Source organism: Felis catus, chromosome A1 (assembly GCF_018350175.1).
Source record: "Felis catus isolate Fca126 chromosome A1, F.catus_Fca126_mat1.0, whole genome shotgun sequence".
NCBI classification, from domain to species: Eukaryota; Metazoa; Chordata; class Mammalia; order Carnivora; family Felidae; genus Felis; species Felis catus.
Genome location: NC_058368.1, coordinates 86,548,679 through 86,620,767, shown reverse-complemented (window position 1 = coordinate 86,620,767; position 72,089 = coordinate 86,548,679). Strand labels below are relative to the sequence as shown.

Sequence of the window (72,089 nt, the reverse complement as noted above, 5' to 3'; positions counted from 1 at the left end):
TTGAAGGAGAGTTAATACCTATTCTCTTCAAACTATTCCAAAAAATAGGAAAGGAAGAAAAACTTCCGAACCAATTTTATGAAGCCAGCATTACCCTGATACCAAAACCCAGTAAGATTCCACTAGAAAAGAGAAATATAGGCCAATATACCTGATGAACATGGATACAAGCATTCTCAATGAAAAATGAACAAAACAAACAATAGAATTAAAAAAAAACTCATTTACCATGTTCAGGTGGGAATTATGCCTAAGCTCCATGTGTGTTTCAATATTTGCAAATCAATTAACATATTACACCACATTAATAAAAGAAGAGATAAGAACCATATGATTATCTGAATAGATGCAGGAAAAGCACTTCAGGAAGTACATCATTCATGATAAAAATCCTCAACAGGTAGGTTTAGAGGGAGCATACCTCAACAAAATAAAGGTCATTTCTTAAAAATCCACAGTTAATATCATCCTTAATAGGGAAAATTTCAGAGCTTTTCCCTTTATGGTCAGGACGAAACAAGGATGCCACTCTCACTACTGTTATTTTACATAGCACTGGAAGTCATAGCCACAGAAATCAGAGAATATATACAGATAAATGTCATCCAAATCAGCAAGGAAGAAGTAGAACTTCCACTATTTGCAGAAGACATCATACCCTATATAGAAAATCTGAACAACTCCAAAAAAAAAAAAAAAAGATTGCTATAATTGGTACACAAATTCAGTAAAGTTATAGGATACAAAATAAATGTACAGAATTCTTTTGCATTTCTATACACTTATAATGAAGCAGTAATAAGAGAAATTGAAGAATCAATCCCATTTAGAACTGTCGCAAACACAATAAGACATTTAGACATATAGCTAACCAAAGACATGAAAGACCTGTGCTGTGAAAACTACATTACCCTGATGAAAGCAATTCAAGAGGACACACAAAAAATGAAAAGAACTTTCATGCTCATGTATTAGAAGAACAAATATTGTTAAAATGTTGATCTTTCAAAGCAATCTACGCATTTAATGTAACCACAATCAAAATACATGGAGCATTTTTCACAAACCTAGAACAAACTATCCTGAAATTTTCAGAGAGCCAAAAGAGACCCCAAGTATCCAAAGCAAAGCAAACCCAGAGACATCACAATTCCAGATTTCAAGTTATATTAGAAAACTGTTGTCATCAAAACGGTATGGTATCATCACAAAATAGACACATAGAACAACTGAACAGAACAGAAAACCCAGAAGTGAACCCACAATTATTTGGTCAACTCGTCTTTGACAAAGCAGGAAAGAAAATCCAATGGAAAAAAAGATCTCTTCAACAAATGGTGTTGGGAAAACTAGATAGCAACATGAAAAAGAATGAACCTGGATCACTTTCTTACACCATATACAAAAATGAATTGAAAATGAATTAAAGTTGTTTTTTTTTTAATTTTTTAATGTTTATTTTTGAGAGAGAGAGAGAGAACAGGAGTGAGGCAGGGGGTGGGGGTGGTGTAGAGAAGGAAGGAGGCATAGAATCCTAAGCAGGCTCCAGGCTCTGAGCTGTCTACACAGAGCCCCATGCAGGGCTCAAAGCCGTGAACCACAAGATCATGCCCTGAGCTGAAGTCGGACATTCCACCAACCAAACCACCCAGGCGCCCCAGATTAAAGTTCTTAATGTGAGTCAGGAAACCTTCAAAATCCTAGAGGAGAACACAGGCAGTAGCATCATGGATATTGGCCATAACAACTGCTGATTAGATACGTCTCCTGAGGCAAGGTAAACAAAAGCAAGAGTGAACAATTGAGACTTCATCCATGCAAAAAGCTTCTGCACAGGGTAAGAAATTAAAAAAAAAAAAAAGCCATCTAAGAAGTGAGAGAAGGTATTTTCAAATGATGTTTCTGGTAAATGGTTAGTATCCAAAATATATAAAAACTTGTAAAAGTCAACACCCCAAAAAACAAATAATCCAATTAATAAAAGGGCAGAAGTCACGAGTAGACATATTGGCAAAAAAGACCTAAAATGGCTAACAGATTCATTAAAAGATGTTCAACATCACTGATCATCAGTGAAATACTGACATCAAAACTACAATGAGATATCACTTCATACCTGTCAGAATGGCTAAAATTAACAACACAGGAAACAATAAGTATGGTGAGGATGTGCAAAAAAGAGTAAACCTCTTATACTTTGTTGGTAATGCAAACTGGTGCAGGCATTCTGGAAAATAGTAAGGAGTTTCCTCAAAAAGTTAAAAATAGAACTATCCTATCATCCAGCAATTTCACAACTAGGTATTTATCCAAAGAATACAATGATATTGATTTGAAGGAATACCTACCCCCTGATGTTTATAGCAACATTATCAACAATAACCAAATCATGGAAACAGCCCAACCGTCCATTGACTGATGAATGGGTAAAGAAGATGTGGTATATATACAGTGGAATACTACTCAGCCATAGAAAATAATGTAATCTCGATATTTGCAAGGATGTGCATGGGGCTACAAAGTATTGTGCTGAGTGAAATAGGTCAGTCAGAGAAAGACAAATACCATATGATTTCACTCATAGGTGAAATTTAAGAAATGATACAAGAAATTATAGGGGGAAGAAAGAGAAGAAAACCATGAAACAGACTCTTAAAAATAGAGCACAAAGTGAGGGTGACCAAAAGGGAGATATTGGGGTATGGTTTCAATAGGTGATGAGGATTAAGGAGAGCACTTTTTGTCATGAGCATCATATGTTTTTCTAAGTGATGAATCACTAAATTGTACATTTGAAACCAATATTACACTCTATGTTAACTAACTGGAATTTAACTAAAAACTTAAAAAACTAATAATATAAATTGAGAATAATTTAAGATTATTCAGCAACATTATCAAGTGTAATCATATTTTATTATAGGAATCCCTGAATAAGTGAGAAAGAAGGGGGCAGAAAACTTTCAGTTGAAGAAACAATAGCTGAAAACATCTCTAACCTGGAGAAGGTAACAGACATCCAGATCAAAGAAACACAGAGAGCTACTACAAGATGAACCCACAGAGGTATACAGAAGAGACATCATCATTAAAATGGGAAATAATAATTAAAACAGATATTTATAAAACCACCAAGAAAAAAAAAGTTATATATTGGGGAAATTCAATAAGGCTATATCATCTTATTAACCAGCAGAAATCTGTGGGCCAAGAGAGAGTAACAGGATATACTCAAGGTACTGGGGAAAAATACTGGAAATAAAAATACTCTGTCCAGCAAAATTATCATCAGAATGGAAAGAGAAGTAAAGCATTACCTAGGGAAATATACGTCAAAGAAGTTCATCACTGCTAAACCATTCTTGTGAGAAATATTAAAGGAAAGTCTTTGGGAATTTGAAAATTATAAAAGGTAAAAAAAAAAATCACAGGACAAAATGCACAATTAAGATAATAAATCAGTAATTTATAAAGCTAATGTGAAGGTTAAAATACAAAGAAGATAAATTATGTTTATAAAAATTAGTAGAGATACACAAAATAAAAGTATGTCAAATATGACATCACATGCCTAATACATGAAGAGGGCATTACAAATTTGCTGCATTTACAATGTGTTTCAATTTAAGCAACTATCAATTTAATAAAGACTTCCATACCCATAAAATGTTATATTTGAACCAAATGATAACCACACAGCAAAAGTCTATAATAGATACACACACACACACACACACACACACACACACACACACCAAATAAATGAATGGAAAGGAATCCAAGCATTATATTAAAGACAGAAAACTATATAAACCACAGGGGAAGAGAATGAGAGAAAACAAGGAATAGAGAAGCACGACAAAAACAACAAGACAACAACAAAATGAGAATAAGCACACATCCATAAATAATTACTTTTTGTGTAAATGGAAAAAAATCTTCATTCAGTAGGTTTAAGGTGACTGAACAGATTAACAAAGAAAGATGCAGTAGCCATAGTTGTATCAGAAAAAATGGACTTTAAAACAAAGAGTGTAGCCAAAGAAAAATCTGGGCACTACATAATGAAAAAGGGATCAATCCAACCAGAGGATATAACAACTCTAAAAATCTAGGCAACACATCAGAACACCTAATACATAAATCAAATAAAACAGACATAAAGAGATAAATTAACAGTAGTATAAAATGTGTTGGAATATTAATGTCCCACTTCCATAAGTGGATAGATAATCCAAACAAAAGTAATGAAACAGTGTTTCTGAACATCACATTAGAGTAAATGGACCTAAAATATAGGTACAGAACATTTGATCCCAAAACAGCAAAATACACATTCCTTTCAAGTGTACATGCAAAATTCTGAGAAATAGATCACATATTAGACAACAAAATAAGTCTCAATGAATTTAAGAAGATTGAAATGATACCCAGCATCATTTTGACCAAAAAGGTAAAAACTAGAAATCAATTACAAGACAAAACCTGGAAAAAAAAAAAAAAACAGAAGTACATGGATACTAAATAACATGATACTAAACTAAACAATGAAGGGATCACCAAAAAAATCACAGAGAACTTAAAAATATGTGAGAAAATAACAATGAAAACAAAATGATCGAAAATATTTGAAGTGCAGGAAAAGTATTTCTTCACTCAGATGAGTGAAGTCATGATATTTGTCTTTCTCTGACTGACTAATTTTGCTTAGCTTAATACCCTCTAGTTCCATCCATCTAGCTGCAAATGGCAAGATTTCATTCTTTTTTGATTACTGAGTAATACTCCATTGGGTATATATACCACACCTTTATCCATTTTTACACCGATGTGCATTTGGGCTCTCCCATACTTTGGCTAATGTTGATATTATTGCTATAAACATTGCGATGCACATGCCCCTTTGAAACAGCATACCTGTATTCCTTGAATAAATAGCTAGTAATGCAACTGCTGGATCATAGGGTAAGTTCTATTTTTAATTTTTTGAGGGACCTTTATGCTTTTTTCCAGAGTGGCTGTACCTTTTTGCATTCCCACCAGCATTGCAAAAGAGATCCTCTTTCTCCACATCCTCTGTTGTTGTGTGAGTTGTTAATGTTAGCCATTCTGACTGGTGTGAGGTTGTATCTCATCAAGGTTTTGATCTGTATTTCCCTGATGATGAGTGATGTTGAGAAATTTTTCGTGTGTTGGTTGTCATCTGCTTGCCTTCTTTGAAAAACTGTCTGTTCATGTCATTTGCCCTTTTCTTCACTGAATTACTTGTTTTTTAGGTGTTGAGTTTGATAAGTTCTTTATAGATTTTTGAATACTAACCCTTTCTCTGATATGTCATTTGCAAATATCTTCTCCCATTCTGTCGGTTGCCTTTTAGTTTTGCTGATTGTTTCCTTTGGTGTGCAGGTTTTTATTTTGATGAGGTCCTAATAGTCCACTTTAGCTTTTGTTTCCCTTGCCTCCAGAGATGTGTTGAGTAAGAAGTTGCTGTGGCCGACGTCAAAGAGGCTTTTCCTGCTTTTTCATTGGGGATTTTGATGTCTTCCTGTCTTATGTTTAGGTTTTTCACCCATTTTGTGTTTCTTTTTGTGTATGGTGAAGGAAAGTGGCCCAGGTTCCTTTTTCTATATGTCGTTGTCCATATAATTTCCAGTTGCACATTACAATAGCCAAACATCTAATATTCACAAACAAATAGATCATGACACACAAGAAAAATAAATTGGAAAATATGGCTGAAAGGAACAAATTAATTGTCATAAATTATTCAAGAAAGAGCATAGAATTTGAAGTGACCAGACATAGACTTTAAAGCAACAAACACAAAATATGATAAAATTATAAAACAAATAAAAACATGGAAATATAAATCAGAAAAATATATGCATAAAATTATACAAACGAAATGATGTAACTATGATATTGACTCAAATGAAATAGTAGAGGTGGAAAGAATACAAACTGATATCAGTCATTCAGTAGTAAATTCAGCAGTAGATTTGAATAGACAGAGGAAACAATCAGAAAATTTGAAGATAAGACAACTGAAATAACTAAATCTGGGTATCAGAATTAAGATAGAAATAATCAGAGACATAGGAATGTATTGAATTCCATCTAGTAGACAAGTATACACATTATAAGAGCCTAAGGGAAAAGAAAAAGAGATGGAGAGAGGGAAAGTGGCAGAAAGAATATTTGAGAAAATAATAGAAAAAATTTTTCTACATTTGATAAAATACATGAATTTAAGTTTTCAAGATTTTTTTAAATATGGAATTTATTTTCAAATTCGTTTCCATACAACACCCAGTGCTCATCTCAACAGGTACCTTCCTCAATGCCCATTACCCACCCTCCCTTACCTCCCACCTCCCATCAACCGTTAGTTTATTCTCAGTTTTTAAGAGTCTCTTATGGTTTGGCTCACTCCCTCTCCTACCTTTTTTTTTCCTTCCCCTCCTCCATGGTCTTCTGTTACGTTTCTCAGGATCCACATAAGAGTGAAAACATATCGTATCTGTCTTTCTCTGTATGACTCATTTCACTTAGCATCACACTCTCCAGTTCCATTCACGTTGCTACAAAAGGCCATATTTCATTGTTTCTCATTGTCAAGTAGTATTCCATTGTGTATATAAACCAGAGTTTCTTTGTCCATTTATCAGTTGATGGACATTTAGACTTTTTCCATAATTTAAAGTTTTCAAGAATTTTAAATACCCCCATAAAGGATAGACCTAGAGATTCATATGGTTGTTTTCATAGTAGACAAAGGTTATATATCCATATTTTTGTTCACAACAACAGACTGGTAGCAGTGTAAACACATACAAATGAGAGTTTCAAGGGAATTCCAAGTCATACATAAGGTTCTTCAATTGAGCTTAAGCATAAAACAGCCTTCTTTCATGTCCTTTCTACATGTCTTTATGTATTTGTTGAGTCGTTGATGGTGAGTAATGGAGAAAAATTTAAAAAGTTAAGCTGTATAAAAAAACAAGTGACTTTTCATAAGGAGTTTCTTAAATTCCTCAGTATGGATAGTATGTTTATATGAAAATATAAAATGTCTCAAAATAAATTTGATGTCTCTAGTTATCAAACAATTATGCACATCTGTCAAGGGAATGGGATATTTGTGTTTAGAAAAAAAATATTTAAACTGAAACTTAATTGAGATGTTGCTTCATCTTGATAGTACCAAATTTATCTTTCTTAATTTTACCCTTACCTTCTTCAGCTTAAGGAACCTCCACATTGGAGATGGCCAACACCACTAGTATGACAGATTTCATCCTCATTGGATTCTCAGAGATTCATGACCTTCAAATGTTACATGCTACTCTGTTCTTATTGAACTAGATGACATCTCTAATGAGAAATACCCACATCATCACCATAACTGCTCATGACCACAATCTTTTTCTCCTTGTATTTTTTCCTGAAACTCCTCCCACTCTTAGATTCTCTTCTAAATCTGACATTGTACCCAAATCTATTATTCATTCAATAAAACACACAAGGACCATCTCTTTTCTGTGCTGTGTCACAGAGAAGTTTTTGTTGCTTTAAATGGCATGTTCAGAACTGGTCCTACTTACAGTGATGCTCTATGACCACCAACTAGCCATTTGTTATTGCTTACATTATGAGGTCATCATAAACAGGAAGTTCTGTGTGCAGAACTTCTTGCAGCAGCTTTTGGCTCAGCTGATGCATAAGTGGGGTCATGTACACCTTCTTATTAACCTTTTCCAGCTTCCTCTTACAAAAAATTTTTTTGTGATGTCTCTTCCTCAATGAAGATTTCATGCTTTGCCACACATACTGTAAAACCTGTCAAAACTGTCATATTTTCTAGCTCTTAGATATTTTATTACTTTCATAATGCCCTACACTTATGTATTTCTGACCTTCCTGACAATCCTACTAGCACAGAGAATATCGAAAGTCTTCTCCACCTGTCTGCCTCATCTCTTAACCATAACCTTATTTTTTCTCAACTGCCAGTGAACACTACTTGAGGCCCAAGTCAGGTATTCCATCTCTTCTGGACCTTTGTCTATCTTTTCCCTTTGGTACACTTCCAACTCTAAATCGCATGATCTACAGCTTGAGAAATACAGACATCAAAGATGCTCTAAGAAAGGTAAATTTGGGCAAAATTCTGTCATGTTGTAACTCTATTATCTGGTCTTTCTCATGTACAATATTCACTATTGATATTTAACTAGATTTTTTAAGTTTATTTATTTATTTGAGAGATACAGACAGCACAAGTAGGGAAAGGGCAGTGAGAGGTAGAGAGAATCCCAAGCAGGCTCTTTTGTTGGAAAGAGAAATCACTTTGCATTTATTCTTATGTAAGTGTATTTTAAATATATTTTCCAGCTTACTAACTATAAGCTATATAACAATGTCAACTAAACATTATCTCTATGCCTTAATTGACATAGATAGATGATAGATAGATAGATAGATAGATGATAGATATCAGCATTTTTCTGATTTTTTCCTTGTTTGCAAAAAACACTGCTATTAAGCTTATTTAGCAAAAATCTATGTAAACATGTATATTGCCAATTCAACAATTCAAAACTTGAAATTCACCATCAGATATGTGGATATTTAAAATTCCAAATCTTTAAAAACTTCAAAGAACTTTTTTTTGTAATCCACATTCACCAATGCTTCAGAATATTTGCTTCTCTTTGAATCTTTGCTGTAATTATTTAAAATTTTCTAATATTTTCTGAACTATTTGACAAAATAATATTCCATAATTATTTAAATTTGATTTTCTAATGAAATTAAATAACTTGCCATACATTTATTAATTCTTTATGCTTATTCTGGGAATTCTTCACATGCACTTTGCCTGTATTCATATTTTTATACTGATTTGAGGAGTCCTACATATTTTACGGGTATGACAGTGCAGAGCCCAACATAGGGCTCGAACTCACAAACTGAGATCATGACCTAAGCTGAAACCAAGACTTCGAAGCTTAACTGACTGAGCCACCCAGATGCCCCTTAACTAAATTTCAAATAGAGATGATACATCATTTTGGATTCATCTAGTTCAGTAATAAGTGTAGAATGATGTCTGTGTGTGGCTTCACATTGGAATTTATCTGTTGTCTGAATCATTGATGAATTTTGTTACCTGATCTCAATGTCTCCATTGTTCTTTGGGTTTAATTTTGGAGACTGCTAATTACCTTCTGTTTCTTCCTTTTCTTTTACTTTGTTCATAGTAGGTAGTTCAGTTAGTGTTTTTTGTTTGTTTTGTTTCTGTTTTTGTTGTTTTTGTTGTTGTTTGTTTGTTTTGCTTTGTTGTTTTTTTTTCTCCCTGGAAAGATAACTTTGTCCAGAATGGCAAGCAATCTAATAAACTGTGGGCTAATTTATTTCAGTCATATGCTTTGAAGGCATCTTTCTGTAACAACTCAAATGTCTGGTATTGTCCTCTTATTGTGCTCTCTAAATCTGTTCATTCAACTTGGACTTTGAGTCCATTAACTACTTCAGATGTAACTAGGATAACCTTTGAAATGGTATAGAATTTTGCAAGAGAGACAGGAATGGGTCAGTCAGTATATGTTCATGAAAGTATCGAGTATTTTCAACCAGTTATCTGGAAAGCATAGAATGGAAAACAATAAAGCTCCAGGTTATTTTCTCAGAACAGATACTTATGAGTTCACTATTTAAATTATTTATAGGAATCATCTGACCCTATGTGATTACTAAAGAGACTATCCTGTGAGCCTTGTAAGCTTATGCCAAAAAATGATGTAGACTGTGAGATAGCTTAAGTACTTAAGTAGAATCTTCTGATGACACTGAATCATGTAGAGCAGCACCATTCAGGAGATGTTCTTCAGTGATGAAAATGTGGCTAGTGTAATGCAGACATAAGATTTTAGTTCAATTTATTTTCAACTAACATAAATTTAAGTAGTCACACATGGAAGTTGACTACTAAAGTGGACATTCACAGATTTGGAGTGAAATAATCTAAAATTTTAAAGTTCTAATACCTAATAATACAATAAACCTTACATACTTTACTTTTTTCTTATATTTTGCGCAAACATTCTCATTTCAGCCATTAGTCTACAGAAAAAATATATATACAAGATGATGATGTATATGTATATATGCATATATCTTGTATATATGCATATATACATACATATGCAAGATGATGAGGCTCATATTTACCTCAAAGAAAGAAATCCATCTAACCAGGGACCTGAAACTACAGTGAAATTTTGAGGAACAAGAAGTAAAGGAATTTGTTTAAGATGCCAGTTTTCATTAAGAAAGAAATAAAGGATTATTGAATATTTTATAAATACATTATGTGATGATTTATGCTACTCTGAACCATTAACAATCGAGAAAACAAACAAACAATTGAAACAAAATATTGACCAATTTCAAAGAAAAGCCAGGGAGAAAAAGTTCTTATCTGTCCAAGGTTTTTACCTATTCATCAGAGTCTATACAAATGCTAATGACCTTATCATAAAAATAGCTACATCAAATGATTAAGAATTTATAATATATTTTATTTTTTTAAGTAATGTCTACACCCACTGAAGGGCTTGAAATCACCACCCTGAGATCAATAGTCACATGCTCTACCAAATGTGTCAGACAGGTGTCTCTATAATATGAAAAACAAAACAAAACAAACTTACTCCTGATATAGCTGGTTTCTCTTATAAGAGCATTATGGTAAGACTTTAAAATTTATTTCTGTTGAAGAGAAAAGAATAAGCTTGTAGTATGATAAAAATGATAAACAGGGCACTGTTTTGCATTCTGGAGAATTTCTTGATTATTAAAATAAATAAATAAATAAACAAATACTAAATAAATAAATAAATAAATAAATAAATAAATAAATAAAACTTCCAGTACTCTCTGATGTGTTTTAGCCACTATAAATGCAGTAAAATATTGTGAATTTAACTGGTGTCACTTTCCCTTTAGGAAAGAAAAATTGTATTATGTAAACCCCAACCAGAAATAGTTCAAGTCAACAGCATGTCACTTTGTTTTCATAATAATAGAATAAGCAAGTAGCAAACACTTGCTTTATAAAGTTGTCTATAAAATAAATAAATGAAACAAAAGAAAATTTAACAAAGGAAAGACATTTCAATCACATTCAACACAAGAAGACATTTTAACATTTAAAACAGAGAAATTATTCTAAATTTCCTATTGCAGATGGGAAAGATAAAATCATGAACTGGCCAAAACATTTTATGAAAAGAGCCAGTGTATTAATGTAAGCTGTGTTTACAAGATGTCAAGTCATATTGCTAAAGTTATGTATTAAGTTAAACAATATATGTGAGAATATTTTCTGATTTTTCCCCCCAAAATTGGCCATTTCATGTATTTCAATATAATACATGCTTAGGAAGTGGATATATACTGAAAGAACTTTGAGGAGCATAACAGAAAATGACTAGATTTCCTTGAAATGAGTATTAGTTGAGATCTGGATATTAAAGATCCTGCCAGTGATAAGATTCATAACAAAAAAATAGGAGAATTATAGAAAAGATTTAAGTTGCTTTGGAGAAAGCTTAAATCACCCTGAACAAATTGACATTGGAAATCTGGACTTAAAAATACTTCTAGTGGAGTTTAGAAGGAAATGGGGAGTGTATCATTGGAATCTGTCTTCAGATGAATTATTGATACGTAGTCCAGAATGTGTTTTTGTCAGTTACAGAGAAGGCAGAACTCAGACATAGTCAACTCGAATATTTAAGGACCTTTTCAAGCAAAGTTTCTAAGTTACAGTCAAGTTTACCCTTGCTGCTTATAGTACAATGTGAAATAAAAGAGATAAATCAAGGATTGCAATGCTAAGAAACAACAACAAAACAGACCCTACTAAAGGAAATTGTCAGTTTATGCACACAGTAAAATATGCCAATATTCAGAAATATCCACTGTAAGGATGATATTGGGAAATAGCTGAGTGAATGGTTGTACTAGCTTTTGTTAAAACCTTCTCAAAATCAAAAGGTCAGGCTATTCACACAGGAGTGAGGATATTTCTTATGGAGCTTCTCAATCAAGATCCTTCCTCTTGGAACTTTATGAACTTGTATCTCAGCAGTCTCAACAGAAGCCAAAAATAGATGAGATCTTGGCTCTGGATTGTCCTGCATTTTGAGATTTTGGTGTGATTTTTAGTCCTGAAATCACAGTTTTCTGTTAGGTCAAAGCGATCCTTGACTTTTAGTATGCCAACTTATTCTTACTGTAAGGTAACAACTTCTAAGCTCTTTACATATTGTAGCTCAAACTCAAAGCCTGTAAGTTTTATTATACAATTGAAATAAAGTAGTAAGGCACTGCTGAAATATTCAGGAATTTAAAAAATGCAATACAATGGATTGTTCAGAGACCACATATATATATATATATATATATATATATATATATATATATAAATTCTAAGAGAATGTTGACAGTGCACCGAGGAGAAACAATAAACTTTTCAATAAATTATGATAGATTACACATACACACAGAGTCATACCCTAATATAAAATAAAAGAAAAAATAAATCTCCATATATATCCAAATTCTAGTATATTAAAAACTAAGTAGCATTGAAAATTTTATGTTTCATCATAAACAAGACAGAAGTTCACTATGTCTATTTTTTGACATGTATTGTAATTATTAACCAATGTAGTCCAACTAGACATGCAAATAATACAAATTGGAAATATATTAGGAAATATATTTTTATTTGCTTTGGTATGAGTATACACTTAGTATATCCAAAAGATTCAATCAAAACACAATATCAAAAGTGATATCAAAAAATAGTCATTCCTTTTGTAAAATATTTTTAGTCATGTCCAATGAAACAAATTTTGTCAATCATATTTGAGGTTTGTTTGACACGTTAGGATTGGTAGAATTTGCAGAAATTTCACAACATATAGCTTTTTCTATACCATCTACAATATTCCTGCAACTCAGAATAATACAGTCAAAAATGATACAGTAACAATTTTACTAGTTTATAGTTCATGGATTTTCTTGCTACACACAAAATGGTAATTTACTGAAGAAACTATCAGTAGGCATTTCAATCACAAAATGCAAAGGTAAATGAACAACAATTAATAAAATCAGTGACTCCTCTATGTGTTTACCTGAAAAGTCTCCACACCTTGAAATGTGTTATAGAAACAATTTCTTTTGAATAGTTTTCCTAAGAGCCCCTGACAGATGACTATTCCTTAGGCTATAGATGAAAGGATTTAACAGGGGAGTAATCACAGTGTACATGACAGCTGCTGCTTGGTCTTTTTCAGCTATATGGGAGTTGGAGGGACATAAATAAACGCCAATTATTGTGCCAAAAAACAAGAGGACCACGCAGATATGAGAAGAGCATGTGGAGAATGCTTTAAATTTCCCTATGGTTGATGGCATTCTGACTATAGAATAACCAATGAGTATGTAAGAAACTAAAATACAGATAAAGCTTACCACCACCACCAGTCCCCCCTCAATAAAAATAAATAACTCATTGATATGGGTATCTGAACAGGACAATTTTAGCAGTGGTCCAATATCACAGAAGAACTGAGGAATTTTGTTATCCTTACAGAAGGATAATTGAACCAATAAGATGGTGTGTATCTGTGCACTCAAGATTGCAAAGATCCAGGAGGTGGCCACCAGACGAGCACAGAATTTGGGAGTCATAATGGATAAGTAGGACAAAGGAAGGCAGATGGCCACAAAACGGTCATAAGACATAATAGGGAGAAGTAATGTTTCCATCCCTGAAAAACAGATAAATAGGTACATTTGCATCATGCAGTTATTAAATGAGATAGTAGAATTTCTTGTCTGGATGTCTACAAGCATTTTGGGAACAGTAGTGGAAGACAAACAAATGTCAATCAGGGATAAATTGCTAAGGAAATAATACATAGGGGAGTGAAAGCAAACATTTGATATACTTGTTAGGATTATGAGAAGGTTTCCCACCATGGTGGTCAGGTAAATGCAGAGAAGCAGGAAAAACAGGAGTGGCTGTTTGGCTGGATCATCAGAAAACCCCATGAGGATGAACTCAAAAAAGGTGCTTTGGTTTAGTGTCTTCATAAATTCCATCATCTGTATGTAACTCTTGTGATAAATATAGTAGTATGAAGTTCATCAAACAGAATTAATCAGGTCATCAATCCATGGGAGGTGTTCACTCTGAAAATATCATAAGAAAGTTTTATTTGAGGGTATGGTGTGGTCATGGTTTCTCATCATCAAGTTGGTGCAAAATTAATTTTATTTTCTATTAACATTTTATCACATTCAAACTGAGCTCTTAAATACATTATCTAATTTATTTTAATTTATGTCACTTGGAAATATCCAATTGTACTGAAGAAGAAATGGAGACATAGAGTTTAAGACTTGTTCATGATCATAAAGATATAAATAAGTGGAAATGATATTTCAACACAGTTTTCCTGACTAAATGTTCTTTTTCAATTCACAAGGGGCTTAAATTTCACCATGAAAATGTGAAACATAAAAGTATTTAAGCCTGGTTGCTTTTGTACTTATATCAAAAGTAAGAGTTATGATCTCTATTCAATTTTTTTTTTACTTTACTATCTCCAGAAGACTCATTCTAGATTATTTTACATCTGGTCTCAGAGTCTATTGTCTTTATCATAACAATTAAACCATAACAATGTAGTCACCCCTTAATGTATGTTTCTCTCATTAACCTGCAAGACACTGGATAATAAAGTCTATGCCATGTCTACTCTTGTATGTCAGTGTTTTAAAAGACATTGGCTTATGATAGAACTAAATAACATAGGCTTAATGCAATAATTAGATGAATAATTCTTAAAACAGAATAATTTGTGAAACTATAGCTATATTTTCCATTTTCAGAAAAGAATTAGTAAGTAATTCATAAAAAATACATTGGAGTAATACACAAACTTTGGTTCTCTCCATTTCTGGGAGCAAATCCATACCATACAATTATTAATTAGCAAATAAATGACTTAAATATATCAATAAAAAATACATAATTCCATGTGAAAAAACATGGAGAGAAAAGACTTAAAAGATTATTAGCCCTGTAGCTCTGAAATAAAAATCTCTTATTGATAGTTTTCTGATTCACAGAATATCAAATAAAACAGCTACTTTATCGCAATAATTATACAGAGTGAGTATGAAGATCAGACATCTTGCCATTTGTGTTATTTAGGTCACCTGTGCCTACCTTGTTGAAGGTTTCTACTACTTCTTACAGTTGAATGAGAGGTTTATTTTTTGAGTGGACTTAGTGCTCTTGGAGTGGATAGAAGTTTAGTTTGCAATTTGTAATATATCAGTTCCAAGAAGCATTAAAGTGTGTGGATTTTTGAGATATAATTTTGTCAAGAGACCTCTTACAAAAAACAAATGTAACCAGAACGTCAGTTTTTTCTCACATCATCCTTTCAAAAATTTATATATTTTTGAAATATATCAGGGTTATTTGGAGGCCTTAGAGCTAACATGTCTTTGGAAACTACAATAATTTGTCTTATATTTATTGATACAAAGGGATTTTCCAAACATAGACAATTGTATGGTTCTGTTGAAACACAAGTAACCTCTAAATGAAGAAAAACAAAGTACTGATTATTGAATCAATCATAAAAGAAGATAGAGTAAACTCCCATATTAAAGGTTAAAGAACTCAAACGTAGAACCTTAAAAGGATATTATGTAAAATCAGTACCGAAGGAGTCCATGAAAATAACTATAATTCCTGAATATATTTATGGCTCAAATCAATTGTGTTTGTTTCAGTTATCAGGTCTTGGGTAGAGAAGCTCTTGCTCAAATATCATGATCAATCCCTGGAATAGACAAAACATGTAATATTTATTACAGAGGATCATGTGTATAATATGCATATTTAGCAAATACATACTAGAACAAAATATTGTACGTGTTGCCTGCATAGTTGTGTTTCATGAAATAAACATATTTTTCGAAATGTTGAATTTACCATATAAATTAAGTTGATATTGTTTACATGTTTTGTAGTCTTATTAGCATAAAATCAATGAGTAGTTTATCTCATATTACAAAAAAAAAGAAATTCAGAAATGTGTAAGTCATATACATTTAAATATTTTTACAATAGCTTTGTCTACACTTATAGAAGTAGACTGTTAGAAAAGCTTTTATTTCAACATTCTTTAAAAATGAAAACTGCCACCCATAACTATAGTTTTCAGATACTAAATAGTATCAATACCTCTAAGCCTTGTTAGAATTTGTGTAGACATCTGTGTACAAACATCTAGAATAAAAAAACACACACAAAATATCTAAAGTCAAGTTCTACAGTGGCAGGAGAATACTCATTCTATAAATTCTAAAGTTCCCCACATAGAGATTATATGCATCATATGCAGTCAGCGAAGGGGACATTTGTAAAAAGCTGAAATAACTCACCTAAATTAATGTGATATTTTTGGATGCTTTTCATTGCTTTCATTTCTGATTCATTTCATCAATAAATGGGTTGAATAGATCCACCAGTTTACTCTTCTGTGGCACTGATAAAGCTTGCCCATGATGAATTGATAGTGAACATAATAATGTAACTAAAGAATGTGGGACTAAATGAGGTAAGTAAGGAAGCACATAGAACATTTACATGTTCTTAGGGAGCTTCCAGGACAGTCTGTTCAATTCCCCATGAGAAAGGGATACCAAGCAGATATTTAATCTCGGTTGTGTGCCCCAGAGACATTTTCTCTAGAGGACAATGAAGATTTATAATTTTATTCCTTCCTTTTGTTATATTCACAGTAATCCAACTATAGAGGTTTTCACCATAGAGATTGGGAAATTGTTAAATTTCCCAAGAGTTTCAATTAAAATATTCTCTAATGCATAATATCAGATATAAAATGAGAGTAATATCACCTGATGGTCAGAACTCTACTAGATATAATTTGTCCCCTTATGAGTAAATAAATGCCCTCTAACCAAATTGAGTTCTGTTATTGTTTTTCCTCTTTTCTGGCATGCTCTAGTTTGACATGGCATATTTAATCTAAGAGTATTTCTACCCTTTATGACATTTATTTCTTCCCTTATGAAGTTGTTTACATTTGGGCTAAAAAGCTCTGCAATAAAGACTACATATATTGTTTATACCAGAGCTTCCAAGACTTCGTAGAAAAGTAGAAAATTATCCGCTATTAAAGTGTGTGAAAATTTGGTAATAAATAATAAATATTGCATTGAAACTATGGAAATATAATGGAAAAAAACTGTATTTTGTAATGGATGGTATTTAAAGCTTGGAATTACTTGGGCACCACCCTTCCTTACTTATTACTTCATTTAAATGAAATTAGTGACAAGCAATATATTTTCAAATATTTCTACTTTGTCACTATTTCCATGTTTTTCTTTTAAACATCCTTTTTAGTTAATAACATTTAAAATTTATAAATTTATAATTGTTATAGTTTTGTGTTCTCCCATGGGCAACATTGAGGGTGATTTTCTCAATATTTTACATGTCACCATTTACAAATTATTGTTGAGGATAGATCTTAAACCAGGTAGAATTGTAAAATAATTTAATGTTTACATATATGTATTTGGCAATTAACATATTTACTAGTATTGTGAAAGCTTTATCAAGCTATAATTAACATACAACATTGAGCAAGTTTAAGGTATACAACATATTGACCTGATATATGTATATATTACAAAATGATTACCATAGTAAAGTTAGTTCTTATGTCCGTCACATCATAAAATTACATTTGTTGTCTGTGTGGCAAGAACATTTTAGATTTGCTCCCAGTAGCTTTCCAATATATAAGACTTTTGTTAACTATAGTCACTGTGCTATGTATTAGGTCCCCAGCACTTATTTATATTATAACTGGGAGTCTGTACCTTTTGACCAGCATCTCCCATTTACTCCAACCTCCCAGCTCTGGGCAACCAGCATTTTGCACTCTGTATCTATGAGCTGAGCATTTTATGATTCTACTTATAAGTGTTAAATCCACAATTCAACCAAGTAAATTTAAATTTTTATTTGGCTTTATTAAATGATTCATGAATTGAGTGGCATCCCATCTAGCAAGTAGAGGGCAGCTCCAAATGTCTACCAAAAGGGAAAGACTAAAGGTTTGGCAAAAAAAAGTCATAAACAGAAAAGAAAAAAGAAAAGAAAAAGAAAAGATTATTAGGTGATCTTACCTTCATTTTGGAATAGTTTGTCTTAATAGGTGGATTATCTGATCTTCTTATGGGGGATAGAAAAGGTCTGTATGGGGGATAGAAAAGGTCAAGAGACCTCCTACAAAAAACACATGTAACCAGAACATCAGTTTTTTTCTCACATCATCCATATATATATTTTTTTGAAATATATCAGGGGTATTAGAAATTGTCATTATATTCATTATGAGCCCCAGTTTGGAGACTTGGCTGAAGTAATACCATTTGGGACCTTGCGTGTGTGTATGAGTTCATTCAATATTTATCTTCCACATTTACCTTACTTATTACACTTAGAATAATACCCTCCAGGTTTATCCATCTTATTGCAAATGGCAGGATTTCCTTCTTTTTAGGAATAACAATATATATCTATATGGATATATATAGATGTCTATGTATATCACATATCATAATGGGTCTTATGTTGTTTTTTATGTTTGTTTATGTTTTGTTTTTTTTTTGTTCAGGTATGTTTTGTTTGTGTTTTAGGTATTGTTTATGTTTTATTTTGACTACAGTGAATAACACTACAATGAACATGAACATGGAAATATATCTTCAAAATAGTGTTAGTAGTTATATACACTTTTCTTTTCATAACCTTGCTATCTCTTGCTATCTCCTGTCTTAATTTAGAGATATTCCAATAATTGTGAGGTATTATAAACTGTTTTTATTTTATTTACATTTCGCTGATGATTAGTGATGTTAAGCATCTTTTTATTTGCCTGTTTGCCAGTGTATGCCTCTTTTTAAACAATTCCTAACTTCTTTGACCATTTTTTCAATCGGATTATTTGTCTTTTTTTTTTTTTTTTGCTATTAAGTTGCTTAAGAGTCCTATATATTATGGATATTAACCTCACAACAGATAGATGGAATGTACATATTTTCTCCCATTATGTATGGTGCATTTAAATTCTTGATGGTGATTGCTTCTTTTGCTGGGTAGATGCTTTTTAATTTGATAGAGTCCCACTTATTTAATTTTTTTGTAGCCTTTGCCTTATGCATCATAGCCAAAAAATCATTGCTAAGACCAATGTCAAGGTGCATTTTTTCTAATTTTTTATTAGCTTTATGGCTTTCAGTCTTACGTCCATACTTTTCATACAATTTCTGTTGTTTTTAATGAATGGTGTAAGATAGGGGTAACATTATTTTTGCATGTGAACACCCAACTTTCCCAACATCATTTGTTGGAGAAGATATCCGTTTTTCTATTGAATACCCTTGGACACTTTGCCAACTTCTATTTATTTATTTTTTTATGTGTATTTATCTATTTTGAGAGAGGAAGAGCATGGGAGGGGCAGAGAGAGATGGAGAGAGATTCCCAAGCAGTCTCCACATTGTCAGCTCATAGCTCTGTGGGGCTCAAACTCACAAACCATCAGTTCATAACCTGAGTTGAAATCAAGAGTTATATGCTTAGTCAACTGAGCTACCTATGTGATCCTCCTTTGTCAGATTTTAATTGAATGCATAAGCATGGATTTATTTGTAGTTTCTTGATTGTAGGTTCTATTGCTTCATAGTTTTCTTTTTATGTTAATATATTGTTTTGATTGGTATAGCTTCATAATGCAATTTGAAATCAGGTTGTGTGATGCCTCCAGGTTTGTTCTTCTGTCTCATAATTGCTTTGCCTCTTTGGATCTTCTTGTGGTTCTATATGAATTTCAGATTTTTTTTCCCATTTCTGTGAAAAATGACATTGGAATTTTGGTAAAGATTGCATGGAATCTATAGATGTTCTGGATAGTTTGGAAATTTAATGATGTTCATAATTTGCAATTAATTTTTCCAGTGAACATGGAATATCTTTTCATTTCTGTCTTCTTCAATTACCTTAATTAATGTTTTATAATTTTAGTGTATAGATATTTTATCTTTTTTTGTTTATTTCTTAGTGTTTTATTGTGTCTGATGCTATTATGCATGGGATTGCTTTATTTTTATATATTTCATTGTTAGTACAGAAACATGACTAAATCTGTGTTTATTTTGTATCATGTTAATTTTATTAAATTTTTTTATTTGTTCTAGTAGTTTTTCATGGAATTTGTAGTTTTTCCCTCATATAAAATAATGTCATCCACAAACAGGGACAATTTTACAATCAGGATGCATTTTGTTTGTTTGTTTGTTTGTTTTGCTTGCCTGATTGCTTTGGCTAGAGTATTCAGCACTATGTTGAAAAGAAGTGGGGAGTGAAGTCACTATTTTGTTCCTGAAATTAGGGAAAATCTTTCAGCCTTTTACCTTTTATCTTTTACCTTTGATGTCAGTTGTGGGCTTGTGACAATAGATTTTATTTTCTTGATTCATCTTGCTTCTATACCCAATTTGTTGAAGATTTGTATCATGAAAGATATCTTATATTGTCAAATGCTATTTCTACATGTACTGAGATGACATAATTTTTATCGTTAGTTTCTTATCATGGTATATCATGTTTATTAATTGGCATATGCTGAACCATCTTTGCATAACAGGAATGAATCCTATGTGGTCAAGCTATATATTTCTATAAATATGTTGTTGAATTGTGTTTGTTAATGTTTTGTTTAGACTATTTGTATCTACATTTATCTGGAATATTGACCTTAAATTTATTTTCTTTTAGAGTCCTTATCTAGTTTTGGTATCTTAAAAATGGCCTTGTAAAATGAATTTGGAAGTGTACCTTCGTCTTCAGTTTTTCAGAATAATTTGAGATTTTTGGCATTAACCCTTCAATGTTTGTTAGAATTCACCATTGAAACCATTTGGTCATGCCCTCCCCCCACCCCGGCCTTGGGAGGTTTTTGATTAATGATTTAGTATTACTGTCGTTGCTTTGTTCAGATTTTCTATTTCTTCATGAGTCATAAATGATAAGTCATGTTTCTAGGAATTTATACATTTCATCTAGATTATCCAGTCATTTGGTGTAAATTATTTTGGTAGTCTACTATAATTCTTTTAATTCTAAATTATCATTTTTTATGTCTTCTCTATCATTTTTATTTTATTTATTTGTATTGTCTCCCTTTTTTCTTTCCTTCAGCTAAGTTTTTTCTGTTTTGTTTTCATTTTAAAATTTTTTTTTCAACATTTATTTATTTTTTTGGGACAGAGAGAGACAGAGCATGGATGCGGAAGGGGCAGAGAGAGAGGGCGACACAGAATTGGAAACAGGCTCCAGGCTCTGAGCCATCAGCCCAGAGCCCGACGCGGGGCTTGAACTCACAGACCGCGAGATCGTGACCTGGTTGAAGTCAGACGCTTAACCGACTGCGCCACCCAGGCGCCCCTGTTTTCATTTTTAAAAGGCAACTCTTTGTTTCATTGATTTTTTATTTTGTTTCTAGTACTTTATTTGTGATCTATATAATATCTTTAAACGTTTATTTTTATAAATTTGGGCTTTGGTCTCTTTTAATTATTTCTTTAAAGAGTAAACATAGTTGTTTATTTGAGATTTTTTACCTTAATTTAGGTGTTTCATAATAGACTTTTCTCTTAGCACTACTTTAGCAGAATTTCATACTATTTATATATGGTGCTTTAATTGGTTGTTCAGTAGTAAGTTGTCTAGTTTATGAATTTTTTATGAAGTTTTCAGGCTTCCTCTTGTTATTTCTTTCTAGTTTACTATCATTGTGATTGAAAGAATATACTTTTTATTATTTTAATATTTTTAAATTTGCTAAGACTTGTTTTATGAGCTAATATGTTATCTATCCTAGAGGATGTACCATGTGACCTTCGGAAGAATGTATATTCTGATGCAGTTGAATAAAAAGTTCTATACATGTATGTTATGCTCGTTGGGTTTAAAATATAGTCCTAGTCCAATTTTTCCTTATTGACTTTTCTGTCTGTATGATTTATTCATTGTTGAATTGGGGTATTAAGTTTTCTATACTTATGGGTCTATTTTTCCATTTAGATCTGTTATTGTTGACTTAATATATGTAGATGCTCTGATGTTGGGTCTGTATATATTTACAATTATTATATTCTCTTGATTTATTGATCTCTTTGTCATTACATAATAACCTTACTTTTATTTTACTGAAGATTTTAACCGAACGTGTACTTTGTCTGATGCAACAATAGCTAGCCTTGCTGGCTTTTGTTTTCCATTCATATGGAACATTTCTTCCATCCTTTCACTATGAATCTACGTTTTCCTTAAAATTAATGTGCTCTGTGGACAGCATATAGCTGGAGCCCTTTTTTTTCTCTCCCCCCCCTCACCTTTTTTTAAGTTCATCCACTTTATACCTTTTAATTGGATAATTTTTTCAATTTATTTTAAAAGGCATTACTGATAGAAAAAAACTTATTAATGCAATCTATTATGTTCTGGAAAATGAATTTAGTACCATGGTGGGGCAAATTATTCTTTTCTAGCCCTTTTTTTTATACAACTAACTTGACATCCATTACCAAACAAATGAGCCTCTGCACTTTATACCAAGAGACCTGAGACATTTCTAATTTTCCTGTGCAGCCCCCCAAAAACAATATCTCAATTAGGGCTGCAGATACAAAGGAGGTCGGGAAGCTGCTTTAGTCCCTTCTACTATAATTACACAAGGAAAGAGTAGAATGGCATATTCAAAGTGTTGAAAAGCAAAAATTGGCAACCAACAATACCATGCCAAGAAAGATTATCCTTCAGATATGTAGGAAGAATAAAGTTTCTTAAGCAAACAAAATATAACAAAATTCACCACCACTAGATCTTCCTTGCAAGGTCTCAATGAACTAGAAAAAGAAGAAAAAAATAAGCTAAAAAAAAAGCAAAAAAAAGGGAAATAATAAAGATATGAGCAGAAATAAATAAGCTCAAAACAGTAATGAAAAATGATTAGTACAACTAAGAGTTCATCTTTCAAAAATGAAACAAAATTAAGAAAGCTTTACATAGGCTAAGAAAAAAATTGAGAATCCTCAATAAATAAAATTATAACTGTAGAAAAAGACTTTACATCTAATATGACAGAAATTCATAAGATCATAAGAGATTACTATGAATAATTATATACCTACAATTTATACATACAACCTAGCAGGACAGAATCATGAAGAAACATAAAATCTAAACAGATCAATTAGTAGGAAAAAATTAAAAACAGTAAAGAAGAAACAAACACTCCCAACACAGAAAACAACCCAGATCAGATGGCTTCACTGGTATATTCTACCAAACATTTACCAAAGAATTAATACCTATCCTGCTCAAATTCTTCCAAAAATTGAAGAGGTGGAAACACTTTCAAAGTCTTTTTACAAGGCCAGCATTACACTGATACTAATGATAGATAAGAACATTACAAAGTAGAAAACTATACACCAATATCACTGCACATATTAATGTAAACATTTTCAACAGAATATTTCCAAACTTAATTCAAGAATCAATTTAAAAATGTTCACTTTGGCCATTTGGGATTTATCTCTGTGATGCAGGAATGGGTCAACATACTTAAATAAAATGCAACCTTTTACATCAATAAAATGAAAGATAAAAATCACTTGATCATCACAATAGATGCAGAAAAGCATTTGACACATACAATATTCTTTCATGATAAAAAAACCCTCTACAGACTGGGTATAGAACAAACATACCTTACCCTAATAAAGGTTATCTACATCCAACTGCAACAGGCTTTATACACAATGGTGAAAAAATTGAAAGTGTATCTTCTAAGATCAGAAACAAGACAATGATGTTCACTTTCACTACTCTTATTCTATATAATACTCCAAGTTCGAGCTAGAAAAAATTAGACAACACAAAGAAATAAAAGGCAACTGATTCTGAAAAGTACAATTAAAATTGTCAGTAATTGTAGTTGATATCATTTTGTATATAGAAAATCTCAACAACTGAACAAAGATACTATTGGAACTAATGAACGATTTCAATAAAACTATAGAATATAAAATCAATATCAGAAATCAGTTTAATTTCTACACATTTATTTAGGTATATATATACATGCATATGTATATATATATATATATATGTATATGTGTGTATATATATATAGAATACAACATATAGGAATAAATTAAGGCAAGGAATTAAAGATATGTACAAGGAAAAATGCATGCCTTTTTTGAAGAAAATCAAACAAGACACAAACAAATGAAAATACATCCAGTGTGCTATGATTGGAAGAATTCATAGTGTTAAAATGCCCATACTGCACAAAGTCATCTATAGATTCAATGCAATTCTTATCCAAATTCCAATGGCATTATTCACAGACATAGAAATAGCAAAAGACCTAAAATTTGTAAGAATTGCGAGAGCAAATAACCAAAGCAAACCTAAGAAAGAACAAAGCTAGAGATATTTCACTTCCTGGTTTCAAACTACATTACGAAGCTATAGTAATAAAATAGTATGTTATTGGCACAAAAAAATAAACACACAACAATGGAAGCAAATGGACAGCACATAATTAAACACCCACATGTATGATCAACTAATATTTATTAAGGTAGTCACCAGTCACACCTGGTGAAAATATGGAAAATAAAAAGAGAGGGAAAGAATAGTTTATTTAACAAAAGTTTGGAAAACTGGATACATACATGCAGAATAATGATGTTAGACCCACCTCTCATGTCACTCACAAAAAGATAATTCAAAACGATCAAAGACTTAAACACAAGATATGATACCATAAAACTAGAAGAAAACATTAAGATATGGCACCTCACCAATGGTCTTGGCAATGGTGTTTTGGAAATGACACTGAAAGCAGGAAAAACAAAAGTAAAAATTAACAAATAGGAATCAAATATACTTAAAATCTTCACAGCAAATGAAACCGTCAAAGAAAAAAATGAAAAAGCAACCTACAAAATGAGAAAAGTTTTACTAACCCAATATTAAATAAGGGGTAAGTATCCAAAATATATAAACAACTCGTAAAATCAAATAAAGGAAATGATTTTCTTACAAAATGGTCAGAGGAACTGTGTAGACAGAGAGAGTGAGAGAGGGAGGAGAAAATCGGGGAACACACCTGGAGAACATTTCCTCAAAACATTGTTCTGGAAAAAGACAGGGGCTACATTTTGAGAATTCTTGCAATCAGTGAGGATTAAAATCTGGAGTCCTAATTGTCAGTGGCCTTGGCTGTGATAGATCCCAAAGGCACTGTCCTCCTCTTAGAGAGAAGGCAAGCAAACAACCCAGTGGCAGATGGTGTGGAAACAGCAATCTGAAGAATGCCTGGTGCACACAGGTAGAGATTATTTGCTCTTTTTGGAGCACAGTTCTTAGAGGCAGCATTCAGAGACACCTTTCCTAGAACAAAGGAGCTGGCTGGCACTATTTCCCTCCCATGCTCCTTAGCATAAAGACAGAGCTACTTGCAGAAAGCAGAGCAGCATCTATATGGGCTGCCTAACTAGTTTACACCAAGCTCCAGACCCCTTAATTCTGGTAGGACTGCCACTCTCAGTCAAGCTTGCATCAGTCCAGCACAGTGAGGCCATTCCCCACAAGACAAGCCTAAACTCCTACCCGCACCACATCTACTGACCAGAGAGTTTTGCAGGGCCCCAGTTCCTCCTGGTAGGGATGATGACAAGTTTTATTTCACAAACAGACCAGAGCACACCAAGTAAAACTTGCCAAATTCAGGTCAGAGACCAAACACTGTCCATAGAAAGCAAGGAGAGCCTCTGCAGATAACTTGACTGAAGGATGGAGCAGCCAGAACAAAATATCAGAATACACACAGCACACACCAGAGACACTCCATGAAACCAAAGGGCATGGACATTACATGACCTCTTCTTCATAAAGCCATTACTTTCGGGAGCAGAAGACAAACTGGCATTTCTGACACACAGAAAATGGTAGAGATAAACAAAATGCGAAGGAGAAATTTATCCTAAATGAAAGAACAAGATAAGGTAACAGTCAGAGAGCTAGGCCAAACAGATATAAATAACAATAGAAAGATAATAAGATAAATATTCTATTATGGATGATTTAAAGCATTGATCATAATGATACTCACTGGGCTTGAGCAAAGAATAGAAGACATCGGTGACACACCACATAGTTAAAAGAGTTAAAAAAAATAAATCATTTGAAAATTCAATAAACAAATTGGAAAAAGGCTTGATGCAATGCATAGTGGGCTGGGGGGAGGAGAGGAATGGATTAGTGACCAAAAAAGACAAAGGAATGGAAAAAAAACTGAAAAAAAAATAAATAAAACAATAATGCAACACAAGAATAGACTTAGGGCAAAAAGTGACTCTATTAAACATAATAACATTTAACTATAGGAGTCTAAGAAGAATAAAAAGAGAGAGGAAAAGGGGCAGAAAATGTGGTTAAGGAAACAATAGGTGAAAACTTCCACAATCTAGGGAAGGAAACACACATTCAGTTGCAGAAGGCACAGAGAAATTCCATTAAAAAAAAAAAGTAAGCCAACACTAAGATATATTGTTATAAAATTTGGAAAATGTGACAAATAAAAATCTTAATATAGTAAGGTGGGACAGTTTGAGCAAGACCAAGACAGAACCAAAGCCAGGCACAGGCAGGGGATATGATCCCACCAAAAACCAAAGAAGACACTGAATGTATACTCAACGTCCGTCACCAGCAATAATCTAAGACAACACGACATGCTGGGCCTGGGTCAATGAGTCTCTGCAGCTGAATCTGACAATGATCAAACAGTTGCACTCAGTAACTGCTTATCATCAGTTTATGGGCATGCTGTTCCTTGGCTCCATTGCCTTGAAGAAAGTGAAATTCCACACTAAGCTAGAACACGAATACATCCAGAACTTCAAAATACTACAAGCAGGTTTTAAGACAATTGGTATTGACAAAATAATCCCTGTGGACAAATTAGAAAAGGAAATTTTCAAGGCAATTTTGAATTTGTTCAGTGGTTCAAGAACTTTTTTGATGCAAACTATGATGGAAAAGACTATGACCCTATAGCTGCCAGACAAGGTGAGAAAACTTTAGTGGCTCACTCCCTTGTTGCTCCAGCTCTAAACAAACTGAAGAAACTTCTCAGCTCTAGGAGTGCAGCTCCACAGAGGCCCTCTGTGACCCACAGAACTACTGCAACCCCTAAGGTTGACTTGGGTTTGGTGCTAAAGAATCTGGTGTGAGCAACTGGGATGATGAAACAGCTAATAGATGCAGCAGGTCAACATGTTGAAACTTAATGTTGAAGACTTGGAGAAAGAGATTTCTATTTTGGGAATCTAAGGAACATTGAATTGATTTGCTAAAATAACAAGGGGGAAAACAACCCTGTACTGCAGCGTACCATGGGCAATCTCTATGCCACAGACAAAACTTTTGTGATAGCTGATGAAGGGGGCCCACAGGAGGAAGAAGAAGAGTGTTAACAGTCTGGACCAGCAGAGCAATATCCAAATTCTTCACTCCAAATCATATGCTTAACTGTAAAATATTTCCTTTTATTATTCTTAGGGGATGCACTGATTTCTTTTCATGAGCAAAAAGTAACTCTTTTAAAGAACACTGCAGAAGTTTCACTCTTTTTCCAATGAGTTTGAGTTTAGGGGCTTTCATTTTATAACAAGGCAGTATTAACATCCAGCTGTTTCACCTAGGCTGCAGCTCACAGAGGCTGACCATGGGGCTCCCCATGTGGATGCTGGTAACACTGATTGAGGAAGACATTGTTTTCAAACTTTTTTTAATGTTCATTTATTTTTGAGAGAGAGAGAGCACGAGCAGGAGAGGTCAGAGAGAGAGGGAGACAGAGAATCAGAAGCAGGCTTCAGGCTCTGAGTTGTCTGCACAAAGCCCACTGTGGACTCAAACCTGTGAACCGGGAGATAATGACCTGAGCTGAAGTTGGATGCTCAAAGAACTGAGCCACCCAGGTGCTCCAGGAGGTAGTGTTTTTATGTAATATGCTGAGGCAGATACCTCAGTAGAAAAAATGTAAAGACTGATTTCAATTTTAAGCTAATGTGAAATCTTGGCAGGGTACATTTTAATAAATAAATGCCTTAAGAATATTTAAAATATGCTTCCATATTTCAAAATACACAAAAAAAACCTGACATATTTTATGTGTTTGATGTTGTGTCTGGGAAGGAACGGCCAGATCTCTGGACCTTTGGAATCTGCTGTTCACAGGTCTTGCAGGGCTGCTTGAATCTAAAAAGGTCTAGGCGTTGGCCCAGAAGAGAAGTTTAAAAAGTCACTCTGTAAAGCCATTTGTTGTCTTTGGCCAATTGTATCCTTGCTATAATAAGCAAAAGGCATTGTTGCCTGGACTAAGAGAGGTTGTGTTCCAGCCCTGACATGTTTGAGTTGGAGAGACTGAATTTCAGTGAACATTTCTCTGACATTTTTCCCAATTATCCCTGAAATTTCAATGTATTGGTGTTTGTTTGTTTGTTTGTTTTGGTGGAGGGGATGAATTGTGTTCAGTTTATAAATCTAACAACTACTTTTGGGGACTTGCCCACATCTCTGGAATTTGAGTGGGGGTCATGTCCCATTTTACTGTCTTTTAAGTTTACATTGAACAAGCTTCCTTCTCTGCTCCCCTTGCCCACTGGGGACACCTCTTTCACTCCTTAAAGTTCGCTGCTTAGAGTGTAAGTTCAGCAGGTAGGTGGTCACACTGAAAGTTTCTCTGGACCTCTGTCAGAGGGAGTGACCAGTGAATGCCATTGCTACCCTGGGACCTACAAGACTGGGTGTTCCCAACACCTGCTATCCACAGCCTTCCACTGTTATTGAAATACTTTGCCAGTGCACTAATCTCCTTGGAGATAAAGTTTGTTAGCATGTTGGCAAATGTTAATTTTCTTTTGCAGAAAATCCAGGACCATGTCTGAATTAATAATTAATATTTAAAATACTTAATTCCTTAACTCTTACTCATTTGTTCTATTCCCAGCCTATTCAGTTCCTTAGTTTGGAAGAATTATGCCAAATATTTTTGTCACCCACTACTGAGACTGTTGAGACCTTGATGTATTTCTTTTGATTTGTTTCTCGTGGTAGCTTGTCCTAAAATGTGTGTATAAAGCAGATATTTTATGATAAAAATTATTGTGTAGTGAATGTTCTATGTGGAATTAAGAGAAAAACCCAGATACAGTGATTAACAATGCCAAAAAGTGCAAGTAACTAGCCATTGTTCAAATAACAGTGGTGCTATTTTTCTTTTGTGGCCTTTTAGACTTCTGTTGCCCTAAAATCCCATTTTATTGGGAACCCATTTTCCACCTGGTCTTTATTGATAAGTTTTTTTTTCCTATGTTAAATAGTTTCTAAATCAAATTCCATATTTCAAAAAAGAAAAGAAAAGAAAAGCAGCATGGCAAAAGAAGTTCTTAACTTACAAGGGGCAATCAATAAGGCTAGCTTGAGATATCTCAACAGAAACTTGGAAAACCATAAGGGAGTGTGCTGAATGGGAAAAATATGCAGTCAAGAATATTTGATCCAGAAAGGCTATCATTACATCCCAAACAAACAAAAACTAAAGGAGTTGTGACCACTAGCACAGCTATGAAAGAAATATCAAAGGGGACTCTTTGAGTGCAAAGTAGAGACCAATAGTGGCAAAGCCAAGAAAGGATCACAGAAAATTTCAAGAAACAATGACAAAACAAGTACCAGAATAGCAATAAATACACATGTATTGATAATTACTTTGAATGTAAATGTACTAATGGAATAAATGGAATAAAAAATATAGGATGTCAGCACAAATAAAATAAATATGATACTTCTCCATACTGCCTAAAAGAGATTCATTTCAGACCTAAAGACACTGAAACATTGAAAGTGAGGGGGTGAAGAAATATTTATCATGCAAATGGCTGTCAAACCACTGTCCTAGACTCTAAGTTGAAAATTCTCTTTTGGCCAGTAAAAGAGTGGGATGCAGGACAAAAAGCAAGAGATGGCTAATGTCTGGGAAAAGATACAAGCCCTGAATAAGGGTCTTGCCCTGTATTCATTAAGATCAGAAGGCTTACAAATGTGATGGACATGCACAATGAGACAATGAATCAGTGAATATTAATTCATGGGCATAATGGAAAAGGGGGTTTTGAAGATATACAGTGTTTGTGGTTTGGGTCAATATAAAACAAAATCCTGGCGCTGGGCAGAAGGACAGATGGTTGTTAATGGCAGACAGGAGACACCATGTCTGTTTATCTTAGCTAGCCTAAAGGATAAAGCAAATGGAACAAATAACCTGGGGTTAACAAGGCACCTTTTCTTTTGTTAATCAGCTCCACTCTGGGCAACTTCACCTGCAGCTCAGTGCAGCACTTTATACTCCAGTTTACCTGTTTACCTAACTTGGTCCTTCTTTCCTGTGAAATCAGCTTTCTGCTATAGTACTAAATTGGTGGTGGTGGGGGGGTGTCTTTGCCCTGAATGCCTAATATTGCTTACCTCATATACCTTTGAATTGGGTGTCTTTGCACCTTTCTCTATTGTGGGGCCTTTGCTCCTCCCTCTCTACTCAGGGGACTGCACTGCCTCTCTATTCTGAGGTTCCTTTGCACCTCCCTATTCTTGGGTTCTAATTTTGTTTACCCAAACTCAGGTGTGAGCATCCTATGCCTTTGTACTTCTTTATGCCTTGTTAATCCATTGGCATAAGCCTGGGGGATTCTTAAGCTTATTCCCCACAGAAATAGTCACAATGCTGACATTGGACAAAGATTGTAACAAGAGACAAAGAAGGACACAATATAATCATAAAAGGGACAACCCAAAAAGAAGATATAAAAATTGTTTATAAACTCTACATGGAATCACCCCAATGTATAAACTAATTAATAATGACCATTAAGGAAATTATTGATAATACATTAGTAGGAGACTTTAACACCATACTTACCAGAAAGTACAGGCCATCTAAAAAGGAAATCACCAAGGAAACAATGCCTTTGAATGACTCACTGAACTAGATGGACTTAACACCTATATGCAGAACATTCCATGCTAAAACAGCAGAATACATGTTCTTTTCAAGTGTAAATGGGAGATTCTCCAGAATAGGTCACATATTAAGTCACAAATCAGGACTCAAAAAGTACAAAAAGATTGAAAACATGCCTTTCATCCTTTCTAACCACAACACTATGACTATAGAAGTCAATCACAAGAAAATTTTGGAAGGAACACAAATACATGGAGATTAAACATCATGCTAGGAGACAACAAATGAGTCAAGAAAATCCAAGAAGAAATAAACAAACATGGAAAAATTGAAATGAAAACACAACAGTCCATAACCTTTTGGATGCAATAAAAGTGGTCCTAAGAGGAAATTAGAGGGCGCCTGGGTGGCACAGTCGGTTAAGTGTCCAACTTCAGCCAGGTCACGATCTCGCGGTCCGGGAGTTCGAGACCCGCGTCAGGCTCTGGGCTGATGGCTCAGAGCCTGGAGCCTGTTTCCGATTCTGTGTCTCCCTCTCTCTCTGCCCCTCCCCCATTCATGCTCTGTCTCTCTCTGTCCCAAAAATAAATAAACGTTGAAAAAAAAATTAAAAAAAAAAGAGGAAATTAGATAGTAATACATGCCTAACTTAAGAAACTAGAAAAATCTCAAATAAACAATCTAACTTGAAACCTAAGGAGCTACCAAAAGAAAAACATATGAAGCCTAAAGCTTTCAGAAGGAAGGAAATAATAAATCTCAGACCAGAAATAAATGATAGAGAAACAAACAAACAAAAACAAAAGCAAACAAACAAAAAGAACAAATCAATGAAGACAGGAGGTATTTCTTTGAAAACAATAAATAAATTGATAAACCTCTAGCCAGACCTATCAAAAAGAAAAAAGAAAGTACCCAAATAAATAAAATCTCAAGTGCAAGAGGAGAAATAACAACCAACACACAGAAATATAAACCATTATGAGTTTATTGTGAAAAACTATATGCCAAACTAGAAGAAATAGAAAAATTTAGAGAAACATATAAACTGCCAAAACTGTAGCAAATAGAAATGAAAAATTGACCAATAAGCAGCAAAGAAATTAAATCAATAATCAAAATATCCCCCAAAACACAAGTCTGGAGCCAAATGTCATCCCAGGCAATTTTAACCAAATACTTGAAGAAAAGTTAATACCTATTCTTCTCAAACTATTCCAAAAAATAGAAATGGAAAGAAAAGACCAAATTTATCCTTTGAGGCCAGAAATATTGTTATGGCAAAACTTAATGAAGACATTACTAACAAAAGGAACTACAGGTCAATATCCCTGAGAAACATAGATTCAAAAGTCCTCAATAAAATGCTAGGAAACATTAGAAGTCAAGATGGCTGAGTAGTAAGGGGACCATGGGATTGTCTCTTGAACACAGCTAGATCAACATCAAACCATTTTGAACCCCTAGAAAATTGATCTGAGGATTAACAGAACAATCTCCATAATTTGAGGGAGAAAATATCGCAGGTGTGGAGAGGTGATTTTATGGGATATAAGAGCTACAATGTTTCGAAAAAGTGGAAGCCTTTTCATGGAGAGAAGAGAGAAGGGGAGATGGAGCAATGCATCAAGTTCACACTAGAAAAGCACTCTCCCTTAAAAGTAGCTAGAGTAAAAGAGTGAAAACAAACACAAGGTACTGTGTAAGAAAATTCTTCCCCAAAATGACCGAAAGCGAAAAAAGAGAGGGTTTCAATACCAACTGTACTTATAAACACTGTAGCACAAAGTCCAAAGCTTCAGAGCTCTGCGACTGGTGATGTTTAGGCTAAGAAGCAAGGAGGACCCCTGGGAGTGGGCAGCAACGTCTAAGGATTCTGGGTCACCCGGGGAGAATTGGTTCCCCTGCTTGGAGTACATTTGGTAGATGTGATACAACCTCTCCATGGGCAAAGAACCCAGTAGATGCCACACAACTGCCCCTTTCACTAGTATGTGAATGCAGCAAACCCTGGTGCTACCTGTTGTCTCCCAACTTACCATATACTCTGAGCCTCTGCTGCTACACATTTTCTGGAAGAAGCCAACAGCAGACAGTGTGGCAAGACCCTCCCCCAGAGGATTAGTGAGGGTCCAAGCCTTGGGTTTCTTAGAGGTGTGGAGTTATGAAACACAGCTGTGCATGAGTTAAAACTCTGGAGGGAGGCACCACCTGGCAAGCTGACAGCTCAGACATAGATAAGTGGGAAGGCAGGGAGCTAATGGAAGCGGGAGACACAGTAGGGGGTGATTGATCACCCATTTGTGAAGGTGTGAATGTCCTGCTCCGTATACAAGAGAGCTGGGAGAAGCAATTTTCACCATTAGCCCACCAGCACTGATCTACCCCAGTGAACTAAAGAGAGCCACCAAGTGGAGAACAGAGCCTTAAACCAAGCCCCACCTGCTGTACCCTACAGGCAAATCTCCATTAAGGAAATATGACCTGAGAATCAGAGCAACAGATCCTTCCCCCAGAAGAACAGCACAAATATCTTCCACTTGCTCAGTCTACTGATCATAGAGTGCTGCAAACCTTCAGCTGTAGGGGAAACTGGATATAAATGCTTTGGGATTTTTGCTTGTTTTCCTGTTTGCTTTTTGCTTCTGTTTTTGCTGTTTTTTTTCTTGTACTTTTTATTTTACTTTAATTTTTTAGTTTCTTTTAATGTTTAATTTGTTTTAGTTTTTTCTCCTTTTTCAATAAAACTTCTCTTAACAAGCAGATTAAAGCAAACCTAGGGCCTAGCTTCCTTTGCATGATTTTATTTTTTTTAATTTTAATTTAATATCTTTATCATTATTAGTTTTTATTTTCCAAAATGAAAAGGCAGAGGAATTCTTGCCAGTGGAAAGAAAATGAGGAAATGACAGCCAAGGATATAATCAACACAGATATTAATAAGATGTCTGAAATAGAATTTAAAACAGTTATAAGGATTCTAGCTGGGCTTTAAATAATTATAGAAGACACTAGAGAATCCCTTACTGTAGAGATACAACAGCTAAAATCTAGTCAGGCCAAAATTAAAAATACTATAACCAAGATACACACTAAAGTGGATACCATGACAGGAAGGATGGTTGAAGCAGAGGAATGAATTAGTGATAAAGAAGATAAAATTATGGAAAAGAATCAAGTTGAAAATAAGAGAAAGGAAACAAAGGTAATGGATCACAAAGGTAGACTTAGGGAACTCAGCAACTTATTAAAAAAATTAACATATTTGGGAACATGGGTGGCTTAGTAAGTTAAGCATCTGATTTTGCCTCAGGTCATGAAGTCACGGGTGTGAGTTCAAGCTCCACGTAGGGCTCTACGCTGTCAGCTCAGATCCTGGAGCCTGCTTCAGAATCTGTGTCTCCCTGTCTCTCTGCTCCTGCACTGCTTGCACTGTCTCTTTCTGTCTCTCACTTTCTCTCTCTGTCTCTCTGTCTCTCTCTCTCTCTCTCAAAAATAAATACTTAAAAATTTTTAAAAACTAAATTAACATTTCTATCATAGGAGTCTCAGAAGATGAAATAGAACAAGGGGCAGAAACTTCATGTATATGTTATATATTTACAATATATAATATTTGTATATATAATTGAATATATAATATAATATATAATATATATAATGTATATATAATATGTATATATATAATATATAATATATGTATTTTAGGTATTTTATATACTATATATAATGTATATATAATATGCATATATTATATATTAAATATATAATATATAATATACAACATACAATATTTGTATATATACTATATATATTTATATATATAGTATATATGTGTATGTATAATATATATGTGTATATAATATATATACATACACACACACACATATATATGTGTGTATACATATATGTGTGTATATGTGTTTGTGTGTATATATATAATCTCCAACTTGGGGAAGAATAGATATCAAAATTCAAGAAGAACAGAGAATTCCCAGTCAGTTAAATAAAAAAAAAGCAAAAAAAAGAAAAACATTGTTCAGACATGTCATAGTAAAATTGACAAAATACACATACAAAGAATCCTGAAAGTCGGAAGTGGGGAATAAATGTATCAATCTACAAAGGAAGACAGATCAGGTTAACAGCACATCTGTCCATAGAAACTTGGCAGGCCAGAAGAGAGTGGTAAGATATACTCAATGTGCTGAATTGAAAACAAATATGCAGGCAAATATATTCTATCCAGTAAAACTGTCACTAATAATAGAAGAGATAAAGGCTTGACCAAACAAAAACTAAAGGAGTTAATGACCACTAACTGAGCTTTGCAAGAAATATTAAGGGGCACTCTTTTTTTTTTAAACTTTTTTAATGTTTTATTTTTATTTTTGAGACAGAGAGAGACAGAGCATGAACGGGGGAGGGGCAGAGAGAGAGGGAGACACAGAATCGGAAGCAGGCTCCAGGCTCTGAGCCATCAGCCCAGAGCCCCATGCGGGGCTCGAATTCACGGACCGCGAGATCGTGACCTGAGCTGAAGCCGGATGCTTAACCGACTGAGCCACCCAGGCCCCCCAGGGGCACTCTTTAAGTGAAGGCAAAAGGCCAAAGACAACAAAAAGTAGAAAGGAACAGAGAATATCACCAGAAACACCTCAATTTTACAGGTAACAAAATAGTGCTAAACTCTTACCTTTCAATAATCACTCCAAATATAAATGGGCTAAATGCTCCAATGAAAAGACATAAGGTATCAGAATGGATTAAACAAAAAAAAACAAAACACACCTATTTATTTCTAAAGAAGACTCCTTTTAGACCTAAAGACATGGGAAGATTGAGAGTGAGAGGATGGAGAAGAGTCGATTATGGTAATTGATGTCAAAAGAAAACTGAAGAAGCCATATTTATATCAGACAAACTAGATTTTAAATCAAAGACTATATATAACAAAAGATAAAGAAGTACATTATATCATAATTAAAGTTCTTACAAAAAAAGAAAAAGAATAGGAAGGAAGGAAGGAAGGAAGGAAGGAAGGAAGGAAGGAAGGAAGTCTATTTTGTTTGATATGAGTACAACTACAAAGCTTTTATTTCACTTTTATTTACATGGAATGACTTTTCCCATCACATCCCTTTCAGTCTGTTATCTGTCTTCAAGTCTGAAATGAGTCTCTTGAAGGTATCATATAGTTGGGCCTTGTTTTTGTGGATTTAGTCACCTTATATCTTTTACTGGAGCATTTAATCTATGTACATTTAAAGTAATTATTGATATTTATGAATTCATAGTTATTTTGTTAATTTTCTTAGTTCTTCTGCATCTTTCTTTCTCTTTTGCTTTCTTACCTTGTGATTTGATGACACTTTAAAGTATTATTCTTGAATAGAGCAGCCAATATGGCAGAGAAGTAGGGGGATCCATACTTCCTGCATCTCTCAAACAAAGAAGGGCTGAAGCCAAAGGACATTGAAGCTGAAGAGTATGGAAGGAAAAGAGACTAAGTTTACCAGCGAGAAACCGGGACTACTTAAAGGGCCATAGGTTGGTGATTGTGAACTGAGGGAGACAAAACAGGCCTCTCAGGCACTGAGGGGAGGAATCCCCTTCTGCAGAGAGACAAAGGGAAGAGGAAGAGTGGCTGGGGAAGTGTAGAACACTATCTGGACAAGAGAAAAAACCTCTGACTGGGCTGGAAAGGGATCCCATCTCTAACTGAAGAGTTTTCTTCGGACTAGGGCCAGCTGCCCTGTTCTCACACCCAGGGAGGAGAGGAGCCACCTCCAGGTTTGGTGGTAGTTTAGGTGTGCAGTCTGCAGCAAGAGAAACTGGTTCCCTCCCCTGAAGTGCTGCAGCATAGGCCAAAACCAGCTGGGACCACATATCAAGCAGCATCCAGAGACATTTTCCCAGTACTGGTGCACACGGAATGGGAGTTTAAATCCGAGCAAAGTGCCGGGACACAGGAGTCTCATCTGCGGCAATGGCACAGTGAGGATAGCTCCAAAGGAGTGATTTGGGGCACCAGTTTGTGGAGAAGAGACTGGGGATCGCCATTTTTCTCCCCTCAACCACCAAGACGGGGCCTCAGGGACCAGTCCACAGAGGTGAGACCAGCCTACACCAAACCATGACCCTCCATGCTGGGTAACTGCTTATCTAATAGAGTGGGATAGATGCTGTGGAGGCAGACAGAACCCTCCTCCAGGCCAGTGTTGCTGCATTGCCTGGATTAATTTTAGGACAATTCTTCTTGTATTGATATATTCTCCCTTCCATTTCTCTCTTATCTCTTCCCTCCTCTAGCCTGGTTACTCTGGTTATTGATTTGTTTAAACAAACATATTTAATCCATTCTCTTGATACATGCTCTACACCTCCTTCTTTCTTTTCCTTTCTCTCTCTGGGAAAATCACCAGTATAGTTTCTCTCTGTGGGTAACTTTATCTTCATGTGCTTTTGCCTGCCTCCTTCCTTAGTTTTGTTTCTCTCTCTCTTGATTAAGCCTTTTAGTTCTGCCTGGTCAACGTTTATTTTTTTCTTTTTCCCTGCCTCTGCCATTTCTCTCTTTATATGTGCTCTTCCATCAGCACCACCTCCACCCTTTTCTTTACCTGTAGCCGGTGTTTCTAGTTTTTTCTTTTGGATTTTTATTTTTTGTTTTTGTTTGTTTGTTTTAATTGTTTGTGTGTTTGCATATTTTTGATTCCTGTTTATCTGTTTGTTTTCCTTTCCAGGACTACTTCAATGAACGAATCAAAACACACCTGGTGGATTGTATAAAACATCACCATGAGTAGGGAAATAAAATAACCAAAGTCACAACAACAGAGAGCAAGTAACACTCTCTGGAAAATACCTCCTGAAGGGCCAGACCCTAAAAAGTGTATGACCCGCCTTGAATATAGCAGTGCTTTCAGGTGCAGAGCACATAACAACGTTTTAAAACTCATAAGGGAAAGAAAACCAGCCAAAATGATGAAATGGAATAATTCTCCTCAAGAGAAATTCCAGGAAGAAGTGTCAGCTAAGAACTGATCAAAACATATATAAGCAACATAACTGAAAAAGAAGTTAGAATTATAGTCATAAAATTAATCGCTGGGCTTGAAAAAAGCATAGAATGACAGCAGAGAATCAATTGCTGCAGAGATCAAGGGACTAAAAATTGGTATTGATGAATTAAAAAATGATATAAATGAAGTGAAAAATAAAATGGAGGTGGCCACAGCACAGATTGAAGAGCAGAGGGGAGAATAGGTAAATTAGAAGATAAAATTATGGAAAAGATAAAGCTGAGAAAAAAGAGAGATAAAAAAATCCAGGATCATGAGGGGAGAATTAGAGAACTAAGTGATTCAATCAAATGTAACAATACACATACCACAGGAATTCCAGGAGAAGAAAAGAGAGAGAAAGGGGCTGCAGGTGTTTTTGAACAAATCATAGCTGAGAACTTCCCCAATCAGGGGAAGGAAACAGACATTGAAATCCAAGAGGCATGCAGAACTCCCTTCAGATGTAACTTGAATCAATCTTCTGCGTGACATATCATAGTGAAATTGGCAAAATACAAGGATAAAGAGAGAATTCTGAGCGCAGCTAGGGATAAACAGGCCTAAACATACAAAATCAGACACATAAAGGTAGTAGCAGACCTATCTACTGAAACTTGGCAGGCCAGAAAGGAATGGCAGGAAATCTTCAATGTGATGAACAGGAAAAATATGCAGCCATTAATCCTTTATACAGCAAACCTGTCATTCAGAATAGAAGGGGAGATAAGGGTTTTCCCAGACAAACAAAAACTGAAGGAATTCATCACCACTAAACTGGCCTTACAAACAATCCTAAGGGGGACTCTGTGAGTGAAATGTTGCAAGGGCCACAAAGTACCTGAGGCATCACTACAAGCATGAAACCTACAGATTACACAATGACAGTAAACCTATATCTTTCAATAATAACACTGAATGTAAAAGGACTAAATTCTCCAATCAAAAGACATAGGGTATCAGAATGAATAAAAACAAACAAACAACAAAAAAACCCAATACCCATCTATTAACTGTCTACAAGAGACTCATTTTAGACACAAGGACACCTTCAGATTGAAAGTGAGGGGATGAAGAACTATATATCATGCTACTGGAAGTCAAAAGAAAGCTCAAGTAGCCACGCTTACATCACACAAACTACACTTTAAATTAAAGGTTGTAACAGGAGATGAAGAAGGGCATTATATAATAAATACACGGTCTATCGATCAAGAAGAGCTAACAATTATAAATGTCAATGAATCAAAACTGATAGCACCCAAATATATAAAACAACTAATCACAAACATAAGCAAACTTATTGATAAGAATGTGGTAGTTGCAGAGGACTTTGATACTCCACTTACAACAATGGGTAGATCATCTAGACAGAGAATGAGTAAAGAAACAATGGCTCTGAATGGTACATTGGACCAGATGAACTTTACAGACATATTTATTACTTTACATTACAAAGCAGCAGAATATACTTATTTTCCAGTGCACATGGAACATTCTCCAAGATACATCACATACTGGGTCACAAAACAGCCCTCAATAAATATACAAGAATTGAGATCATATCATGCACACTTTCAGATTACAATGCTATGAAACTTGAAATCAACCACAGACAAAGTTTGGAAAACCTACAAAAGTATGGAGGTTAAAGAACATCCTAATAAAGAATGAATGGTCAGTCAGGTAGTTAGAGAAAAAATTAAATAATATATGGAAACAAATGAAAATAAAAATACTACAATCCAAACTCTCTGGGATGCAACAAAGGCAGACCTAAGAGGAAAATACACTGCAATCTAGGCCTATCTCAAGAAACAAGAAACATCCCAAATACAAATCTAACTGCACACCTAAAGGAACTAGAAGCAGAACAGCAAAGACACCCCAAACCCGATGGAAGAAGAGAAATAATAAATATCAGAGCAGAAATAAACAATATAAAAAAACAGTAGAAAATATCAATGAGACAAAGAGTTGGTTTTTTGAAAAAATAAACAAAATTTATAAACCCCTAACCAGGCTTCTCAAAACACAGAGACAGGACCCAAACAGATAAATCGCTAATGGAAATGGATTTATTACAACCAATCCCTCAGAAGTATAAGCAATTATCAGCAAATACAATGAAAAAGTATATACCAATAAACTGGACAACCTGGAAGAAATGTACAAATTCCTAAATACCCACACACTACCAAAACTCAAACGGAAAGAAATAGAAAATTCAAACAGACCCATAACTGGTGAAGAAATTGAATCATTTATAAAAAAATCTCCCAACAAATAAGTGTCCTAGACAAGATGGCTTCCCTACAGAATTCTATCAAAGATTTAAAGTAGAGTTAATACCTATGCTTCTCAAGCTCTTCCAAAAAACAGAAATGGAAGGAGAATCTCTGGACACATTCTATGAAGCCAGAATTACTTTGATTCCCAAACCATACAAAGACACAGAAAAAAAAAAAGATAGAACTACAGGCCAATATCCCTGATGAATATGGTTGCAAACATTCTCAAGATACTAGAAAATCAAATTCAACAGCATATAAAAAGAATTATTCACCATAATCAAGTGAAATTCATTCCTGGGCTGCAGGGCTGGTTCAATATCCACAAATCAAACTATGTGATGCATCACAAAAGAAAAGAAAAGAACCATATGGTACTGTCAAGAGATGCAGAAAAAAAGCATTTGACAAAATACAGCAACTTTCTTAATAAAAACCCTCAACAAAGTTGTAATAGAAGGAACATATTAAACATCATAAAAGCCATTTATGAAAATCCCAGAGCTAATATCATCCTCAATGGGGAAAAACTGAAAGCTTTCCCCTTAGAACAGGAACATGACAAGGATGTCCACTGTCACTATTTTTGTTTAACCTAGTGCTGGAAGTCCTAGCATATACACCAATAATGAAGCAACAGAAAGAGAAACAAAGAAACTTATCCCATTCACAATTGCATCGAGAACCATAAAATAACCTGGAATAACCTAACCAAAAGTAAAATATTTGTATGCTGAAAACTATGGAAAAGTTATGAAGAAAATTGAATAAGACAAAAACACATGGAAAAACATTCCATGCTCCTGGATTGGAAGAAGAAATATTGTTAAAATGTCAATACTACCCAAAGCAATCTACACATTCAACGCAATGCCAATCAAAATTGCACCAGCATTCTTCTCATAGCTAGAACAAACAATCCTAAAATTTTAGGGAACCGCAAAAGACCCTGAATAGCCAACATAATATTGAAGAAGAAAACCAAAGCAGGAGGCATCACAATCCAAGACTTCAGCCTCTACTACAAAGCTGTAATCATCAAGACAGCATGGTATTGGCACAAAAACCGACACATAGAACAATGGAATAGAATAAAGAACCCAGAATTGGACCCACAAATGTATGGCCAACTAATCTTTGAAAAAGCAGGAAAGAGTATCCAATGGGAAAAAAAAGTGTCTTTAACAAATGGTACTGGAAGATCTGGACAGCAACATGTGGAAAAATGAAACTAGACCACTTTCTTACACCATTCACAAAAATAAACTCAAAATGGATGAAGGGCCTGAATATGAGACAGGAAACCATCAAAACCCTAGAGGAGAAAGTGGGCAACAACCTCTTTGGCCTCAGCTGCATCCATTTCTTACTCAACACATCTCCAAAGGCAAGGGAATTAAAAGCAAAAAATAAACTTTTGGGACCTCATCAAGATAAAAAGCCTCTACACTGTAAATAAAACAATCAACAAAACTAAAAGGCAACCAATGGAATGGAAAAATATCTTTATATTTGCAAATGACATATCAGATAAAGGACTAGTATCCACATTCTATAAAGATTTTACCAAACTCCACACTTGAAAAACAAATAATCTAGTGAAGAAATGGGCAGAAGACATGAATAAACACTTTTTCAAAGAAGACATCCATATGGCCAACAGACACATGAAAAGATGCTCAAACGTCACTCCTCATCAGGGAAATACAAAACCACACTGAGATACCACCTCATGCAGGTCAGAGTGGCTAAAATGAATGAATCATGAGACAATAGATGCTGGAAAGGATGTGGAGAAATGGAACCCTCTTGCATTGTTGGTAGGAATGCAAACTGGTGCAGCCCCTCTGGAAAACAGTGTGGATCCAGCAATATCCCATTAGGAATTTACCCAAGGAATACAGTAGTGGTGATGCATAGGAGCACATATACCAAATGTTTATAGCAGCACTTTCAACAATAGTCAAATTATGGAAGATCCTAAATGTCCATCAACTGACAAGTGGATAAAAAAGATGTGGTTTATATATACAATGGAATACTACTTGGAAATGAGAAAGGATGAAATCTGGCCATTTGCAGCAATGTGGGTGGAACATTGTCCAATATAATTGGACAATAAATTATATTAAAAAATAAAGTATTCATGGATTCTCTCTCTCTCTCTCTCTCTCTTTGATATGTCTATTGCAAGTTTTTGGTTTGTTGATGCAATGAGGTCCTTATACCTCACACACACACACACACACACACACACACACACACACACTCCTTCCTGCTTTATGTTTTAGCATATGATGTCATATTTTACATCTTTTTATTTTGTATTTTCCTTAAAATATTTTTGCAAATATAACAGACATTACGATTTTTGTCTATTAACCTTTAAACTAGCTTTATAAATGATTGATATACTACTTTTACTATAAGTTTTTTTTTACACCAATGATTTTCTTTTTCCTTTAATAAATGTCTTACTTCTACTTATGGCCTTTTGCTTTATACTTAACGAAATGAATTTTATGGTTTTTGTAAGTCTGGTTTATTTGTAATGAATTCCTTTAACTTCTGGCTGGAAACATCTTTGTCATCTTTCAATTCTGGATGACAACCTTCTAGATAATAGGTTTTTTCCTTTCAGAAATATCAATATACCATGCCACTTCATGCTTCTTGGAGTCACTTCTCTTGCTGATTTTTAGATTCTATTTTTATCTTTAATTAATTAATTAATTTTGACATTTTAATTTTGTGTTGATGTGGACATCCTTGAGTTCATTTTTGTTTGGTGCTATCTGCTCAGTGGACCTGGATATCTGTTTCCTTCCCCATCTTAAGAGAGTTGTCAGCTTATTAATTATTTAAATAATATTTCTGCCACTTTCTTTATTCTCTTTCTGGATCCTATAATGACAGTTTTTTGTATGATTGATGTTGTCTCAGAGGTTTCTTAACCTATCCTCATTTTTCTTATTTTGTTTCTTTTTAATTGTAATTGGGCAGCTTGGGTTTTTCCCACTACCCGTCTTTCAGATCACTGATCTATTCTTGCTGACCCTCTAAGCTTCTGTGATTCTGTCTAGTGTTTGTCATTTAAGTTATTTTTTTATAAAGAGAGCAGGGAAGGGACAGATAGAGGGAGAGACAGAATCCCAAGAAGGCTCCACACAATCTGTGCCAATCTGATGTAGGGCTTGAACTCATGAACCATGAGGTCAAGAGCCAGACACTTAACTGACTGAGCCACCTAGTTTCAGTCATTTTATTTTTTTAACTGTGATTGGTCTTTTTTTTATATTTTATATCTCTCTTTTAAGTTCTTATGGAGTTTATACACTTTTCTCTCAAGTATTGTGAGTGTCTTTATGATCATTACTTTGAACTCTTTCCTGGGTAGTCTGATTATTCCATTTCATTTAGGGGTGTTTTTTTTTTGATATTTCACTTGTTCTTTTATTTAGAACATATTCTTCTCCTACTTGTTTTGTCTGACTTTGCTTATATTTCTGTGTATTATGTAGATTTGGCTGCTTCTCCTGGTCTTTAAGATGGTGATCTTATGCAGATGTTGTCCTGTGAAGCCCAGTAACACAATTCCCCCCATTGTCACCAGTATAAGGCACCCCGGATTTATCCCCTATATTGGCTGTATGCACCTTTTGTTGTGACTGGGCTGAGTGTTGTGAGGATGGTGGGGCTGCTCCATTGCTCAGGCATCTGCAATGACTAACTGTGATTATTGCAGGTACGCTAGTAGGAAGATGACTCCTGGTGCAGATGTTTTAATGGGCTTGGCTGGCCATCAGCCTAGCTTGCAGCAGTGATGGGACATGAATATTATGGGTGCACTTTTGGATATGGCTGGCTCTTAGCATGGCTGGTTGAGAGACTCAACTGTATATGCTACAGGCACATGTATGAGTGGGGCTGACCTTGGATTCTGGCTGGTTGCAATGACCAGCTGCAACTACTTCAGGTGCACTGATGAGTAGAGCTCTCCCAGCTGTAGAAATTTGAGATGCCTGGCTATAGCTACTGTGGGTTTGGTGGTGAATAGGTTTAACCTCCAATACAACTGGCTAAGAGGCTTGGCTACAGCTTTCATGGGCATGCTGGTAGGTGGGCCTCTCTCTTCTCCTCAGGGCATGGATAATTTTGTAGGGGCAGTGATCCTGGCTGGTATGTCCCATCTTGTGTGTCAGGAACGGAGCCTTTTGTCAGTGTGCCTGTCATGGAACGAGGCTGGTTGGAGTGGTCCCACAGAAGAACTAAAGGGTAGGGTGCACAGTGCTAATGAAAGAGATGGAAAGTGTTGCAGTAGTCTTCCACAAGTTTCTGGCCAGCTAAGGTTGAAGGAGGTCAAGAAAACTGGCACCTGCCAGCAATTCTGTTCCTAGAGAAAGCTGAATCAGATCCATTTCCCTCTATAACACACCATAATATTAGTCAGTAAATCTTGTACGTAATGCTGGTGTTTTCCAAACTGTTAATTTTGTGTTGGGTTTTCAACTGAGTGATAATGCACAGTGGCAATTTAAGATCTGGGTGTTTGCTTCCTATAGCATTTTTTTTTTTTTTTTGCTTTCCCTTAGTTAAGCCCCTTTGATTTTCAACGTTCATGGATTCAAGCCTCACTGATTTTCAAAGTGTGATGGTAGGGAAACTTATCTTACCCATAAGGATCCTCAAAACTTGGAGTGCCTGATGTAGTGCTTGATTCCCTGCCTCCTCAGGAAGACCTCTGCATCTCTGATAATCCTTCTGTTAGTGGGTCATTAGACCAGGGGATTGATTACCAACCAAATCTCTGTTCCTCCTACTGTGCTTGGAATGACTTTTTCTTATGTCTTTAGCTGTACAAAGTCTGTTCTGCTAGTCTCAAATTTGTTTTCAGAGTGAGTTGCATTATATGTAGTTGTCTCATTTTCGGTGGAAGGAAGGAAGCTCAGAATCTTCTACTCTGCCCTATTTCTCCTTTCTGGTGTATTAATAACTTTTAACGTTTAAAACAATAGTGTTTTTTTTAACTTTAAACTAATGATTTTTTTTAATTTAAATTCATTTTAGTTAACATACAGTGTAGTCTTGGCTTCAGGAGTAGAACCCAGTGATTCATATCTTACATATAACACCCAGTATTCATCCCAACAAGTGCCCTCTTTAATGCCCATCACCCATTTAACCCATTCCCCTACCCACCTCTGCTCCAGCAACCTTCCCTTTACTCTGTGTATTTGAGAACCTCTTATGATTTCCCTCCCTCTCTGTTTTTAACTGATTTTTCTTTCCCTTCCCCTATGTTCATCTGTTGTCTGTCTCAAATTCCACAAATGAATAAAATCATATGATATCTATCTTTCTCTGACTGACGTATTTCACTTAGCATAATACCCTCTAGTTCCATCCACATTGTTGCAAATGGCAAGATTTCATTCTTTTTCATCGCTGAGTAGTTCTATGTACATACCACATCTACTTTATCCATTGATCAGTCAGTGGACATTTGGGCCCTTTCCATAATTTCGCTAATGTTGATAGCACTGCTGTAAACATTGGGGTGCATGTGTCCCTTCTAATCAGCATTTTTTATACTTTGGATAAATTTATAATAGTGCAGTTGCTGAGTCATAGGATAGTTCTATTTTTGGCTTTTTGAGAAAGTGCCATACTGTTTTCCAGGGTGATGTACCAGTTTTCATTCCAACCAAAAGGGTTTGCCATTTCTCTGCAGCCTCCTCAAGATCTGTTTTTTCCTGTGTTGTTAATTTTAGTCATCCTGACGGGTGTGAGGTGGTGTTTCATCACATTTTGTTTTGTTTTGTTTTGTTTTGTTTTTCCAATCATGGTTTTGATTTTTATTTCCCTTTTGATGAGTGATGTTGAGCATCTTTTTATGCATCTGTTAGACATCTCAATGTCTTCTTTGGAAAAATGTCTATTCATGTCTTCTGCCCAATTGACTTTTGACTATTGGTTTCCCCAGGCTTGTTGATATATAATTGACATATAACACAATATTATTTTAATATTTATGACATAAAATTTTGATATATGTATATTCTGTAAAATGATTACCCCATTAAATTCATTTAGCATCCACTACTACACATAGTAACACATAATTTTCTTGTGATGAGAACTTTAAAGATCTACTCTCCACAACTTTCAAATATACATGAAAACATTGTTAACTATAGTCACCATGCTGTACATTACATCCTCAAATCTTAACTCACTTATAATTGGAAGTTTACACATTTTGACCACTGTGAATCCATTACTCAGCCACCCTTCCTTACCTACTACTTCTGGAAACCATCAATCTGTTATCTGTTTCCAGGAGTTTGAGATATATATATACATATATATATATATATATATATATATATATTCCAAATATAAGTCAAATCATACAGTTTTTCTCTTTGACTTATTTCACTTTCGATAAACCCCTCAAAGTCCATCCATGTAGTCATATGTGACATGATTTTACTCTGTTTTGTGTCTGAATAATATTTATCACATTTTCTTTAAATATTAAAATGCCAGTGGACACTTACTTTGTTTCCATGTATTGACTATTATAAATAATGCTGCATTAACATGGGGGTGCAGATATTTCTTTGAGATAGAGATTTAATTTAATTTGGGTCTATATTCAGAAATGGAATTGCTGGATCATATTTTAGTTATTGTATTAGTTTATTGAGGGAGTTACACATTGTGGATTTCCATAGAGGTTGCATCAATTTACATTCCCAGGAACATTACTGAAAAGTTACTCTTTCTCCACATCTTCGGCAACTTTTCTTATCTCTTGACTTTTTAATAGGTAGCCATTTTAATAGATACGAGGTGATATCTCATTGTGTTTTTTTATGTTTATTTATTTTTGAGAGAGAGAGAGAGAGAGAGAGAGAGAGAGAGAGAGAGAGAGAGAAAGCAAGTGGGGGAGGAACAGAGAGAGAAAGAGAGACAGACAGAATCTGAAGCAGGCTCCAGGCTCTGAGTCTGATGTGAGGCTCAAGCTCACAAACTGCGAAATCATGACCTTAGCCAAAATCCGATGTTTAACTGACTGAGCCACCCAGGCGCCCCTCTCGTTGTGGTTTTGATTTGCATTTCCCTCAAGATTAGTTTGTCAAATATCTTTTCATATCCCTGTTTGGCATGTATTATGTCTTCTCTGAAAAATTGTCTATTCAGACCCTGTGCCCATTTTAAAAATCAAATTGTGTTTTTGCTGTTAAATTTGTATGAGTTCTATGTATATTTTGGAAAATAACAGCTTATCAGGTAAACAATTTTCAAATATATTGTCCCATTGTGTGGGTTGTCTTTTCACTTTTTTTTCTCTGCAGAAACATTTAATATTGTTTTCCTTTTATTTATTTTAGAGAAAGAGAGACCAAGCTGGGGAGGGGGTAGAGGGAGAGAGAGGGAGGGAGGGAGAGGGAGAAAGACATGATAGATATAGAGCAGGCTCCACACTAGGGACAGACCCCAGCATGGAGCTCAATTCCACGACCTTGGGATCATGACCCAAGCCAAAATGAAGACTTGGACAGTTAACCGACTGAGCCACCCAGGTGCCCCACTATGCAGAAGAATTTTATTTATTTTTTAAAATGTGTATATTATTATTTTATTATTGTATTAATGAAATGTGTATAAAGAACACCAAACATTAGCATAATATTTATCCATTTGTCAGGCACTGGACACTAGGGATGTTTCCATAATTTGGCTATTGTTTATAATGCGGCTCTAAAACTCAGGCTACATGTATCCCTTTGAATTAGTAATTTTGAACTCTTTGGATAAATACCTAGTGGTGAAATTGCTAAGGTAGTTCTAATTTTAACTTTTTGAGGAACCTCCATATTTGTTTCTGGAGTACCTGAACTAATTCGCTTTCCCACCAACAGTGCAGGAGAGTTTCCTTTTATCCTCATCCCTGACAACACCTGTGGTTCCCTGTGTTGTTTTCCTTCCTTTTCAATTTCTTAGAATAGTTTAGATAAATAAGTATTAACTCTGCTTCATTTAATTTTATTTTTTTTTATTTTCCCCTTTTTTAAAAATTTAAATATTACTTATTTACTGTATAATGCAATGTTGGTTTCAGGAGTAAAATTCAGTAATTCATCACTTGCATATAACATCCAGTGCTAATCACAAGTGCCCTCTTTAATTCCCATCACCCAACTAGCCCATCACCTACCAACCTCCATTCATCAACCCGTAGTTATTTCTCTAAAATTAAGAGTCCCTTGTGATTTGTTTCTCTCTCTTGTATACCTCTCTTCCCATATGTTCATCTGTTTTATTTCTTAAATCCCACATATGAGTGAAATCTTATGTATTTGTCTTTCTCTGATTGACTTATTCTGCTTAGCATAATACATTCTGGCTCCAAACACATCATTTCAAATATCAAGACTCCATTCTTTTTTGATGACTGAGTAATGTCCCATTGTATATATACCACATCTTTATCCATTCATCAGTAGATGGATGTTTGTGTTCTCTTCATAGGTTGGCTATCGTTGATAATACTCCTATAAACAATGGGGTTCATGTGCCTTTTGGAATTAGTATTTTTTGTATGATTTGGGTAAATAATAATGCATTTGATGGATCATAGGGTAGTTCTATTTTTAGTTTCTTGAGGAACCTACATACTGTTTTCCAGAGTTGCTGCACCAGTTTGCTTTCCCATGGACAATGCAAGAGGGTTACCTTTTCATTGCAGCCTCATCAACACCTGCTGTTTATTTTGTGTTAATTGTAGCCATTCTGACAGATGTGAGGCAATATCTCATCATGGTTTTGATTTATATACCCCTGATGATGAATGATGTTCACTGTCTTTTCATGTGTATGTTAGTCACCTGATGCCTTCTTTGGAAAATTGTCTATTCATGTCTTCTGCCCATTTCCTAACTGGATTATTTTTTTCCTGGGTGTTGACTTTGATTATTATTTTATAGATTTTGGATACTAACCCATTATCAGATATGACATTTGCAAATATCTTCTCTCATTCAGTAGGCTGTCTTTTAGTTTTGATGATTTTATTTCCTTCACTGTGCAGAAGAATTTTATCCTGATGAAGTCCCAAAAGTTCATGTTTATTTTGTTTCCCTTGCCTCTGGTGACTTGTCTAGTAAGAAGTTGCTCTGGGCAAGGTCAAAGAGGTTGCTGACTATTTTCTCCTCTAGGATTTTGATTGTTTTCTGTCTCATATTTAGGTCTTTCAACCATTTTGAATTTACTTTTGTGTATGGTATAACAAAGTGATCCAGGTCCATTCTTCTACATGTTGCCATCCAGTCTTCCCAACACTATTTTTTAAAGGGACTGTCTTATTTCCATTGGTTATTCTTTCCTACTTTGTTGAAGATTAGTTGACCATATATATGTGGGTCTAATACTGGGTTTTATCCTTTTATCTACTGATTTATGTATCTGTTACAAAAACAATACCATACGGTCTTGATGAGTACAGCTTTGTAATATAGTTTGAAATGTGTAATTGTGATGCCTCCAGTTTTGCTTTTCTTTTTCAAGATTGCTCTGGCTATTCGGAGTCTTTGTGGTTGCACACAAATTTTAGGATTGTGTGTTCTAGCTCCACAGAAAATGCTGGTGGTATTTGTAGAGATTGGATTAAATGCATAGATTGCTTTGGGTAGTAGGGACATTTTAACAGTGTTTATTCCTCCAATTAATGAGCATGGAATGGTTTTACATTGTTTTGTGTCCTATTTTTTTTCAGAAGTGTTCTATAGTTTTAAGATGACAGATCTTTTACCTCTTTTGTTAGGTTTATTCCTAGGTATCTTATTGTTTTTGGTGAAATTGCAAATGGGATTGATTTCTTGATTTATTTTTTCTGCTACTTCGTTATTGATGTATAGAAATGCAATGGATTTCTGCACATTGATTTATATCTCACAACTTTGCTGAATTCATGCATTAGATCTAGCAATTTTTTTGGTGGAGTCTTCATGTTTTGTACATAAAGTATCATGTCATCTGATAATATTGAAATTTGACCTCTTCCTTGTGAATTTGGATGCCTTTTATTTTTTGTTGTTGTTGTCTGATTGCTGAGGCTAAGACTTCTAATACTATATTAAACAGTAATTGTGCAAGTGGATGCACTTGACTTTTTTGGGATTGTAAGATAAATGCTCTGTTTTTCCCAAGTGAGAATGATTTTAGCTGTGAATCTTTCATATATGACCTTTATTATATTGAAGTATGTTCCCTCCATTCCTTCTTGTTGAGAGTTTTTATCAAGAATGGATGCTGTTTTTGTCAAATCCTTTTTTTCTCCATCTATTGACAGAATCATATGGTTCTTACCTTTTCTTTTAACAATGTTGTGTATGAATATGATTGGTTTGCCAATATTGAACCAGCCCAGAAATAAACCCAACTTGATCGTGGTAATTATTTTAATGTACTGTTAAATTCAATTTGCTAATATCTTGTCAGAATTTTTGCATCCAGGTGCATCAAGAATATTGGATTCTAATTCTCCTTTTTAATTGGGTCTTTGGTTTTGGAAAATAGATAATGCTGGTTTTGTAGAATGATTTTGGAAGTTTCTCTTCCATTTCTACTTTTTGGAAACAGTTTAAGAATAACAGGTTTTAACTCTCTCTTATATGTCTGGTAGAATTCCCCTGGGAAGCCATCTAACCGAGGACCCTTGTTTGTTAGGAGATTTTTGATAACTAATTCAATTTCTTCACTAGTTATGGGTCTGTTCAATTTTTTCTATTTCTTCCTGTTTGAGTTTTGGTAGTGTGTGGGTGTCTAGGAATTTGTCCATTTCTTCCATTTTGTCCAGTTTGTTGGCATATAATTTTTCAAATTATCTCTAATAATTTTATTTGAAGTGTTGGTTGTGGTAAGTCCATTTTCATTTGTGATTTTATCTATTTTGATCCTCTCTTGTTTTTGAGAAGTCTGGCTATGGGTTTATAAATTTTATTTGTTCAAAAAACCAGCTCTTAGTTTCATTGATCTGTTTTAGTGTTTTTTTGTGTGTTTGTTTGGATTCTATGTTGTTAAGTTCAGCTCTGATCTTTATTATTTCTCTTCTTCTGCTGGCCTTGGGGTTTCTTTGATGTTATGCTTCCAGTTCTTGTAGGTGTGCTGTTAGATTTTGTATTTGGGACTTTTCTTGTTCCTTGAGTTAGGTCAGGATTGCAATGTATTTTCCTCTTAGGACTGCCTTTGCTATATCCCAAAGGTTTCAGACTGTTGTGTTTTCATTTTCATTTGCTTCCATAGATTTTTTTATTTTTATTTTTTTCTTTAACTGCTTGGCTGACCCATTCATTCTTTAGTAGTATGTTCTTTAACCTTCATGCATTTGGAGGTTTTCCAAACTTTTTCCTGTGGTTGATTTCAAGTTTCATAGCATCATGATCTGAAAATGTGCATGGTATGGTCTCAATTATTTTATATCTATTAAGGGCTTTTTTGACCCAGTATGTGGTCTATCTTGGAGAATGTTCCATGTTCACTGGAGAAGAATGTGTATTATGCTGCTTTTGGATGAAAATCTCTGAAAATATCTGTCAAGTCCATCTGGTACAGTGTATTTTTCAGGGCCGTTGTGTGTGTATTGATTTTATGCCTAGACGATCTGTCCGTTACTGTAAGTGGAGTATTAAAGTATCCTGCACTACCACGTTCTTACCAATGAGGTTGCTTATGTTTGTGATTAACTGTTTTATATATATGTGTGTGTGCTACTGAATTGGAGGCATTAACATTTATAACTGTTAGCTCTTCTTTTTGGATAGACCCCATAATTATGATATAATGCCCTTCTTCATCTCTTGGTACAGCCTTTCGTTTAAAGTCTGATTTGTCTGATATAAGTATGGCTACTACAGCTTTCTTTGACTTCCGGTAGCACAGTAGGTTTTTCTCCATCCCCTCACTTTCAATCTGAAAGTGTCCCGAAATCTGAAATGGGTCTCTTGTAGACAGCAAATAGATGGGTCTTGTTTGTTATCCATTCTGATACCCTATGTCTTTTGATTTGAGCATTTAGTCCATTTACATTCAGTGTTATTATTGAAAGATATGGGTTTAGAGTCATTGTGATTTCTCTAGGTTTCATGCTTGTAGTGATGTCTCTGTTGCTTTGTTGTCTTTGAAACATTCTACTCTCAGTGTCCCCCTCAGGATCTATTGTAGCTGTGGTTTAGTCCTGATGAACCCCTTCCGTTTTTGTTTGTTTTGGAAAACCTTTATCTCTCCTTCTATTCTGAATGACAGGTTTGATGGATAAAGATCCTTGGCTGCATAATTTTTCTTATTCAGCACATTGAAAATTTCCTGCCACTCCTTTCTGGCCTGCCAAGTTTCAGTAGATAGGTCTGCTACTACTCTTATGTGTCTACCCTTATAGGTTAAGGCCCATTTGTCCCTAAATGCTTTAAGAATTCTCTGTGTCGTTTACCAGTTTCACTATGATACGTTGTGCAGGAGGTTGATTCAAGTTATGTGTGAAGGGAGTTATCTGTGCCTTCTGGATTTCAATGTCTTTTTCCCCCAGATTGGGGAAGTTTTCAGCTATGATTTCTTCAAGTACACCTTCTGTCTGTTTCTCTCTCTCTTCTTTTTCTGGAACTTCTATTATACGGATATTATTACATTTCATTGAATCACTTAGTTCTGTAATTCTCCCCATGTGGTCTAGAATTTTTTTTTATCTATCTTTATCTCAACTTCATCTTTTTCCATAATTTTATCATGTGTTTAATTTATTCCGCCCTCTGCTTCTTCAATCCTGGCTGTGACCACTTCTAATTTATTTTGCATCTCATTTACAACATTTTTTTAATTTCATCATGACAATTTATTAGCTCCTTGATATCTGCAGAAATAGATTCTCTGCTGTCTTCTGTACTTTTTTCAAGCCCAGCGAGTAATCTTTTAACTATTATTCTAAATTCTTGTTCAGTTATATCGTTTATATCTGTTTTTGTCAATTCTTTAGCTGTCATATCTTCCTAGAATTTCATTTGAGGAGAATTCTTCTATTTCATCATTTTGGCTAGTTTTCTGCCTCTTATGTGTTTCAAAAGCTTGTTATGTATCCTGCATCTGCAGGTACTACTATATGAAAGAAGAGCCATACACTGTCCAGGGCCTGGTCTTTCAGGAGGTTGTTTGGAGAGTGTAAATTTCTCTCTGTTGTTGTGCCTTTGGTTGCTCTATCTCCCTACTCGTAATGATGTGTTGGCCCCTTCAGGAGGTGTGCTTTGATTTGTTCATTGAAGTACTACTTGAAAAGAGAACCAACAAAAACAAAGCAAAAAACAGAAACAAAAACAAAAAGCAAAAAACAAAAAAACAAAAAAACAACAAAACAACAAAACAACAAAACCCAGCTACAACAAAACACCTGGGCAGGGGAAAAAGAAAAGAAAATTGACCAGGCAGAGAAACTATACTGCTTAATCAGACACACACACACACACACACACACACACACACACACACAGAGAGAGAGAGAGAAAGAGAGGAAAATAAAGGAGATATTGAATAGGTAGAAAGAGAATAGATTAAATATGTCTGCTTAAACAAACCAACAACCAGAATAACCAGACTCTGGAAGGAAGAAATAAGGAGAAGAGGAAGAAAATACATACACATATTATATATATTATATGTATATGTATACATATGTATGTGTATATATATATATAAAATAGTCCAAGAATTAAATCATAAATGCAAAATGGCTGGGTGCCTTGGAACCAGGTGCAGTGCTGGTCTGGAGGAGAGGCTCTCTGGTTTGTCAGTGTCAGTCTCTGGTGGCCACCCAGTTACCAGATGCAGAGGGGTGTGGTTTGCTGTAGGTGGGTCCCGCCTTCACTGTGGGTCTGCTGTCCATTCCCTGAATCCCCACCTTTTTGGTGATGGGGAGAAAAATGGTGATACCCCAGTCTCTCTTCATGGATTGGGTGTCTCAAACCACCTGGTTCCTCATAGTGTTATCACAGCGCCACAGGCATGAAAAAGGAGGTTTGTCCCACTCCACTGTTTCCTGAGCCTCCCTGGCTCTTGGCTGGAATTTAAACCACAGTGTCTTCAAGGGCCCTGTTCTGTGTACCCCAGTTCCAGGGAAGTGCTGCTCCATGCCACTGATATATGGCCTCTGGCTATTGGGCACAGGCAGTCTTTGTCCTTTGACTGGTTATATACCTTCTTCCCACAGCACTCCAGAAAGTGGATTACTTTCTCCCACTGTGGATTGGTCCTCCTAACTAGATACAAAACCCAGGGCTAGCTTCCTTTTTCCCCAGGTGTGGGAACAGGGCAGCCAGCCCCAGTTCGGAGAAAGCCTGGCAGTTAGAAATTGGATCTTTCTCCATCTCAAGTCCATGGTTTTTCTCTTGTCTAGATACTGTCCTATGCTTTCACAGCCTCTCTTTCTCTTCCCTTTGTCTCTCTGCAGAAGAGGTTCCCTCCCCTCTGTGCCTATGGACCCTGTTTTATCTCTCCCACTTTGCAGTCACACACCTGTGGTTCATCAGGTTGTCCTCATGGGTCCCCAGAGAACTGTCTGTCGCTCTACAGCCCAGACTCTTGTAATTAAAAGTCCTTTGGCCTCAACACTGCAATGTTTGAAGGATGAGGGAACTTCAGGTCCCCCTACTTCTCTGCCATGTTGGATCCTCTAGGATTTTCAACTCACAGTGTCATGACATCTATAAATACAACTTTATTCATTATCAGTCTGTATGCTTTTAATAAATTTTATTATTTTTATCTTAAAATATTGATTAGAACTTCTGATGTTATGTTAAAATACAAATGACAAGATATACTTGTTTTGTTTTGATTTTCTGTGATATGGGCATGGTGACATTTAGAAAATATTCATCATTAATAGTGATTTCAGTTGTAGACCTTTCATAGATGTAGATTTATCAATTGGAGAAAGTTGACTTTTATTCCAAGATGACTAAGAGTATTTATCCTCAATGCATGCTGGGTTTATTCAAATTGTTGTATGTAATCTGTTGTAGGAGTTACTTTTTTTTATACTTTATTCTATGAATTTGATATATATTATCTAAATCAGTATTCAAATGTAAACAAATATTGCATTCATGGTAAAAATCTCACTTGATAATGGTTTATAATAATTTTCCTGTATTCCTGGGATCAGTTTGCTAATATTTGAAGATTTTAATAATTTATGTGTTCATGAGTTACAACAGTTTGTAGTTTTCTTTTAATGTCTTTGACTTTGGTATTACAGTAATACTGTGCTCACAGAATATGTTTGAAAACGTTTCTTTTCCCTCTATTTCTTGAGGAAGGTTGTAAACCACTGCTCCTAGCCATCCACCCAATGCTCTAGAATCCACTAGTAAAGCCATTTGAATCTGGACTTACAGAATTGATACTGAAAATTGTGGGGAATAAGCTTAGGAATCCCCCAGGCTTACACCAATGGGTTAACAAGGCATAAAGAAATACAAAGCAGTAATATGCTCACACCTGAGTTTGGGTAAACAAGATTGGCACCCCAAGAATAGGGGGGTGCAAAGGCAACCCCAGAGAGGGGATACAAAGGACCCCAGAATAGAGAAGAGGTGCAGAGCCCCTCCCCAGAATAGAGAGGGAGGGGCAAGACCCCCAAAATAGACAGGAGTGCAAAGACACCGATTACAAAGATATAGGTGGTAAACAAGAATAGGCGTTCAGGGCATAAGTGCCCTCCAATTTAGTACTTTAGCAAGAAACTGCTCTCACAGGAGGGAAGGACCAAGTTAGGCAAACAGGTAAATTAGACTATAGACTGCTGTGCTGCAGGCAAAGCAGCCTAGAGCAGAGATGGCTAACAAAAAAAAAGGTGCCTTGTTAACCCTGAGGTTATTCCCCCTATATGTCTTTTATTCAAATAATTATTATTTTAAAATATATTTAATATAAATATATAAATATAAAATATAAATATATAAATATATAATATATAAAATATAAATATATGCATTATATAAAGTATATTTAAAATATTTAAAATAATTATTATATTAAAATATAATAAAATTATATTGACCCAAACGACCCTTGCAATCAAAGAATAAAGCCCATTTGATTGTGGTGAATGATTTTTTAATGTATTTTTGGATTCCCTTTGCTAGTACTTTTTTTTAGTTTTTTTTTTTTAAATCTAGGTTAATCAGAAATATTGATCTGTAGTTCTCTTCTTTAGAGGAGTCATTATCTGATTTGGGTATCAGGGTAATGCTGATCTCATAAAATAACTTTGGAAGTTTTCCTTCCTTTTTTGTTTTCATTCTGGAATAGTTTGAGAAAAATAGTATTAACTCTTCTTTAAATATTTGGTATAATTTACTTGTAAGGCCACCTGGCTCTGACTTTTAGTTTATTGTGAGGTTTTTAATTACTAATTCAATTTTTTGTTCTGGTAATAATCTGTTAAAATTATATACTTTTTGCTTCAGTTTCAGTAGTGTATTTTTGTAAGAATTTATCCATTTCTTCTAGGCTGTCCATTTTTTGGCTTATACTTTCTCATAATACATTCTTATCATTGTTTTCATTTCTGTTATGTTGTTATTTCTTCTCTCTCCTTTGTAATTTTATTTATTTTGGTCATTTTTCTTTTCTTCCTGTTAAGTCTGGCTAGAGGCTTTTCAATATTAATTTTTTTTTCCAAATAACCTCCTGGTTTCATTCATCTGTTCTATTTTATTGTTGTTGTTTTGTTGTGGTTTTAGATTCTATACCATTTATTTCCACCCTATTTGTTATTATTTACCTCCCACTTCTGGTTTCAGGACTTTTTGTTGATCATTGGCTGGCTCCTTTAGGTATAAAGTTACGTATTTGAGAGACTTTTCTTACTTCATTTCTGTAGGCCTCTATCTACTTCTCTCATAGAAAAATTTTTGCTTCTTTCCAAAGGTTTCAAAAAGTTGTTTTCATTTTCATTTGTTTCCAAAAAATTTGTATTTCTCCTTTTGTTTCTTGGTTGATGCATTCATTGCTTAGCAACATGTTACCTAACCTACATGTGTTTTTAGTATTTCCAGATTTATTCTTGTGTTTGCCTTCCAGTTTCATGATGTTGTGGTCAGAAAAGGTGCATTTTATGATTTGATGTTTTGAATTTGTTGAGGATTCTTTTGTGGCCTAATATTTGATATATTCTGAGGAATTTTCCATGTTCACTTGTAAAGAATGTGTATTTTGCTTTTTAGCATGGAATGTTCAGAATATATTTGATAAGTCCTTCTGGTCCAGTGTCATTTAAAGCCATTGTCTCTTTGCCGGTTTTCTGCTTCCATGATATGATCATTGAAGTAAGTGAGTATTGAAGTTCCCTACTATTATTGTGCTATTATTGATTAGTTCTTTCATGTTTGTTATTAAACTTTTATGTATTTGGGTGTTCCCATGTTAGGTGCATATTATAATTTTATTTATAATTTATAACTACATTTTTTTATAATTTATAAATTATTTTTAAATTTATATAATTTAATTTATATATTTATAATTGTTATATCTTCTTATTGGATTGTCTCTTTCATGACTATATAGTGCCATTCTTGTTTTTTGTTACAGTCTCTTTTTCAAAATCTAGTTTGTCCAATATAAGTTTGCTACTCTGGTTTATTTTGACATTGATTTATGTGACACATTTTTCTACATGTCTTCACTTTTAATCTGCAGATAAATTTCAGTGAGAAATGAGTTTCCTGTAGGCATAATATAGATGGACCTTGTTTTCTATTTATTCTTTCACCATATGTCTTTAGATTGGATCATTTAATCCATTTACATTCAAAGTAGTTATTAATGGATATGTATTTATTGCCATTTTATTACTTGTTTCTGGTCATCTTCTTGAATATCTTGCCTATTTTTCTTTCATATTTGACTTTTTTAAGTGATATATTTGGATTTTTTCTTTATTCTGTGCATATTTATTCATGGTTTTTACTTTATGATTACCATTAAGTTTGTATATAACATCTTCTGCATATTACTGTCTATAATAACTTGATGGTCATTTAAGTCTGAACCCATTCTGTACTCCTCTCCTCCCCAAGTTTTAGGTATGTGGTGTCATATTTTACATCACTTATTTTGTGAGTTCCTTAACTGATTTTTTACAGAAAAAGTAATTTTCACTGTTCTTGTGTTCCCTACCTTCATACTGTCACTTTGTTTTTCCCTTTCCACTGACAAAATCCCCTTTAGTAATTTTGGCAAATCTGTTTCAGTGGTCAAAAACTCCTTTAGTTTTTATTTGTCTGGGAAACTTTTTGTGTCTCCTTCATTCTGAATGATAGCTTTGCTGGATAGAGTACTCTTGTCTGCAGACTTTTTTTTCCCATTCAGCACTTTGAATATATTATGTAATTGCCTTCTGGCTTGGAAAGCTCCTACTGAAAAACCTGCTGATAACCTCATGATGTTTCCTTTGTAAATAATTATCTTCTTGTGTATTTCTGATTTTAATCATTTTTCTTTTTCATTGTCTCTTCCCATTTTATTTACAATATGTCTTGTGGATATGCTTTTTGGGATTTTTTGGGGGGTGTTCTGTATCTCCTGAATCTGTATCTGTTTCCTTCCCTAAATTTGGTAAATTTTAAGCTATTATTTCTTCAGATTATCCCCTCCCCCTTTCCCCTCTCTTCTACTTTTAGACTCTTATAAAGCAAATGGTATTATGTAATGGAGACAGTGGATTATTAGTCTATTCTCTACTGCATAATTTTCTTTTTTCTTTTGTTCAGCTTGTTAACATTCTGTTTCTCTGTCTAATAGATCATCTCTGCTTCATCTAGCCTGCAATTTATTTCATCAAATGTGTTTCTGATTTCATTTATTTTACCTTTATATCCGCTATGTCATTCCTTATCTTTGTATTAATGGTCTCATTGAAGCCTTTGACTCTTTTTTCAAGTTAACAAAGTATCTTTATAATCATTACTTGAAATTATATATAAAGCATGTTACTTATATTTGTTTGATTTAGATTTCTGGCTGTGGCCTGTTCTTTCATTTGGGATAAATTTCTCTGTCTTCTCAATTTTTCTAATCCTCTGTATCTGTTTGTGTATTAGCAAAGTCAACTATGTAAGAATGAAAAATTAAGAAAAAAATGAGGGGCTCCTGGGTGGCTCAGTTGGTTAAGCCTCTGACTTCTGCTCAGGTCATGATCTCATGGTCTGTGAGTTTAAGCCCCGCATTGGACTCTGTGCTGACAGCTCAGAGTCTGGAGTCTACTTCAGATTCTGTGTCTCCCTCTCTCTCTGACCCTCCCCCATTCATGCTCTGTCTTTCTCTGTCTCAAAAATAAAAAAAAAATTAAAAAAAATGATAACATACATGTTTACTTACAAGTGAATTAGAATGAGAGATCAATTTACTTATATATTCAGGTACCACAGAGTGAGGGGCACAAATATTTACAATTGTTAGCTCTTCTTGATGGATAGACTTCTTAATTCTGATATAATGCCCCTCTTCATCTCTTGTTACACTCTTTGCTTTAAAATCTAGTTTGGGGGAGACTGAGTGGTTCAGTTGGTTAAATGTCCAACTTTGGCTCTGGTCATAATCTCATAGTTTGTGAGTTTGAGCCCCACGTTGGGCTCTGTGCTGACAACTCAGAATCTGGAGCCTGATTCAGATTTTATGTTTCCCTCTCTGTCTGCAACCGCCCCCCCCCCATGCTCTGTCTGTCTCTTTCTAAAAAAATAAACATTAAAATTAATAAAAAATAAAAATAAATAAAAAATTAGTATGTATGATATAAGTATGTAAGACTATTCTGGATTTCTTTTGACATCTGTTAGCGTGATAGATGGTTCTACATACCCTCACTTTTAGTCCACAGATGTCCTCAGGCCTAAAATAAGTCTCTTGTAGGCAGCGTAGAGATGGGTTTTGTTTTTTTATCCATTCTGATACCTTATGTATTTTTATTGGGGCATTTAGTCCATTTCTATTCAGAGTGATTACTGAAAGATATGAATTTAGTGCCATTGTGTTATCTGTAGATTTTGTTTCTGGTGATTTTCTCAGGTCAAATATATAAAACAATTAATCACAAACATAAGCAAACTCCTTGATAAAAAATACTGTTATTGTATGAGACTTTAATAATCCACTTACAGCAAAAGACAGATCATCTAAGAAGAAAATCAACAAGGAAACAACAGCTCCCAATGACACACTGGGCCAAATGGACTTAACAGATATATCCAGAACATTTTATCCTAAACAGCAGAATACACATTTTCTTGAGTGCACATGGAACATTCTCCAGAATAAATCACATATTGGGCCCAAATCAGCCCTCAACAAGTACAAAAATATGATATCATACCATATACATTTTCAGATCACAACACTGTGAAACTCAAAATCAACCACAAGAGAAAAAACTTGGAAAGCCCTCAAATACATTGAAGTTAAAGAACATCCCACTAAAGAATGAATGGGTAACCCTAAAATTGAAGAGGAAATTAAAATAAAAATACAAGGAAGCAAAAAAAAATGAAAATATGACATTCCAAACCCTTTGGGATGCAGCAAAGGCAGTTCAAAGAAAATGCATTACAATTCAGGCCTGTCTCAAGAAGTAAGACATGTTCCAATTGCATAACCTAGTTATACACTTAAAGGAGCTAGAAAAGGATCAGCAAATAAAGCCCAAGTCTGCAGAGGGAAAATAATAAAGATTAGAGCAGAAATAAATGATATAGAATCCAAAAATTAAAAAAAAAAACAATGGAACATATGAATGAAACTAAAGGAGAGTTCTCTGAAAGAATAAGCAAAATTGATGAACCCATAGCCAGAATTCTCAAAAAGAAAATATAGAAGATCCAAATAGATAAGATCACAAATGGAAGGGGAAAGATTACAACCAACACCACAGAAATACAAACAAATATGAGAAAACTATGAAAGAACATATGCCAACAAACTGGACAAACCAGAAGAAATGGACAAATTCTTAGAAACTTACACACTACAAAAACTCAAATGGGAAGAAGTGGAAAAAATGACCAGACCCATAACCTGCAAAGAAATTGAATTGTTTATCAAAAATCACCCAACAAATAAGAGTTCTGGACCAGATGGCTTCCAGGGGTAATTCTACTAGACATTTAAAGAAGAGTTAATACCTATTCTCCTCAAATTTCTCCAAAGAATAGAAATGGAAAGAAAAGTTCCAAACTAATTCCACGAAGCTAGCATTACCTTGATTTCAAAAGGAGACAAAGATGCCACTAAAAAGGAGAATTATAAGCCAATATCCCTGATGAACCTGGGTGCAAAAATTCTCAACATGATACAAGCAAATTGAATTCAACAGTACATTAAAAGTATTATTCAACATGATCAAGTGGGATTTATCCCTGGGCTGCAGAGTGGGTTCAATATTTGCAAATTAATCAGTATGATACACCATATCAATAAAAGAAAGGATAATAATCATATAATCTTTTCAATAGATACAGAAAAAGCATTTGACAAAATATAGTACCCTTTCTTCATAAAAACCCTAAAGAAAGTAGGGATGGAAGGAACTGACATTAACATCATAAAAGCCATATGTGAAAGGCTCACAACTAATATCATCCTCAATGGGGAGAGTCTCAGGGATTTCTCCCTATGATCAGAAACAAGACAGGGATGTCCACTCTCACCACTGTTGTTCAACATTGTAAACTCCTAGTCTCAGCAATAATACAACAAAAAGGAAGGAAATCAAATTGGCAAGAAAGAAAGCAAAGTTTCACTCTTCACAAATGACATGATAATATATATGGAAAACTAGAATGAACAAAAACATTGCTACAGCTGATACATAAATTCAGCAAAGTCATAGGATATAAAATCAATATGTAGAAATTGGCTGCATTTTTTATACATTAATAATGAAGCAACAGGGAAAGAAATCAAGGAATCAAATCCATTTACATTTGCACCTTAAAGTATGAGATACCTAGGAAAAAAATCTAACTAAAATAGTAAAAGATCTATACACTGAATACTATAGAAAGCTTATGAAAGTAATTGAAGAAGACACAATAAAATAGAGAAAAATTCCATCATCATGAATTGGAATAACAAATATTGTGAAAATGTTGATACTTACCAAAGCGATCTACACATTCAATGTGATTCCTGGCAAAATAATGCCAGCATTCTTTACAGAGTTATTACAAACAATCCCAAAATGTGTATAGAACCAGAAAAGATACCAAATAATCAAAGTAACCTTGAAAAAGAAAAACAAAGCTGGAGGAATCACAATCCTGGACTTTAAGCTTCATTAAAAAGCTGTAGTCATCAAAACAATATGTTATTGGCACAAAAAACTGCAATACAGAACAACAGAACAGAATAAAGAAACCAGAAATGGACCCAAAAATATATGGCCAACTAATCTTTGACAAAGCAGGAAAGAATATCCAATGGAAAAATAAAATACTGTCTCTTCAGCAAATGGTGCTGGGAAAACTGGACAGTGACATGCAGAAGAATGAAAGTGAACCACTTTCTGAAACCGTATACAAAAGTAAATTCAAAATGGGTGAAAGACCAAAATATGAGATGGGAAACCATGATAATCCTACAGGACAAGCAAGTAGCCATGCTTTGACTGTGGCCACAGCCACTTCTTACTTGACATGCATATGGGGGCAAGATAAATAAAAACAAAAATTTACTATTGTGACCTCATCAGTATAAAAAGCTTCTGCATAGCAAAGGAAACCATCAACAAAACTAAAAGGCAACCAATGGAATGGGAGAATATATTTGCAAATGACATATCAGATAAATGGTTAGCAACCAAAATATAAATAACTTACCAAACTCAACACCCCCAAACCAAATATTCCAATGAAGAAATGAGCAGAAGACATGAATAGACACTTTTCCAAAGAAGACATAAAGATGGCTAACAGACACATGAAAAGATGCTCAACATTGCGCATCATCAGGGATATACAAATCAACACCATGATGAGATACCTCACACCTGTCAGAATGGCTAAAATTAATAACTCAGGAAACAACAGATGTTTGTGACAATGGGGAGAAAAGGGAACACTTTTACACTGTTGGTGTGAATGCAAATGGGTGCAGCCACTTTGGAGAACAGTTTGAAAGCTGTTCAAAAAATTAAAAATAGATCTATTCTATGAGCCAGAAATTGCCCTACCAGGCATTTTTCCCAAAGGATACAAAAACGCTAATTCAAAGTTGCATATGCACCGCAATGTTTATAGCAGCACTATCAACAATAGCCGAATTATAGAAAGGGCCCAAATCTCCATTGACAGATCAATGGTTAAAGAAGATATGGTATATATAAAACCACTCAGTGATGAAAAATAATGATATCTTGCCCCTTGGAACAATGTGGATGGAACTTAAGGATATTATGCTAAGCAAAATAAGTCAGTCAGACAAAGACAGATATCATATGATTTCACTCATATGTGGAATTTGAGAAACACAACAGATGGACATAGGGGAAGGATAGGAAATATAAGATAAAAACAGAGAGGGAGGCAACCATGAGAGTCTTAAATATAGAAAACAAACAAAGCCTTTCTGGAGGAGTGGGGGGAGTGTTAAATAGGTGATGGGCATTAATGAGGGCACTTTTTGGGACAAGAACTGAACATCTTATATAAGACATGAGTCACTGGGTCCTGTGCTTGAAGCCAAGACTGCTACACTGTATGTTAACTAACTTGATTTAAAAATAATAAAATAAAAAAGAGAGAGAGAGAAAAAGTCTCCCAGTTTATTTGAGTAAAAGCACACACAAATAAAAAACCATGTGCAGACTATCTAAGAAAGGATTAAATAGAATGAGACTCTGGAGTTAATTATACATTTTTTTTAATTTAAAATTTATTTTTGAGAGAGTGGGAAAGAGAGAACACGAATTTTTGACAGAGGGAAAGAGAGAAAGAGAAAGAACACGAGCGGGGAACGGGAAGAGAGAGGGAGACAGAAGATACAAAATGGTCTCTGCACTGCCAGCAGAGAGAGTTGAGCTGGGGTCAAACTCACAAATTGTGAGTTCATGACCTAAGCTGAGGTCAGAAGCTTAACTGACTGAGCTATCCATGTGCCCCTGGAGTTAATTATGCATTGTTTTATCATATCAATAAACATATATGAAAAATATATTTAGACGAGGCAACGTATCATTACACATATACATGTTTCTGGTTGCTTCAGTCATTGATGTATATTTAAGTCTTTATTTTGATTTCTATAATCTCATAATTATTTGAAACACTATATGTACAATATTTTTCTTGCAAATTATATCTAAAAAAAAATCAAAATAGTTGCACCAATAGAAATTATTACAACTTAAATATCCACCGAAGGGGACAAGTTAAATAAATTATGACATAAGCATAAAAGAGAGCAGTTGTTGGTAATAAAAGTAAAACAAGATTTCATATAGCAGTATTTTAGATATACATATATGTTACTATATGAATTATATTAATCTGTGCATTAGTATAAAATTTTTTGTGATACATAGAACAAGATGACTATTTTATTTTTGTTTTCGATGTAACACATATTTTTTTGGTATTAAGGATGTCATTTATTTATTTTTCCAAATTTTTATTTACATTTTACTTAGTTAACATATAATGTAATATTGGTTTCAGGAGTAGAATTTAGTGATCATCCCTTATCTATACACCCAGTTCTCATCATAACAAGTGGCTTCCTTAATACCCATCACCCATTTAGCTAATTTCCCACCCACCTCCCTCCATCAACACCCAGTTTATTCTCTATCATTGAGTCTTTTATGGTTTGCTTTCCTCTCTTTTTTTTACCCTTCTCGTATGTACCTCTGTTTTGTTTCCAAATACCACATATGAGTACAATCACATGGTATTTGTCTCTCTGACTTATTTTGCTCAGCATAAAACACTCTAGCTCCATCCACACTATAATTTGGCTACTGTTGACAATGCAGGTATAAACATTGGGGTTCATGGACCCTTTCAAACCTGTATTTTTTTGATTCTTTGGGTAAATACCTAGTAGTCTAATTGCTGGGTTATAGAGTAGATCAAATTTCAACTTTTGGAGGAAACTGCATACAGTTTTCCAGAGTGGTTGCCCCAGTTTGCATTCCCACCAACTGTTTAAGAGGGTTCCCTTCTTAAGAGGGCAAGGAATCCTTGCCATCATCTGTTGTTTCCTGTGTTGTTAAATTTAGCCGTTCGGACAGGTGTGAGATGTTAGCTCATCATGATTTTGTGTGTATTTCCCTAACTAAGAGTGATCCCATTGGCTGTTTGATGTCTTTTTTTTTTTTTTTTTTTTTTTTGGTTCCATACATATTTTAGGATTTTTGACTCTGGCTCTGTGAGATATGCTGGTGTTTTTTTGTTTTTTTTGTTTTTTTTTGTTTTTTTGTTTTTTTGTTTTTTTTTTTTTGCCAAGCTATCATTAAATGTGTAGATTGCTGTGGGTAGTATAGATATTTTAACAATGTTTGCTCTTATAATTCATAAGCACGGAATTTTTTACCCAATTCTTTGTGTACTCTTCACTTTTTTTCATAACTTTTCTATAATTTTCAGAGTGAGTACAGATCTTTTACCTTTTAGTTTAGATTTATCCATGGGTGTCTTGATTTTGGAGAAATATTAATTGGGATCATTTCCTTAATTTATTTTTCTGCTTCTAGTTATTGGTGTATAGGAATGCCACAGATTTATTTACATTGACTTTATGCCCTGCACTTTGCTGAATTAATGTATTAGTTCTAGCCATTTTTTTGTTGGAGGCTTTTAGGTTTTCTATGCAGAGTATCATGTTGTCTATAGAAAGTGAAAGTTTGACTTCTTCCTTTCCAATTTGGATGCTGTTTATTTCGTTTTGTTTTCTTATTTCTGAAGCTAAGTACTATGGTAAATATTCATGGTGAGAGTGGACATCCCTGTCTTCTACTGGACCTTAGGGGAAAAAGCTCTCAGTTTTTCTTTACCTGTGGTGTTCCATATGTGGCTTTTGTGATGTTGAGGTATGTTCCTTCTATATCTATTTTGTTGAAGGTTTTTTTTTTTATCAGAAATGAATATTGTATTTTGTCAAATATTTTTCTGCATATATTGACAGGATCATACGGTTTTTATTCTTTCTTCTATTAATGTGATGCATCATGTTGATGGATTTGCTAATATTAATACAGACCTCTAGGCAAAGGATAAATCCACTTGATTGTTGTGAATAATTCTTTTGATGTACTGTTGAATTCAGTTTGCTAGTATCTTGTTGAGAATTTTTGCATCCATGTTAATTAGGGCTATTGGCCTATGATTCTCCTTTTCAGTGGGGTCTTTGGTTTTGGAATCAATGTAATGCTGGCCTCACAGAAAGAGTTTGGAAGTTTTCCTTCCATTTCTATTTTTTTTTGGAACAGTTTGAGAAGTATAGGTATTAACTATAAATATTTGGCAGAATTCCCCTTTGTAGAATTTTGATTGTTGGGATAAATTTGGTTATTGATTCAGTAAAATTCCTGGTTATGAGTCTGTTCAAATTTTCTGTTTCTTCCTGTTTTAGTTTTCATAATTTGTATGTTTCTAGGAATTGTCTATTTCTACCAGATTATTCAGTTTGTTGGCATATCATTTTTCACTATAATCCATTTCTCCTATAATTGTTTTATTTTTCTAGGGTGTTCACTGTGATTATTCACCTTTCTTTTGTGATTTTATCCATTTCATTCCATTCTCTTCTTTTTGATAAATCTGGCTAAGGGTGTATCAATTCTATTAATGATTTCAAAGCACCAGTTCCTAACTTCATTGCTCTGTTCTGTTTTTATTATTGTTGTTGTTTGTTGTGTACATTTTTTTCAAATATTTATTTATTTTTCTTTCTTCTGGCTTTATATTTCCTTTGATATTCCTCTTCTTACTCCTTAATGTGTATGCTGAGGTTGTGTGTTTTAGAGTTTTCTTGCTTCTTGAAGTAGGCCTATATTGCTATATACTTCTTTCTTAGGAACACCTTTGTTGCATCCCTAAGTTTTTGAACTGTCATGTTTTTATTTTTATTTGTTTCCATGTATTTTTTTGTTTCTTTAATTTCCTGGCTAACTCATTCATTCCTTAGTAAGATGTTCTTCATGTAGATGTTGTTTTCCCAAATTTTTACTTGTGGCTCACTTTAAGTTCCATAGCTTAAAGTGTGAAAGGTCTTTATAGGTCTGAAAATATGCATGGTATGATATCAGTCTTTTTGTATTTCTTGAGGACTGATTTGTAACTCAGTATGTTATCTATTATGGATAACATTTCATTTACAGTTGAAAAGAATATGTATTTCACTGCTTTATGATTAAATGTTCTGAACATATTTGCTAACTCCACCTGATAAAGTTTGTCATTCAAAGCTATGCTTGCTTGTTGATTTTCTGCTTAGATTATCTGTTCATTGTTGTAATTGGGGTTTTAAAGTCCCCTACTATTATTGTGTTATTATCCATGAAATTCTTTATGTTTGTTACTAATTGATTTATGCATTTGTGTGCTCCTAAGTTGTGTTATAAATATTTACCTTAGTTAGATTTCTTGATGTTTAGACCCCTTAATTATGATATAATTCCCTTCTTCGTCTCGTTACAGTTTTTGGTTTAAAATCTAGTTTGTCTGATACAAGTACGGCTACTCTGACATTTTTTTGGCAAACATTAGAATGATAGATGTTTCTCTATCTCCTCACTTTTCACTCTGTAGGTGTCTTTAGGTCTAAAATGAGTTTCTTGTAAATAGCATATAGATGGATCTTTTCAAAAATCAAATCTAAAATATCTTGTATCTTTTGATTGGAGTATTTAGTCCATTTACATTCACAGTGATTATTGAAAGATACTAACTTAGTGCCATTTTGTTACATGTTAAGTGGGAGTTTCTGGTGCTGTTCTCTGTTCCTTTCTAGTCTTTGTTGCTGTTGATTTTTCCCCCCTCGGAGTTCCCATTGCTTTTCATGCAGCTGGTTTAGTGGTCACAAACTCTTTTAACTTTTGTTTGCCTTGGAAATTCTTTATCTCTTCTATTATTTTTTTAATTTTTTTAAATGTTGATATATTTTTGAGAGAGAGAAAGGCAGAATGTAAATGAGGGAGGGTAGAGAGATAGGGAGACACAGAATCTAAACCAGACTCCAGGCTCTGAGCTGTCACCACAGAGCCTGATCTGGGCTTGAACTCATGAAGCATGAAATCATAACCTGAGCCAAAGTCAGAGGCTTAACTGACTGAGCCACACAGGCCCCCCTCTCTTCTTCTATTCTGAATGACAGCTTTGCTGGATAAAGTATTCTTTTCTGCATATTTTCCCCATTCAGCCCAATGAATATATTATGCACTCCCTTCTGGCTTGCCAGGTTTCTGTGAACAAATCTGCTGCAAAACTAATCTGTCTTCCCTCATAGATTAAAGACTTTTCCCTTACTGCTTTCAGGATTCTTTCCTTCTCTGTGTATTTTGTAAATATGACTATGATATGTCTTGGTGATGGCTGACACTGGTGGATTTAATGGGAGTTTTTTTGTGCCTCTTGGATTTCTATATCTATTACCTTCCCCAAATGAGGGAAATTTTAAGCCATAATTGGCTCAAACAACCTTCTGCTCTTTTCTATTTCTCTTCTTCCTCTGGGTATCCTATGGTATCATTGTAATTATGCTTGAGGAGTTATTGAGTTCCTTAAGTCTACATTTGTGATCCAATATATCTCTTTATGACTTTTTTCCAGCTTCATTATTTACCATACTTTTGTTTTCTATTTCACTGAATCATTCCTCTGCTTTGTCCATCCTATGCAACAGCATCCATTCAGTTTTGCACTAGAGTTATAGTTTTGTTTTTTTTTTAATTTCAGCCTGACAAGATTTTAGTTATTTTATTCATGAAATAAGTGATTCTTTAGTGTTTCCTATGCTTTTCTCAAGCTCAGCTAGTATATTTATGATTATCACTTTAAACTCTGGTTCAGATATCTCACTTGTATCTAAATTGATTGAATTTCTGTCTGTGAATTCTTCCTGTCTTGTCTTTTGGGGTGAATTTCTCTGTTTTACAATTTTTTTCTTGGTTATTATTTTGTGTCTGTGTGATTGTTAGGAAAGTCTGTTGTATTCCTAGACAATAGGACAGAGTTGTGGCTATATTAATGAGGAGTAAAAACAGTTAATAAGCTAGATCCTAGGTGTGTTTTGCTCTACTAGTAGAAGAAGCTTTATCAAACAAACAAAAGTAAACAAAACAAAAACAAGGAAGCCAGATCCCATTTCCCATTTCCCATTTCCCCTGAAGTTTTAAAATACTTTGATTAGTAGACTTGTTGAATGTGAGGACTTTGTGTTTGTCTTCTGGGGATGGGGCCACTGATTCTCAGGTGGACTTGGCCTAGAGGAGATGCACCTGCAATGAGCAGTGGGGTGGGGTTTTGGTGTAAGCACCTCTGGCCTCTACTGGGTAGCACTTTTTGCCACTGATGTTGTGCAGTGTTGATGGGTGGGTGGGAAAATGGCATTGCCTGCTCTCTTGTCCCTGAAAAAGGGAGTTTAGACTTGCTACTCATTAGGAAGCCCTCACAAAAAAGCAAACACCTGTTTTGTGTCCCCAGCTTTGGCCAGATCTCTGCCTTCACCCTGCCTGTGTTTGAGCTGTCTGCCTGCTAGGTGACACAATACTACTTTGTTTTATCTCAGGCATGTGGCTGGGTTTCGAAACTCCAAACTCTGAATGTTAGGGAACAGAACAACATGGACCCATCCTGATCCTCTGGGGCAGGGTCTTTCAGAGTTTTTGCCATTTGCCAGTGTATCTCAAAAAAGCAGTTGCATAACCATGCATTAGTTCAGAGTTTATGGTAAAGTACAACACAATGTTGGCACTAAGTTTTGCAGCCCACAGCAAGCAACTTTGTTCCAATGATAGGGTGAGGGCAGCAAAGAGGTGTTGCCAGTTCTTTTTGTCCCTGAAGAAACTGTGACACCACTCCCAAATGTACTTCAGGTAGGAGTACTTTTTCTCACTGTTTGACCCAAGGTATCTTCAGACCATGGTGCTACTCCTGGGTCTCCACCCTCCTTATTCACCAGAACACCACCAACACTGCAAGGCATAACCCCAGTGATGGCATGGACCTCTAAATCTTCAGCCTTTGTGTTTTGCTTCTTATAATAACTTGCTGTAGTCAACCCCTCCCCTTTTCCCAGTGAAAGGTTTCAGGGAAGTTTGTCCTGTGCAATTCCCTCATGAATTTTCACTCTCTCTCTCTTTCTGTCTCTTTCACTCCTCTCATCATGATCAGGACTTCCTTCCCTTCACAGCACCCACAGTTCTTTTCTCCCCAAAGTCAACTCTTGGAAACTCCTACCTTCCAAGGTGTGGCCATTTTTTTCTACCTCTAGTTGTGAAGATGTGCTGTCTCCATGCTCAGATTGGTTTCTTGGCTGTTCAAAGTGATTTGGTGTTTATCTAGCAGTGTCCCAAGGATGAGACAAGCTTAGTGTATCCCTACTCCTCTACCATCTTAACTCCTCTCAATGTAATACCTTTAAACATTTTTTTAATGTTTTTTAAAATTTTGGAGTGAAACAGATCACAATTGGGGGACGGGCAGAGAGAGAGGGAGACACAGAATTTGAAACAGGCTTCAGGCTCTCAACTGTTAGCACAGAGACCAATATGAGGCATGAACTCATGTACTGTGAAATCATGACCTGAACCAATGTTGGGTGCTCAACCAACTGAGCTACCCAGGTGCCCCAACACCTTTGTAAATATAATTCACATATCATAAAATTTTCCATTTTATTTTTTTAAAATGTTTATTTTATTTCTTTAGAGAGAGAGAGAGCATGAGTGACTGGGGCAGAGGGTAGGGGATCTGAAGCAGGCTCTGTGCTGACAGCAGAGAGCCTGATGTGGGACTCAAACTCATGAACTGTGAGATCATGACTTGAGCTGAAGTCAGACACTTAACCAACTGAGCCACCCAGACACCTCCAAAATTTCCCATTTTAACGTATACTCTGCAGTGAATTTTAGTGTATTCAAAGAATTGTATACCATCACCACTATTTAAATTTAGAATATTTCCATTACTTTAAAAACTAAATTCTATACCCAATGCCAGTGACTACCAATTTTGTCCTAGGTTCAGTCACTGACACCACTAATTTCCTATCTGTCTTGTGAATTTTTCTAATCTGGATGTTTCATGTGAATAGAACCATATAATATGTGGTCGTATGAATCAAGATTTTTTTGCTGAGCATAATATTCTCAAGCTTCATCATTTTTC

General features: G+C 34.7%; 1 pseudogene; it reads left to right on the top strand.

Annotated features, from left to right (window-relative positions):
* The first annotated feature begins 25,948 nt into the window (after window positions 1-25,948).
* On the top strand, window positions 25,949-28,014 carry LOC101100734 (annotated as a pseudogene).
* Window positions 28,015-72,089: the final 44,075 nt, after the last annotated feature.